At 31.9% G+C, this 72,089-nt stretch overlaps 1 protein-coding gene across 1 annotated transcript; it reads left to right on the top strand.

Annotated features, from left to right (window-relative positions):
- Positions 1-21,297: 21,297 nt before the first annotated feature.
- On the top strand, positions 21,298-66,144 carry LOC129233161 (protein SET-like). Its single transcript, XM_054867235.1, has 7 exons — positions 21,298-21,674; positions 38,600-38,789; positions 39,953-40,131; positions 45,189-45,283; positions 50,925-51,004; positions 52,821-52,895; positions 63,808-66,144. The coding sequence occupies exons 1-7, from the start codon at positions 21,417-21,419 to the stop codon at positions 63,849-63,851; spliced, it is 921 nt and encodes a 306-aa protein (XP_054723210.1). The 5' UTR covers positions 21,298-21,416; the 3' UTR covers positions 63,852-66,144.
- Positions 66,145-72,089: the final 5,945 nt, after the last annotated feature.

Genomic DNA, 72,089 nt, shown 5'->3' with positions numbered 1-72,089 from the left:
AATGGCCAAACATGCCGTCTACGCGAACAATTCATGATTATAAATAGATTTTTGAATTTGTTACATCATAAAAGTAGTAATAAATTCAAAATCCTTAAAAAGCTACAATTTAGATGAAATAGTCAGTTTTTAGCATATTAGCCTCTTAAAGCAATGAAAATGATATTCTAAAGATGAAATTTTGCATTTTTCAAGATAATAACTCAGAATTATCTGAAAAAAAAAAAACAGCACATTTTGCATAATTTTCAATAGTTTGCATTGCAATAAACATCTTATTCCATTTATGAAAACGTAGGCACTTAAAGAGTCTTCCGTTCTTGCGTACCAACATCTTGGGAATAACCAAACATGGCGGCTACGCCAAAAATTAGGAGATAAATTTCTAAAATTTGTTGCAAAAAAAAAAATTAAAAATAAAAATCCTCATAAGACTACATTTTAGTTGAAAAGTTTTTAGCACTTTTGCTTACAAAGCAATGAGGATAATGTAAAATTTTAAATATAAAATTTTTCATTTCTCCAGAATTTTCTTTTAAAAAATCAAAAAAAAAAAAAAAAAAAAAAAAAAAAAAAAAAAAAAAAAAAAAAAAAAAGGCCAGACGATTTACAGCACATTTTTCGTTATTTTCATTAGTATGCAGTTAAAACATCCAATTCTGCTTTGTTTTTGAAAACTTAGGCACTTAAGCATCTTGTCTACTTCGATCTTGTGAATGACCAAATATGGCGACTATATTTCTAGTTGAAACTCGGAAAGCAGTGCCTTTCCGGCCAAAAAACAATCTCCAAAAGATCTTTGTCAAGTTGTATTTATTTTTTTTTCTTTTATTTAATTTTTTTTCTTTCTTTCTTTTTGTTCTTTTGTGAAATTATCTGCAGGCACCTGAAAAATCTGCGATGCACGTCTCGCATCTCGATGCACGTCTCGCATCTCGCAATTTCTGCTACCGGGCGTCTGACACCAAATTACTTAAATGTTTTTTGTGCTGTGTAAAATTGGATGGAATATTTTACAAAACATTTTACCTGCAAATCAGAACATCAGTTACTATTGAAAATGTACAATCCAATCGAAATTCAAAATAATAGTTTTTTGTTTTTTCATGGTGTCGGACGTAATAAAATTATGACGTAAACATATAAAAATTACGTCCAACAACAAAATTTTAAAATTTTATACCTAGTTCTAGCTATGGGATTTCTCTAAATTTAAACAGAGGAGGTGAGGGACTGCAGTAATCTCATTCGTTTGCACTGTAGTCATAAAAAATGTCTTTATTAATAGTTGTTCTTCTTTTAAAAATTTCTTCTTAATAATGAACCAGGAAATAGATTAACCATTACTCATCCAATTTTTTACAAAATATTTTTTTCTAGAAGTGAACTTAAAAAGAATTACGTATATACATTTTTTTTCAAACATCTCAACTCCACAAAGTTCAGTGTTGAACATTTGTTAAATCAGTGTTCATTCTTCAACTGTATATAATATACACTGCACAATGTATGCGTTTGTATCTACCATGAGAATGTAAGGCTGATCTTACAAGAGCGGCTCAGACCTTAATGTGGAATTCTCAAGTTTTATTGAGCAAATAACTTGCAATCCTGGAATAAAAGAGTGCATGTACTTTGAATGTGAGGTTTGCATTAATAAAATTCACTTGTACAAACCAAAAGCAGACATCCAATCTACCCCAATACGATATTTTCAGTGGCAAAAAGGTGATGATAAAATGTCAAAAGTAGAATTACTTAGTACATGCAGAGAGACTTTTGGGGGAACTTGTAAAACAGAAACAAAATTTTCTCCTTCACACGTTTGTTAAACGAGAGCCAGTTCAGACCTTTCAGCAGTTAAAATCTCAAGTCAATGGTGAAAATGTTGTAATGCAGCGAGATTTTTCTGAAAACGCTGCAATATTACAGCAAAATGAAATTCAATCGGCACATTAGGCACATGCCCAAGCCAGTCTTCACGGATTTCCAAAGAAATCACTCAAAGTTTTGCCATAATTTCTGATACTTTAGATCGCACTAAAATCACTGTACATAAATTTGTAAGTTACCTTTTAGATTACCTTAAAGCCAACTACCCAAGTATTCACAACAATCAAATTTTCTCAGATGGGCCCAGTTCTCAATTTAAACAAGGATATTTATTTTCCAACTTATATTTATTTGAACAGAAATGCAATATGAAACTAATCTGGAATTTTTTTGCAACGTCCCATGGGAAAGGGGTTGTTGATGGCATTGGTGGTACAATAAAAAGAACTGTCTGGAGGAATGTAAGAGCTGGAAAGGTGTTCATCGGTACACTGCAAGAGTATGCATCTGTGGCTTCGTCATTAATTAAAGACGTGCATGTACACTACATATCATCTGAAGAAATCATGCAGGATTTCGCAACTTTGCTCCAATATTGGGACAAAATCCTTCCAGTTCCAAGTATTCAATCCGTGCAACTGCGTCAAAGCGATTTCGTCCAATAAAATTTGTATTTCAGACACCTCTTCTTCAAAAATGTTTAAGACTGTTATGCTGTTTACAGAAGAAGTGTTTGACAGTTATTGTCTGACGAATTTGAAGATATGGATTTTATTTTAAATCTTAAAGTAAATTACTGGGTTATCGTTCGGTATGAGTCTGTACGTTACCCAGTATGCATCACTCAACTAAATTTTGAAGAGATTGAAGTCTCTGTGATGCATAGGGCAGAAGGTCACTTTAAGGCCAAAGGAGGAGGATAAAATCTTTTACTTGAAAGAAAATATCTTTAAAAAAATTTCTCCACCTATCCCAATAGGAAGTAGGGGACAATTCACATTTAAAGAAAATATTTAAAGTAATCTTACTACTATTATATATGCGAAAGTTTGTCTGTATGGATGTATGGATGTTTGTTACTCTTTCACGCAAAAACTACTGAACGGATTTTGATGAAACTTATATATAATATAGCTTATGCATCAGAATAACACATAGGGTAGTTTTCATCCCGTTATGGGGGGCAAAACCCCCCTTAGGAGAGCAATAAAACACAATTTTTGTATAAATTCTCTAATATTGGGATGAAAAAATACTTGCACATATTTACATTATATGTCCATCGAAAGCTCTGATTTTTCTGCTGAAGATGGCACTTATTCGCAATTTCTAAGTAGAATAAAAAACGAGTTATGAGCTTTTTAGTTCCATGTTTGAAGGCTTTCCTAAACTCAATACAGTATTTAGTGTATCATCTCAACTCCCTGTCGATAGCGACTATTGTTGTATTGTTGACTATCTTTGCTTTTCGTGACTGTTCAAGGCTTTTCTCAAGTCAAATCTTGAAGTAAGATTTTTGCACAAGATTGGCAAATAATACATGTTTTGGCTGATCATTTTCCATTTAAACGGAACTTTAGTGTAATTAATGGTTTTTATTATTATTTATGCTGATTGAACACTTACTCATTATCCAATCAACCAGCAGATCGCCAAAATTTTTGCAGAAATATTTCCGTAGCTGATGCATTTGGCAGTTTTTTTCAATGTCGCTGTTTTTGAAGCCGAAGACTACGTCATAATGTTTCTCAGTTTTCACCATGTAAACAAAATATCGCCAATCAAAGAATCTTTAAAAAACTTTTTTTACTGTGTTAAATAATCCAGCAACTAAATTAAGCAAATCCATAAACAGTACAAAAACTTCCATTAATTTTTCCTTTTTGCACAATTTCAAACAATCGCCAAATTTTGCTACTTATTTTGGAAACATTTCGAATGAAACACTTTAGCGCCATTTTATGGTGACCAAAAGCATCTCAGCACCTGGCGATAATATCTTTGTAATGAAAATTAATATATCGTTTTTACAAAGTAAGGAAAGAAGGAGGGAGCATCATCGAAGATATCCCAAAACGATTCCCGCAAATTCGGTAAAATCGCACCAAGAGCCCACAATGATTGAAATTTCCCAAAATAACTAAAGCAAGTATAAGGGGATAACGAGCAACATCAATAGCAATACAGAGAAGGTTTTAGACTCCATGTTAAAAAAAGTATCAACAGATTAATCTTTTTAAACATGAGAAGAATAATTTCATGTTTTGGAAATTTGTATATGCTTAAATATAGTGCTTTCGTTTCTAAATCAATACTATTTTGTTCTTTATACTTATTGCTATTTTACTTTTATGGGTAAGGAAGAAACTCTACTTTTAATCATGTCAAAAAAAATGTGTTTTAAATTCTTTCACTTAAACCAGAAAAAAAAGGCAGGTAACGATTTTTTCTCATAATTATTACTGACCCAGGCAACACCGGATATTTTTGCTAGTTGTAAAATAAATTTGATTTATACGTTTGAGTAGGAAATTGTACGTAAACGTAATCAGTTATTTTTGCTTTTTAGTTCCTAGGTGTTTTTTGAAGTCGGTTCTTTTTTTATTTGAAAATAATTCATACACTATTTTATTTTTTTTTCTTATACATTAATTAATTTATTTATTAGTTTATTGCATCATTATTTATTAATTTAATCACTCATTCGTATATTTATTCACTAATGTGATTAAAAATATTTTTAATAATCAAATAGAAAATATTCTATTTTCCATTTCACCACAAACATAGGGAGTGGAAATTTTCCACTTTTTTCCGAAAATTTAAATTTATTGCCAAAAATGAAGAAAAAATATTTCAGTGGACGTTTTATTATTTAATAAAATTTATTATTTTTTCGAAAATAATGCAATTTTCAAAACAAATTTCCAATTTGTTCATTTTTGAAAAAGTAAGTTATCATAATTATTTTACTTTGTCCTATACTTCCCTTCTTATAACGAATTTTATGATGGAATGTGTGTAATCACCTCTTTAATAAATATTGGGGGAGGGGGGTAGTCATCCGTTTAAAACCTTTAAGGGCATGAGACAAGTCAGATAAGTTCAAAATGTATTTTATAAATTGTGGAATATAAATACACTAGTATTGTAATATATCTCATTTATTGTCTTTTACCATATTATTTAAGATTCAAAACAAAAATAAAATTCATTTAACTTGGTATTTAAAACTTTAATTTACGTCCAATACCATGTAGTTTTGTACATATTACGTCCGACACCAATACCAAATTCCATATTTCAAGTCTTAATACTTCCAAAACTAACATTTTTTTAATGTGTTATTTATCTTTCATCATTGTTCTTTGGCATAAAAGTGGTTATAATGTTATGGATTAAAACATTGACCTGAATCTTAGATTTTAGTTCTGTAAGTCTCATTTTTCAGATTCAGCTCATACGTCCGACATCAAAATTTGATAATTTTTTTTGTCTAAATAAAATTTTTTTGTCAGAAATACTTTTTATCTTACTAATATTATATATGCGAAAGTTTGTCTGTATGGATGTATGGATGGATGTTTGTTACTCTTTCACGCAAAAACTACTGAACGGATTTTGATGAAACTTTACAATAATATAGCTTATGCATCAGAATAACACATAGGGTAGTTTTCGTCCCGTTATGGGGGGCAAAACCCCCTTAGGGGGGCAATAAAACACAATTTTTGTATAAATTCTCTAATATTGGGATGAAAAAATACTTGCACATATTTACATTATATGTCCATCGAAAGCTCTGATTTTTCTGCTGAAGATGGCACCTCTTCGAAATTTCTAAGTAGAATAAAAAACGAGTTATGAGCTTTTTAGATCCATGTTCGAAGGCTTTCCTCAACTCAATACAGTATTTAGTGTATCATCTCAACTCCCTGTCGTATTGCTGACTTTCTTTGCTTTTCGTGATTGTTCAAGGCTTTTCTCAAGTCAAATCTTGAAGTAAGATTTTTGCACAAGATTGGCAAATAATACATGATTTGGCTGATGATTTTCCATTTAAACGGAACTTTAATGTAATTAATGGTTTTTATTATTATTTATGCTGATTGAACATTTACTCATTATCCAAACAACCAGCAGATCGCCAAAATTTTTGCAGAAAGATTTCCGTAGCTGATGCATTTGGCAGTTTTTTCAACGTTGCTGTTTTTGAAGCTGAAGAATACGTCAAAATGTTTCTCAGCTTTCACCATGTAAACAAAATATCGCCAATCAAAGAATTTTCAAAAAACTTTTTTTACTTTGTTAAATAATCCAGCAACTAAATTAGGCAAATCCATAAACAGCACAAAAACTTCCATTAATTTTCCTTTTTGCACAATTTCAAACAATCACCAAATTTTATTACTTATTTTGGTAACATTTCGGATGAAACTGTTTAGTGCCATTTTATGGTGACCAAAAATATCTCAGCATCTGGCGACGATATCTCTGTAATGAAAATTAATATCATATCGTTTTACAAAGTAAGGAAAGAATGGGGGAGCATCATCGAAGGTACCCCGAAATGACTTTCGCAAATTCGGTAAAATCGCACCAAGAGCCACAATGATTGAAATTTCCCGAAATAACTAAAGCAAGTATAAGGGGATTACGAGCGCAGCTACTTTTTTTTAATCACTTCGTACTTCATTAGCCATACAGAGAAGATTTTAGACTCCATGTTAAAAAAAAAGTATCAACAGATTAATCTTTTTAAATATGAGAAGATTAATTTCATGTTTTTTAAATTTGTATATGCTTAAATATAGTGCTTTCGTTTCTAAATCAATATTACTTTGTTCTTTATACTTATTACTATTTTAGTTTTATGGGTAAGGAAGAAACTCGATTTTTAATCACGTCAAAAAGATGTGTTTTAAATTCTTTCACTTAAAACAGAAAACAAAAGCAAGTAACGATTTTTTCTAATAATTATTACTGACCCAGGCAACGCCGGGTATTTTTGCTAGTGGTTAATAATTCTGCACACATGGTGTTGAGAAGCAGAATGCCGACCTCTCAACTCGGAACAAAAAGGAACTGAAGTGAACTGAGGAACTCTGTGTACCTGCTCGTAGTTTCGATTGTAGTCATGTTGGATCGCTTCCGCGAAATTGTTTCTTTTAAAGTTTATTAAATATCAATGGCTAATAATGGTTCTTTCTTCCTTCTTATGTTTTATTTGACAACCGTTAAGCATCTGATAGATGCTCGAGTAGCACAAACCCTAATTTTATGTAGAAGAATATTATATTCTCAAACAAAGCACTGTTCTTACAGATGTGTTTTTGGCGCCGAACGTGGGGCAATAGTTAACGATTGAATTTGCTTTAAAATTTGATCCAGTATGGATATAACAGTTTTGAAGACAAAAAGGAAGTCTCTTAGGCAATCATTTACTGTATGCTGCAATAATATATCCAACAAACTGAAAACGGAAAACTTAACAAGTGAAGAAGCTAACGTTCTTTTGAAGCAATTGCTAGATAAGTTTTGCCGTTTAGAATCAATTCAAGAAGAGATATCCATGGAACTTTTAAGTGATACAAAATATGAACAGGAATATTCCGAAGACTTTGAACAAGCAGAAGAATACAGAGATAGGTTTTGTAAACTTTCGTCTTCGCTGGAAAATTACAAAGTAGAAGATATCTCGACCAACGAAGAAAATATTCGTGTTGAAAAAAGAAAATTTAAGCTTCCTAAACTTGAGTTAAGAAAATTCAATGGTGAACCAAAAGAATATTTGGCCTTTTGGAGCCAGTTTTAAAAGATTCACAAAGACGTCGATATTGTAGACGAAGATAATTTCAATATCTATTACAGTGTGTTGTACCTGATTCAAAGGCAGCGAGGCTGGTGAATAGTTTTCCGCCAACAAAAGAAATCTATGCGAAAGTTATTACGCAATTCAAGGACCGGTTCGGCCGCGAAGAATTATTAGTGCAAATTTATGTTAGAGATGTTATGTTAGTTATGTTCTGGAGCGACTCCATGTCTGCTTTATGGTGGATTAGAGAACATGGTGATTGGTCCATTTTCGTGTCAAACCGGGTAAAGGATATCCTTAAGTTAACTTCTCCAGAGCAATGGAGATACGTCCCGGGGAACAAATTCAGTGGATATAGCATCCCGTGGAGGGACTCCATTCCAATTACAAAAATCTCAGTGGTGGAACGGACCAATATGGCTTAGAGAGTCTGATAATAATTGGTCCTCTAATGAAATATTTTGCGAAAAAGATGTAAATTTGGAAAGACATAAAATCAAATTGAGTGCCATGAATGTAGGAGCGGATAAGTATGCCGAGAAATTTTCAAATCAATTATTTGATTAGTGGCATGGGTCTTGCGATTTACATCTAATGCTCGAATGCAAACCACTGCAAGAGCTCACGGAAGACTTTCATTGCAAGCGTTAGTAGATGCAGAGAAGTTTTCAATTAAAGACTTACAGTCTTCTTTCTTTCCTAAAATTAGTGATAGTTCCATTTGTAATACTTTCAAAGATGAAGAAGGTATGATTAGAGTCAGACATATACCTCAAAACTCAAATTTTGAATTGGTAGCCAATGGCTACCAGAACCTCATAAAATGGTAGCCAAATCTCAAAAAATGATAGCCAAACTTAATTTAAATTATTTAATTTATTTATTCCATTTATTTATTTAGAATGTGTGTATATGTCATTGGCATAGCAAAGAACTTTTCTTATATAATAATAATTAAAATAAGTAAATAAAAAATATTTAAAAAAAATAATAAATAAAATAAAAAGCAAGCTAAAAAAGGAAAAGAGAGTTGAGGATTTTTTTTTTGGGGGGGGGGGGGAGAATTGAACTTGAGTGGGAATGGGCAACTCTGCCCAGATATTATTTAACACATCTTTTGCAAACTATAATCTGTATTAATTTCTTTAAACAAAACACATGACGATATTAAAATAAATAAAAAAAAGAATATTATTATTATTATTATTATTATTTTCAGCTTTCAAAACTTCTAGAAACACCACTGCTTTCAACCTAAAGATGAGTTAGTTCCTTGATAAAGAAAACAACAAAATACCTAAAACTTGAACAGAATTTTTAAAAAAAACCTGAAAAATTTGCGATTTTACAAAAATGTTTTTTTTTTTTTTTTTGCTTTTTTAAATGCATGCAAAATTTTTATAAAAATCGAAGCCTGAGTGTCAAAAAATGAATAAATAAAAGAAAGGCAAACAATATAAAACAAAACGAAAAAAAATGAAATAAAAGATCCAGCAGAAGAAAAAAAGGGTTCCAGCCGGATTCTTTCCACCTTCTCCAGACACAAGGGCGCCATTTTTTTTATTTATGTGTTTTATAAATACGATTGTACTTCTCTTTATTTATTTTGGAACATATTTTCCTCTTTTTACTGGTGAAAATGGACAATCTACAATGCGGCGCCATTTTGAAAATTTACCGCGAAACTTAAAAATAACAATTTTTTAGGAGAAATTAAGTAAATAAACGGATATGTCCTCTCCTCCAGTAGGTTTTATATTTTAAAAAGAAAAAAAGGAAAAACAAACAATATAATTCAAACAAAAAAATCAAAAATCTTGCAAAAAAAAATTTTTTTTTTTTAGCGATATTGTTTTTACCTTGTCTCGATGCATTTCGACTCGAAGATGCCATTTCTGTAAACCAAATGTACAAGATTAATTCTTTTCATTTATTTTGGAAAGGATATTTTCGTCTTAACTGGTAAAAATGAACAATCTAACAACGCGATGCCATTTTGAAACCGCGTAGTTTAAAAAACACCGCAAAACAAAGAACCAGCCATTTGTTAAGGAGAAATAAAGTTGAAAAATGAATTTAAGATCAAAAAAGCATAATTTACTAAATTGGTGTGTGAAATTTGTCTATTTTTACGATCGCGTGTAAAGAAAGCCGAGTTTTCAAAAGTTTTGTAACGAATTTGCCGTCGTGATTGCGATTTTTGTTTCTATTCAGAGCAAGCACAATTAGCCACAATTGCATATAAATATAATAATATTTAAAATACATTAAATAACTTGCATTTCTTCCTCCTTTCTCCTCCCCTATCCGATGGCCGAAAGTTTAGGGGACAAGAGGACAATACTCCCCCCCCCCCCCCATCCCCGGCGATCCGATAGCCGAACTTTTAGTGGACAAAAGAATTTGGGGAAAGGTCATATGTCAAGACTATAGGTCAGGGAAGGTTGCATTGGCGAATGGTAGCCACATTGGCGACTGAAGTGAAAATAATGGTCGCCAAAATTTGAAAATTGGTCGCATTTGGCGACTGGCGACCGCGAGTTTTGAGCTTTAGTCAGACAGGGTTCATACTCAATTTCAGAAATAATTGGAGGAGAATTTTGGAGGAGATTTGAAGGAGTAAAATGAGATTTTGAAGGAGTACTTTTGATCTGCCAATAAATGATGTCATTTTTTTCCCAACATATTTGACCCCCTTCCTCCCTTTTTCACAAAGTGTCACACTACCCCATATTCCTCCCCTTGTCACAGATCATATTTTTCATAAACATATTGTTATAAAAACTGTGTGATGTCACTTTTTGCCATCCTCTCTCTTCAACTTCTCATAATTTCATGTACCCGGTCTCCCTCTCACGGCATGATATCACTTGTGGATGACCCTTTTTACCATGTTAAAACTGCTGTTTACGAAACAATTGCTTTTTTTTTCAAACAAAATCACTTAAGAGAGTACATCTACTAATGTATTTTTAAATATTAAAATAATAATTGGACAAACTGATTTTTGCTGGGGGGGGGGGGGAGCAATAATAACCATTAGGCAAACTTGAAAAAATAAGTGTGAAAGATTATAGTTTCAATACAAAACAGAGGACAGAACAGCTTAGTAAGCTCAGGACACTTTTGGGGGTCAGGGTTCGTACTCTATTTGGATGAAAAAATTCCATGACTTTTCCAAGACTTTTTCATGACTTCATAAAAATTTTCATGACCTTGTTACATGAAGAGAATAGTACTATTTAATATCAAACCTACCATTTTTTGAAAATGAGCATTAGCAAAACTTCCACGTTAATGCCACTATCTCATCCAAGCATTTAATAATTGAAAAACAATCAGCGTACACCTAAAAAACTGAACTTCGTATATGTCTTCTTCATATAAATTTAAGTAAAGTAAAAATACAGTGAATCAAATATAATGATGCTTAAATGTGTAGTTTTTTATATGTATTTTTTTATATAAACAGGCAAAATGATAATGAATGGGACAAAAGTTGAATGAGTTATTACTAAATTTCAATAAATTTGGTTTAAAACGCTTTTAGTGTCAACAGTACATTTAATCATCCGAATAACTTGACAATACTTGGGCTCTTCAAAGTAAAGAAACATTCTTTACTAAATTCATGTTTCTAAACCAGATATTTATTTAAAAAACACATTCATCAGTGAATATATCTCTTGATTCAAATCTACTTGTTTACTTATTTACACATTTCAAATGCAAAAAAAATTAATAGGTTCAGAAATTCTGGAATATAGTGTTTGATTCTTGACACTGAACATAGCAGTGGGTCGCATGAATCAGTTTTGAGAGCCATATATTGGGCACTACTGTTTTAGGGTATTAAAATTCCACTATTTATGCATTCTATCATCTGACTCATGTCTTTATTTTTTTAAACCTTCAACAAATTAAGATAAATTCAAAAATAAATTTTATACAAGTTATGGAAACGAACTCGGATGCAATCGAATTGCGTTTTTTGAGTCCGTGTGTCAAAAATCAAGAACGTGCAAGTTCGCTACTACAGAATATAAAATATAAAAAATGTTGAAAATAATATTACTTCAAAATGGGTGATGTCCAAGCAGTAAAATCGCATTGCAAAAAAAAAAAAAAAAAAAAGTGTGGCTGCTGCAGAATGGATGCAACGAGATTTCAAAATTCAGATTTATCGGGATCGTTCAATTTTCCAGTTTTAATAGTTTTTTTTGTGCAACACTGTTAAATCACTCAAAATGTCTAATGCTCTTCAAGCAACTGCTAATTCATCTTTGCCCACGACATTTTTCCATGACTCTAAATAAATTTCCATGACTTTGACTGAAAATTCCAATTTTCCATGACTTTTCCAGGTCTGAAATTTGCTAAATTTTTTTCCATGACTTTCCAGGATTTCCATGACCCCTACGAACCCTGGAGGGTTTAAAATGAGACAAAGTAAATTTTCTGCCAACATGAGTTCAAGAATGAATTTGTTTGCTAGAAAAAGGTTCAGAATGGGAGCCAAATATAATAACTTATATGTTATTTTCAAATGCTACTGGAAGGTCCAGTCAGTTACTGTTGTGAATGAGACATTTTGTGAATGAGACCAAAAGAAAAAAAAAAAAAAAACTCACTTCCACAAGGTTCACGACTTTTTAGAAAACCTTCTTGCCGTATATTAAACGACTTTCAGTAACAGCAAGCACCGATGGAAGAAAGGTATGTCTCTATATTTATGCAAACATTTGTTTTTCAAACTGTTGATTTGGAATCAATATTATCCAAGCACCATTTAGGCATGTTTTCCTTCAATTAAGAAATGACTTATTCATCTAATAATATTTTCATCTTCAACTTTTATGGCTTATATAATCAATTTGTTAATCACATCTTTATGAAAAAAATAAATATACGAAATTACTACATTAAAATTCAAAATAAAAAGCTCAGTTAATTAGTAAAATACACTAAAACATTGATTTACTTTGTATAAATCTTGTTTGATCGACCTACTAAATTTCAACAAATATCTGAGATGTTAACTTTTCTTTTCTTTAACAGTATTTCTCGAACTGTTCGACTTCATGAATAATTGCATGTCTCTCTTAACGTCGATGCCCTTTTCATGCTCAATATCTTTTTCCAAGCAAACATTTTTCTTCTACAAATCCTCTATTTCTTCCAAATAATGATTACTTTTCAAATGACAACCTAAGCTTTTCCTCCTAACCTTCAGGTTTTATGAACTTCGATAATCAATCTGTAAATTACATCTTTACAAAAATTAAAATATACAAAATTACTACTTTATATTTATATTTAAAAAAAAAGAAAGAAAATGTTTAATTTAACAGTACAATATGCTAAAGCTCTGATTTTCTTTTAAAGTTCATTTTGTTCGGCTCAATTTTAGCCAAAACTTCAGACACGGTACTTTTCTTTTCTTTAACAGTTTTTCACAAATTGTTAGACTTCATGAACAATTATATGTCTCTGTGCACTTGCGTTTAGTAATAATGTGTTAATTTTTTTTTCTCCCCTCGCCCTCCTGACGATCGAAGTATTTAAAATGACTGTCATCGAGGAAGATTATGCAGTCTTGAACTAAAAAAGAAGTTTTGAAGGAGTTAAAACTAAAATGAAGGAGTTTGAAAAATTCCTGAATTAAGGAGTATTGGAGGAGTTTTGAAGGAGCGTACGAACCCTGGTCAGAACTCGCATTACAGAGCGAATTGATAAAACGTCATTTATATCACCGATATTACTGCCTGATAATTGTATTTTCAGCAGGGCCGATCCTAGCAGGTGTGCACCGCACAAGGGCGACTAAAGTAAAGGGACGGCCGCAGGCCGCATCATATAGTTCTTTTAATCAAGCAAAATTCCTCAAGAATTTCTCACAAGGTACCTTCTAATACGTCAAATAAATATGCTGAATTCCCAAGAGCATAGCATAGTTTAAGGAAAATAAAATGTTAGGGCACATTGTGTTGGTTCATTGTCCATTAATATCTACTCTTTACACACATGCCTTATTTGGTTGCAAAATTTGACAGAATCGGTAATCAGGCATGGATGCAGGGGAGGGAAAAGGAGGCAAATGGCCCCCCTGAAGCATTAAAGGGTGCCTTCTAAAAGGAGCACTGAGGGTGGCAATTAAATGCTTACCCCCCAAGCTTTTATAGGCTTAAACAATGAAGACATATTTGATTAAAAAAAATAAAATAAACTATATTGGTAAGATACTCTCGCCAGCATTTCAAACAACAAATTCTGTATTCAACAATTGTGGATGCGTGGAGAGACAATGGAAAATCGCGACTTCCCTGAGAGTCAAACTTATATGAATGACAAACTAAAATTCTGTAATTTTCCCCCTTTACAGCGATTTATTCAAATTAAAATCATGAATGAATTGCCTGGTTTCAGATCAGGTAGGAAGACAGGGCTCTTGCCCCTAGCAAATTTAAGTCTAACTCCGAAACGAAGATCCAAATGGAGGCCATGACCTTTTTGACGAGACTAAAGAAGGCTAAAATTGCGTTTTTAGGACTTTAATTTCGAAAAATTTCGCTGATTGAACCACCGATCTTAGGGACCCAATTAGGTCTCTTCTTTCCCTCTTCTACCTTAACATAATCAAACATTGCCTAAAAATGATGGCTCCAAAATCCAAAATGTGTTTTCTGAAGGTAACTCTTCCTAAAGTAATCGAATTTTTTTATTTCTTTTTCGAAACTTTAACGGTGGAGAGGTCCCGAAACCCATTCCCTAACATTACTACCAAAGATAGTCTGAATTAGTCCCTTTAGAGAGGCCCCTAATCCCACTACCCTCTCTCTTAACGTATTCAAAAACAAACTAAAATAGCTGTTTTTCAAATAGCAGTTTCGAAGAACTTTCGGGAAGGACCCAGGATTCCCCTTTTCTCAGGGTTGGCAAAAACCCGGGGTTTTTTTTTAAAAAAGCCCATGGACCCAGGGTTTTTTTTAAATAAAACCCAAAAAAACTCAACTAAAGCTGGGGTTTTTAAAAGAAATGTGGGTTTTTTTTGTCTTTTTTTAGGGAAAATGTGGGGTGCTTGTAGCATATTGTAGCGTAAGTATATATGGACAAAGCACAAAAAACGTCTTGGGGTAAAAAAGCTGGAAAATTCAGCGTTTTCTGAAGAAAAGTAAAAAAGACGACGGAACCCAAGGATGGTGAAGTTTCAGATTTTTTAGTTTCCCAGATTACCAACAGTTAGGGCAAAGTTACTTCTCGAGTGATAAAATCTATTGTTCGTTTGTCCGTTTTCAATTACTACATTTTTTCTTCATTTTAATTTATTGTATTTCATTTTGTCATGCAAAACTACTATAGAGCCTCAAGTAGCTTAAATCCCTTTTTACTGAACTCCAGCTTAATCAACACATTTCTTTGAATTTTATGTTGCCTGTTTTTTTTTTCTTTTCTGTGTACAGAATAAGAAATATTAAACTTTTTCGTAAGATAATGAAAATACTGTACATCCTATTCTGTTTTCTCTCCGACCCTTTGTAAATCCTGTTAATTTTTAAAAAATATACCTTGTTTATTTGAGATTTGTGACGTGTTGGTTTGCAGAAAATAATTCACATGAAAGCCTTTTAGCTAGAATAGTTTCCTCTGTACAATCTACAAATATTGAGAATATCAGACGTGACATGACTTGCAGACTTAGATAAAATGAAAAGCTTTCTGCGAACACAAATCTTAACTGGAAAATTTTCTGCAAATAATTATTTTGCTTAACTCACCCTTGAATAAAAAATTAAATTTATATTCAAATAAGAAAGAGACAAAAAAAAAGTGCTTTAAATCATTTAATTTTTTTTATAATAACATATAGTTTGCTTATTTTTCACCAACTGAAGAAAACTGCCAAAGCCATTATTTTTTTTACACGTGTGCTTTAAAAGGCTTTTGGAGAAAGGCTTTTACAGAAACAAACTCTGGGATTTTCTTAAAAATTCCCTTTAAAAAAGAAAAAAAATTTTTTTTTTTTTAATTAACGTTAGCAATTTGAAAAAAAATTTCTGCAGAGCCAAAAATTTTTCTGCGAACGCCGTTCGCAGCGTTCGTCTATATTATGCAAGACTGATGACTTGGTCAAGATAATTTGAGTTATTTATTGACCAGTTAAAGAAAAAAATTAAATATATTTATTTAAAATCTTTGAAGCATTTAATAATGCTGTTAAGAGTTAAGAAATACTATTAAAGCTCAGAATTGATTTTTTATGTCCATTGTCTGTGCAGGGTGGCGACAGGAACTGTGAAAAAAAGTCCCCGACTTTTCCCTGATTAAGATCACCAAATTTCCCTGATTTACGTTACCAATGATAATAGTTTTCTTTCTTTGCTCTACTTGAAATCCATTGAATGTTTGTACAAAATGCAGTATTTTAAACGTTTTAACTTTTAAGTTGTGTAAAGTTGTTGAACTAAAGATATATTTTAAAAAGATGCTGCTTTTTTAATAAAATGGCTAAAAAAACATATCAAGTCAATTTTTAGGGGGGAAAAAACCCTACAAAACAGTATATTAAATTTTTCTACAATGAAAAGATTATAGAAAATTAAAAAATAAAAAAAATTAAAAAATACTTTACTTCTAGAAACCACTTAGCATAAGAATTTCAAGAAACTATTAAAATCACTGTTCAAAACATGTGTGTATTTATGATTGAACTAAAAAGTAATTAAAATTATTTTAAACTAAATTTTCAAACAGTATAATAATTGTTGCGAGAATAACAAGTAATAGTGAAAGAATAGAAGTAATGTAGTTATTCTTATATAACTAATTGACACATTTATGCAAAACAGATGAAACCATTTGACATCCATTCACAGGGAGCTTTTCTCTAATCAAGAACATAGGTTTTAATGAATGAATACAGCATTTTAACAGAAAAAAAAATAAAAATATTTACTTAGGACACAAGTTAACTCTATTTCAAATGATTTCAGTATGTATCGAAAAAGAATTCTTAGATTGCTTTTGTAACAAACAACTTTGAAATGCAAAAAAAAAAAAAAGCGTTTAGTTAATTTCAAAATATATAAAAGAAGAATACAACTTGGTTATAAAATAAAAGAATCACTTAAGTCTGAAGAAAAGAAAACCTTTATAATCGGCAGTGACAACAAATAGTATAACGGCAAAAAACAAAGTTTTTTTATTGAAAGTTCAATTTTAGCAATTAAATTAAAAACGTGGAGAAGTAATAACATTTAAGCTTTTATCAGGAATTATTCAAAAACTAAAGATTTCTTCTTGAAGTCGTGGTTACAGTACGCTAATTACTTCGAGACAATGGAATAAAGACAAAAGAGCTAAGGTCTTTCTTCCTCTTTGCCTGTATGGTTGTTTATTTTACGTAGCATTGAAAGCGTGAAGGGAAATTTTACCCTAGGTAAAATAAACATCCTAACAGACACAGAAGCAATCTTAGATAGTTCATCCTGTGGTTAATAAGTAAGATTCAATACTTTGACGTTGAGGAAAAAAGATGCACAAATATGCGGCGGTGTATAATCGCACCTCATTAATTTTACTTTTTTTTGGACGCATAATTGGCAGAAAATGTGTAGGGAATTAGAGTACTTAATTTTGTAAAGCAAAAAAAAAAATTTTTTTTTCTTCATAAAAATCAATTTTCCCTGATTTTTTTTAATTTTTTCAAAATTCCCTGATATTTCCCTGACTTTTCCCTGATTAATAAAGTTCCCTGACTTTTCCCTGATCTCCCTGATCTGTCGCCACCCTGCTGTGGTAAGTACAAATAAAAAAGAAGTTTAAATTGTGAAAGTATTTAAATTAGTTAATTTTTTAAAAAACTTCTACAAAAATTTAAAAAACCCAAAAGTGGGCTAAATAATGGGCTTTTTTAAATGGGTTTTTTCGAAAAATCCCATTGGGTCCAATCCGGCCAACTCTGCCTTTTCTCCAACGCAACCAATATAGCTCAAAATTTCGTTTTTAGACGATTTGGTGGAGCCACCACACACTTCCTGCCTAAAGTAGCCTGAAATTGACTTCAGTTTCAAAAAACAGTTCGTGAGGGCACACTGAACTCCCGCCGGCTCTTTGTCCAATCGTTATCAAACAATGCCTCAAATATGATTTTTAAACTTTAATTTCTAAAAAATTTCCGAGGAGAACTTATGTAACTTTTTACGGCGCTAGGGCGTCGAGGTGAGATGGAGAAAAGTCTAAATTTTAGTATTTATCTCTGCAACTTAGCATAAATGGAATTTTACATTTTTCAATATGTGTGGGGAAACCAATGTAAACCTGTAAAATGGATTTTTTTTTCTTGGCTTTTTCTAAAAAAAAACCATTAAAAAAAAACAATTGGTTTAAACCAACGTGTTTTAAACCAAACAACCCTGGTGTCACTACCAGCTGATCGCATGAAAGACGCTTCAGTGTTCGAGGTTGTGGGTGTTGATCTCACAGGCCCCTTATATATTAAGCATGGTGACAAAGCATGGGTGGTTTTGTTTACCTGTGCGATATTCCGCGTGGTACATTTTGAGCTTGTCATTTCTCTAAGTACAGATGCCTTTCTCCTTGCCCTTACACGTTTTGTGGTCAGACAGGGTCGGCCACGTGTCATATATTCGATAACGGCACAAATTTCAAAGGATCTTTTAACAGCCTTCGTGAAATTGATTGGAACCAAGTGTGTTAAATCAAACTGAGATATACCGAATTTCTTCTAAGTTCAATCCTCCTACAGCTGCCTGGTGGGAGAGACTGGTTAGGACTCTGAAACAGCTGCTTAAACGAACTCGGTAAAGCCGTTTTAACTTACAAGGAATTGCTAGCCATTATTTGCGATTTTGAATCTGTCATGAATTCTTGTCCTCTTCCCTATTTATCCGAAGAGGCGTACAATTTAAAACCTCTTACGCCAGTCATGTTTTTGCTCGAAAAGACTGAGTCGCGAGTAACTGATGTTGACCTTATCAATACAGAGTACTATCGCAAAAGAATTAAATACCGGATGAAACTTTTAGAAGAGTTGAGAAAACAATTGTCAAGAATATCTTGGTCAATTAATTCAAAAACAAAATGAAAAGGGGCGAAAGACGTCCAGTAAACTTAGGAGAAATAGCCCTAGTAGCTGATGATCATAAAAAGCGTTTAGATTGGCCACTTGCCAGAATCGTTGAATTGATTCCTGGAAAAGATGGCAAGATACGAACGATTCGGTTAAAAACTCAAACTGGAATTTGGATCAGGCCAATTCAAAGAGCATTTTCTTTAGAACTGACCTCTAATAATTCTTTAGATTCTCTTTTGCAGGTTGGAAAAGCTCGCCAACCTGATGTTGTAGAGGCCGTAATTCTGAGGTCTAGGAATTCAAACCTTCCAGAGCCTAGAAGTGAAACGGAAGGGCATGTGTCTCCTGACAAGCCGTCAACTCCTGCTGCTGTGACACCTCAATGTACCAGACGTGGACGGATGGTTCGAGAGCCAAATAGGTTAAACTTGTGAAATGTGGAAAGGGTTTTGAGTCTGCCTTCGTCGCCTCAAAAGAGGGGAGGATATGTTGAGAAACAGAATGCCGACTTCTCAACTCGGAACAAAAAAGAACTGAAGTGAACTGAGGAACTACGTGTACCTGCTTGTAGTTTCGATTGTAGTCATGTTGGATCGCTTCAGCGAAATTGTTGCTTTTAAAGTTTATTAAATATCAATGGCTAGTAATGGTTCTTTCTTCCTTCTCATGTTTTATGTTTTATTTGACAACTGTTAAGCATCTGATAGATGTGCGAGTAGCCCAAACCCTTATTAATTTTATGTAGAAGAATATTATATTCTCAAACAAATCACTGTTCTTACACATGGGTAAGTATTTAAAAAAATATTTTGATCAGTTACAAACTTGCATACCAGCACAATTGTTTTTTTAAGCAAATTTCGTGCAATTTTTACGTCCGACACTGTGAAATTGCCCTATTAAGGTGCTTAATTTCATTGTAATAGCAGGTAAAACAAGTGTTAAGATATAAAGAATAAAACAGACATATGTCAAAAAACAAGCTAAGAAAGTTGAATATTTGTCAATGGAAGCAACTTTGAATATAAGAGCTTGATTCAAGATTAAGAAATACAAAATTAGTCATTTTAATGATGGGGAACCATTTACGTGGTATAAGTTATAGAAATCCGAAACAGGAAAATAGGTGAATAATAAATACACAGCAATTTATTACTTTCTGTTGCGATATCTTGAGTATATAAAATACTATTGTACATATATAACAGAACTAAAGATAAAAAATACTAATAAGCATGCAATAAAAAGCCTACGAAACAATTACATTTAAAAGCCCAATATATAATCAATAACATTTTAACAAGGCGCCAATATATTATAATCAATAACATTTAACCAGAACCATTAAGAATCTCATCACCATATTTTCCTATACATAACAACAGAATAACGCAATAACAGTATTCAAATATTACCTGAGATGGAATCTTTTTCTTGCACATGGTCAATTTTCTGTTTATCATCAACAATTTTCTTCGTCTTTTCAATTAATGGTGTGTGATGAGGTTCAGATTTTAAAACATTTAAAACACTTTCAGACGTGACAGAATCATGTTGACAATTAAGAAATCGATTGTTGCACTCATTTTTGTCATTATGTGAGATTGTTGTTTGCTTAGTCCTTTCGCTGGGGATTGTTTTTTTTTTCATGCGAAGGTGGAACTATACGACACGCATTGACGTTACCCTTGCCGTGGAGTTCTTCAGGCGCTGGCAAACCAGGTAAATTTCGAAAGCAATGCTCCGTTCGCTTTTTCAAATGCCCCACTGGAGTTAAAACGACACTTTTGAGAAATGATATATTTCTCTGCTCATGATCGGGTTTTAAATTTAATAATTCACTATTTTTATCTCCGCACTTATTTTCTTCCGAGTCGGACGCACTCATCTTGCATGAAGCCATTTTCTGTTTTGACGTAGGGTTACCAAGGTAATGAAGCCTCAATCGCCAAGACGAGCGGCCAAATATTTAATGATTCCACATGTGAACAATGTTTGCGCTTTATGATACCGGCGAATTAAGTTTATAGAGTAAATAATTAAATGTTAATCTGTTTCTATTCATCATTATGTAGTATATATGTTTGTGAAAACCTAACAAATCATTTTAGTTGCCATTAATTGCTCTTTTGAGCTTTTTTTTTTTTTTTTTTTGCAGCGCAGTCCACTACAAAACAAACAGGAAATATCTGAGACAAAAATCTAATCGTATCATAGGATAATTCTTCTGAAATAGCTGATATATTAAAGTGCAAAATGTATTTCAGTTTCATACATTTGGAAAATCTAGTAATTAATTTTGTTGTTGATACTCGAAACTTTTTCGAAGAAACACATCAAGGAAATAATTCAAAAAGCGAAATAAGTAACAATATGGTCATCTTTGGCGCATTTTCTTGATCCAAAATGAGGATGTGGAATAAACGAAATTCATCATTGGTCAATGCTTCAGATATAATGATTATGATTGGAGGATTATGCTGAATTCAGCCAATCAGAAGAATCCTTGTATAGGGGTAGGCAGTTATTCTTCTGGTAGCACTGCGCATGCGGATCCTTTTCCAAGCTTGTGGTCGGCGAAAAAAATCTCCTGGTTTAGAAAGTAGTAGGCTTGTGTGCGTGTAGATTGTTACAATTTCATATTCATTGTTGAATTTGTGTTAACAATAATTTGCGATGTCTGCGAGTGGAGCAACTCCGAAGAAAATGAAAAAAATGGAAGCAGGGGATGGAGATGAAAGCCGAGATTATGATGCTGAAACACAGAAAGCATTGGAAGAAATCGACGCTTGTCAGAATGAAATCGACGCTTTGAATGAAAAAGCTAGTGAAGAAATCCTCAAAGTTGAGCAAAAGTACAACAAATTAAGGAAGCCCTTCTTCGAAAAAAGGAATGAGCTGATTCGAAAGATTCCTAACTTTTGGGTGACCGCTGTATCCTTTTGAACCATTTTGTTTTTAATACTAGCATGGTATGTATGTATTATGATAAAACATGGTTGTCGGTAAAGTTAGGCCTAACGGTAAAAAACCCTTTTCTAGTTCGAGCACATGCTTTGGCCCTAATGCATGATACACGCGGCATTATAGCCGTCATTTCTTGAAATCATATTTGTTTTGTTGTGCAGTATCAAATTCCTTCATGTTGTCTTCATGTTATGTGTTTTCCTTGTCCGTTGTACCCGGTAGTGTATATGCCGGTAAGGAGAAAGGCGGGAAGTGAAAATCATGTTTATCACGTATCTTAGCTTTTTTCCTTTCCCATTTTCGAAGCGAAGTTTAATATTGTGTTGATCTAGTGCATGTCCATGTACTGTCAGTCACTTATATTACGCATTTTCGGTAACACGTGTATGCTATATAAAACATCTTGCTAGGCCATTTAAGAGAAATGCATGTATTTTAATGTAATTATGTTATTTAGTTAAGGATTATTCTGTTGTATGTTAAGATTTTTATTTTCCGTCTCAATATCAGCAGATCATTACGTTTTTTTTTCTTGCATTTGCTCCCATAAATTTAATGCTTGTCCCTCCATTTTGTCATAAATACATTTTAGCCTCGGAACAGATTGTGATTTGAAAAAATTAATTTTTGGTCGGACTTCATTTACATTCCTTTGTTTATTAAGTGTTTGCCATGTCAAGTAGCTTTGCAACACGTGTTAATTAGCCGATTTGTAGTGCACGTTGAAGGGACTGGATATTTCTTATAGTTGCCAGTAGACAGAGTTGAAATTTAAAACTTCGAACTCAAGTGAGTTCTTATAAATGTTCTGCCAAAAAGCTCGGTACTCCTCCCGAGTCTTATATCGCGATGAACAGAAAAAATGTTAAATTGAGAGTGAGCAGGATACTTCTCAGCAACTAGAATTTTTTTAATTATATTTACTTCTTTTTTAATATAATAACTAATTGCGGACTACTCAAAATTGGTGATTACTCATCAAAACATTTTTATTCAAAAATACTTTTTCAGAAATTTGTTTCAAAAATATCAATTTTACGCAAACTTTGAAGAAGGTTCGCATGTTCTGATATTATCCGAGTCTGGTTGTAGGGAAATTACTAATGGTGTTCTCTGACTTAGTAGTGTTAAAAATTCACAAAATTTTCTAATTGGCAATCAGTTATTCTAGCATACGGTTCTTCCTTTAACTGTTGTCTTCTCCCTTTTTTTATCGCTGCTCCTACAATTTTTAGTACCTATTTGTATAATAAAATTTTTCTGGTGTGCAACATTTTTTCCTTTTTTAAATAGAAAACTGGTTTCAGCAGCTATTTTATGCCTGTCATGTTGAAGAAAAAACATTAGAAAATGATGTGCAAAACAGATAGGTTAACTAAGTCGAGTATTTAAAACAAAAACTATTTCACTGCCTACGGTTTTGATTCTGTGAGCTTTAACATCAAATTCTGTTAAGGTGTAAAATATCAAATATTGTCCACAGGCTGCGATTAATGTGACTTATTTTAGTAGGGTCAGGTGGGGTGAAATGGGGCGGATTTTGTCTATTTTTTAAAATGATGCCATTTGCAAACCCATAAACTTTTTTTTGTACTTTTTTCAAAATTTCTTCTTTACATCTGATTCTTCCCCTTTAATTTAAGCTGCTTCTCATTGAAATTTGTTGTCATTGACAATCTGAAAATTGCAATTAAAGTATCTGACCCATTCCACCCCACGGTGGGGTGAAATGGGTTTTAATGGGGTGAAATGGGTCATTGCAATAGAAACATACAATAACTAAGAAATTATTACCAAAACACGTACAATAGCTGAGAGAAATTGTTTCCAAAGAACCATTTATTTATTTTAACATATTCAACACCAAAATATTTTGAACTAAAACTCAAAAGTATAATGTCCGCAACAATCGAATTCTGCTCATTCAATGTCTTCAGAATTTGGCATCTAGAAACAATATATCTTCCTACCCAGGAAAGATGTAGTATTTGCCTGAGTTGGCTTTTTGTAGAAAATTTACGCTGTTGTAATCTTTGTCATTAACTTTATGTCAAGTGATCAAAAAATTCTTTTGATGATTTCTTGCCCGTGTATTAGACAAGAACCCATTTCCCAGGTGTTGGTTCTTGCATAAGTAACTCACACATTTCTTCATCCAAGAGTTGAGTTTCATTCGGTTGCTGCTTTTTAGAAGATGTCCGGGCTCTTGCTTTCGTGAGCAATTCTTGCTTTCTCTTACATAAGTGGCATGCCGATCTTTTTTCAAAATTGCTGGCTCACTCTATGCCAAGAGTGCCACAATTGCATTTTTCAGAAATAGTCTTTATAAATACCTTAGCAACAATGATTGTATCTTTCTATCAAATGGGGAATCGCACTTTGTAGAGTTAAAACAATACATTTTTCTTCTTCACTTAGCATTGTACCTCTAACCAACCTTTTCGACTTTGTGCGCCGGAGACCCATCTCCTCGATGTTTCTCTTGGCATATTATATTTCCTTGCAGCTGCAGGAATTGCTAAATCACCTTCAACTTAAAATTAGTGCAGCCTCTAAATCATAGTCTGAATTTTTCTTTTCCCTTTTTCTTACATACACCCCAGGCATTTTCATTGAATAAATAAAAAATTTGGATTAGGAAAGAGTAGGTAGGTAATAAGTTGTAAATATGGATGGCAAGTTTAGCTTTTGAATTCTACACATTAATAATACATACTTTATTTTTGTTACATATAAAAATCTTCTAAATTTCTGTTTAAGACCTATTTATGGATTTGAAAGTCAATTTACTCTCATTATGAATTAAAATTCGCTAAGCCTAACTATGCCCCATTTCACCCCACCACATGAAAATAGCAACAAAAAAAGAAAGAATTGATACTTTTTCTACCTGTTTTTTGCAAATTGTAGATGAAAGTCTGTTCTAACTGATAACACTTGAGAATTTCAATTGAAAAAAAATGTATAGCAAGATTTTAAGAAGTTTGTCAGGCTTCCTAAAAATTCACATGTGACTTGAGAAACAAAATATCAGTGTAGTGCTCCAAGCAATTTACACAGAAACTTTTAAAAAATCAGAATTGTAGCCAAAAAGCCCCTCATAACTTGTGTAAAGTTTGAGAAAAATTCAGCCAGACCAAAAATTTTTATTAATAAAAATACACAGCATGACCCATTTCACCCCATGACCCATTTCACCCCACCTGACCCTACCTTATTAGTTGTTGCTTCGTCCAGGAGATCTATGCATTATTGATGATTGAATTATGTTTTAAAAGAAAGCACTGACATACACATGATTAATTTTGATCTCATTGAAATTGCAGTTAAGATCTTCATATGATAGTTTTTAAATCAAATTTCAGCTTAAATTTAATTATGTATGATTTAAAACAATTTGTTTATGTCAACAGATTTTCAAAAGTTAAAAACAACAGACATTGAAAAAAATCTATTCAAAACTTATTCTAAAGGGTTTTTTCGAAGGAGGGGTAAATAACAAAGCTGATACTTTACCATGATTCCTTTCCAAATATTTTAGTGGTTTGAGTGAGCAATTTTATATTTTTATCGATTTTAATGGAGTTAATTTAGCTTTAACTGTTTTACTCCTTTTTCTTCTGTTAGTTACTTACAGTTATATGGGTAGTTCTCAGGAAACATGACATCTTGAAAAAAATTTTTTTTCCAAATTTAAAGTCGTCAAAATAACTTATATATTTTTTTGTATATTCATTTAGTTACCTTTATTAATACCTTGCAGAGAGCAGTGAAGTTTATTGACATTTGCAGAAAAAAATAACTGAAGTAAAAATTCACCAAATTTTAAATGCCAGGAAAATGACACAGATGCCAGGAAAATGACAAAATTAACTAAGAAGTCCAGAAAACAGTTATTTTCAGCTCATGTGCCTTAAAAAAGTTAAAGATGAACAGTAAAATTTAACGTTTTAAGTAAATAAATTTATCTCATGGCTTTGTAAAAATATATACACATCAAATAATTCATAACATAAATATTGTGAATAATTTGAACAAATTATGTCATAAAAGTTAGAGTGACACATATAATAATGGAATACTATTTAATCTGACTACTTTATAGTTTACAAAAAAAAAATTATACAATAAAAACAAATCATTCTTCTAAGATTTTATTAATCTTGAAACTTTCAGAAAAAGCAAAATGTCTGGAAGAGATTGGGTAGGGAGCACACATTTTTGAAATTATGTTACTCATAGGAATTTTGACGCAATCTTTCTTTACTGGCCACTTAAAATGATTAACACTTTTTTTGCCTGCACGAGCCATGAAATTAACTACAATATCATCATTAATAACTTCAACAACTTCTCCTGGAAACCATTCATCTTCGAATTGAACTGCCACCCAACTATTAATTTGAATTGTCTCAGAATCATTAGCTTCAGTAGTGTCTGCCTCAGTTGAATATGATGCATTACCAAAATTAAGAGCTGGTACTCCGACTATGGTATATTCAGAGTAGTCTAAACAAGCCAATGTCAAAATCACATTTAATGTTACTGTGGCAGTTACAGCTCATTTTACGAAAAAAGAGGCTGGTTGAATCCTTTATCCAAAACACCTGGTGTACATTCATAGATCCCTTAAAAGGAATGATTTTCTTTCCTTCAATGAATTTATCAATTTCTTCTATATCAGAAGTTTTTACTTCTTTAATTATCATATTACACTCTTTTTCTACAACAGAAATGAAAGTGTTCATATCTGGTATGTCTCCACCAAAAGCTACATATTTATCAGCAGAACGTTTTACAACGGCACCAACACCATCTGGTGCACCCTTTCCATGCCCGGCTTCTGTAAAATGCCAATGCGCAGATGACGCATTGGGCAAAATTTGATGCAAAAAAAATTTCAAAAGATAAAAATTTGTTTTATTTCTGTATTGTGTGGAAGGCGAATCACTCACAAAATGTACTTCTTTTATCTTCTCTCTTTTTGGAACACTGATTAAAATTTTCTTTATATGTGCCCAAATAGCACATGAGTCATGTCTTAGGGATTCTGATAAAGTTGCGAATGAAGAACTTATGGTTTTTTCTGCTGGTTTTTGATATAACACTCCTGTGTGTACAGTAAATTGTGTTCTTGAAGCTCCAAAGTGTACTGCCTGTGGTTCTGATGCAAACTTGATATTGTAGTTCTCACTGAAATCAATGTGAACTAAAATTGATGCTTCAGAAAGTTCTTCTTTTAATTTATTGATCATTTGAAATTGATGTTTTATTCTGGCAATATGACTCAGATGATTTTTCAATATACTTTCTAATTTTAAAGTAACACTCTCAATTCTATCTGACAAAGTCTCTTTCTTGTATTTTACTATTTTTTTTTCTTTTCCTTCTATTACAATATTTTCAGGTTTCCTGTTCCATTGTTGATATGATATTATTTCGTCAGAAATAATATTAAATTGTAACTCTTGACTTTTGCAGTTTTTGCACTTTCGGAAAAAGCAATCTTCTGTTACATTTGTGCAGCACATAATATTAAGTATTTCATCACAATTCCTTTCTTTTATTACTTTGAGACTATGAAGTTTCTTTACTAATAAATCAACATTTTCACATTTAATGCATAAGCATGTATTACGGGCATCAATATTTGGCTGCAGAATCCAGAATGGCTTGTATCTGCAAAAAGTACTGTAACTTATTGCGTAAGGGTGCTCCTTGTTAAATTTCGGATGTAAAGTTTTTAAAGAACTGCTCAATAGTCTTCTTTGCATCTTAATCTTATTAACAGTGACAGTATCTTTTTTTCCGGGGCATAGGCGAGAATTTTCATCTTTTTCCAAAAAAATCTGTACATCACTTTTAATTTTAAAACCCTTTAAATTCATTTTTCTTTCATAAATTAAATCTGACCTTATGCGATTAGCTAAGTAAGCTTTGCGCTTCATAAACATCTTACTTTCTCTCAGCATTTTATATTTTTTTAGAATTTTGCCTCTTACAACTTTATCAAATAACTGCTTTTCCTTGTAAGTTTTCATTTTCTTATAATTTTTCTCTAATTGAGAGGATAATGTTTCTGCAAATAATAATTTCTGTTTTATCTGATGTGAGATCCTGCTACCTCCAATAATTTTTTTCACTCTTTTCCTAGGAGTATCTTCCTTGTTCTTGCTGGAACTGTTTTTCAACCTGTAATACCTCTGTCGATATTTCTGGTATTTTCTTTCTGCATTTCTCAGTTTAATTGATTGTTCTTTTAATACTCGATATGCTTTTGCTCTGTCTCTACGAACTTTTTTTCTACCTGAAGATATTCTTTCATCTGTATGTGGGGTACATAAACTATCAATGGACTCTGAATCTGAAGTCCTTTCTTTTTTCAGAAAGGGCATTCTTTTTCAAGCGTGCGCTGTAATTAGTAGTATTTGCTCTCCACTTCTTACGCTGCTTTCGTTTTTCTCTTTCACTCATATTTGCAATTGGTTTTACAACTCCTTTTTTTTTTCTGTTCAGCATACTTCAATTTTCTTTTAGATTTTTCTTTTTCACAGAGCTCTCTATCATTTTTTAATTTTCTCATACCGTTTCTTTTCAGCTTCTCGTTTTTTTCTCAGTATTTCTTCCCTTGACTGTTTTTAGGGCCCATTTTTTGGAACAACCTAAAAATTTAATTTTATTAAAAATATATCTTACAATTTTTATTATTTTTAAATTAAAAATGTTTTATAAAATTTTTATTACATTAGAATTAAAAATATTTTAAACTATTCTACTTCACATCTTCATTAGTCTTCTATTTCTTTACTCAACAGCAGATTTTAAAGATTTAATTATAACTATATATATACTTGATATTTACAAATTTTTCTTTATATTTTATCTACCTCGACTTTGTACAAACATACTAACTTAAAGCTTTTTATCAACTGAAGCCTTTTTATCAGAAATATGAGTAAAATATTGCAAAATTATTAACACTTCAATTGGGGACACATATTTACTATCAGCAATAAAATGATTGATGTACATTCAAAAAACAAACATACAACTCAAAATTATAAGCAAATATACAAATTCCCTCACCTAACTGTTTTGTTCCTATAATCACTGTTGTGTTGTAAAGTTTAAAAAATCTGAAACAAAATGATTTCTGTTTTTGTCATTTTCCTGGCATTTGTTATTTTATTGCATTTCACATTACTTTTCTTCAACTTTTAGGCCTAACACTTTTACTTTGTGCTGAAAACAACAGAGTTTCTAATAATAACTCAGGCTGAATTTTATAGTTTTATGTTATTAATGATTTCAAGAAGACAGGAAAATGACAGCATAAAAACCTACTCACCTTGTAAAATTTCTTTAAATAGATTTTTCTTTAGAAAATTTGCTCTTGAGCCATGTAAGAAGACATGTTCTAACAAGATGGCATTCCAATCAATTTTTTAACATAAGATGTTAAGTGCTAGCGCCGTCTGTATAGGTTACAGGCAACTAAAATTAAGTGGCCAGGAAAATGACGTTATTTTGATGTGACAAACAAATTATTGGCACAAAACATAATTTTTAATGGTTATTTTTTAAATATTACCTTTTGCATTTTCTTTAGAAGTGCTTTCATCAGTTGAGATAAAAAAAATTAGACAGAGAAAAATGTATAGTGAATTTTGAAGCTAGTTACTACTGAAAATATTGTTTGCGACATACCAGGAAAATGACATTTTGAAATTTAATTTAATTTTTAAAATATAAATAACTGGTAATATCAGTACCAAGTCATTTTAAAATGTTAACAATAATGCTATTAATTAAAAGAAACAAAAAAAAAATTTTTTTGTAAATATAGTATTAGATTTTGGAGTCAAAGACTGTAAATTGTCATGTTTCGTGAGAATGACCCATATATAATGATTCAGAAATACATATTGTGCATTAGTTGGTGTACAGTCACAAGACATTTTCTTTTTTTCTGAGCAATGTTTAATTAGGCATTTTTAATATGAATTAAAATTGTTACATTACTATTAGCATAAAATAAAAGTTAAAAAGGAATATATTACTAAGTTATATTAATGATGTATAACATCATAAAAGTATAGAGCTTTTTGGTTATTTTTAAATGAACAATATTACTATGATTAATATACTTTTTATATTGAAAATACCATAGTTGAAAAATAAATATCGAAAATATCATGGTATTTTCAAAATAAATCTACACTAATATTATAAAGAGGGTGGATTTTTGTGTGTTTATATGTTTGAGGTAATCTCCGGAACTACTGTACCTATTTCAAAAATTCCTTCACTATATGAAAGGTGCTTTCTTACTGAGTGACATAGGCTATGATTCGAAAAAGTCCGATACATAGTTTTTTTTTATTCCAATTTAGGCCCAAATTTCACATAAATTCCCGAATATGGGAGTAAAAAATTACTTGCACATATTAATACAGTGAAACACAATTTATACGTTTGTGAAGGGGCTATGAAAAAGTAAACGAGAAAACGTAATGATAGGTGTAGGTTAATGTGGATTAGACTCTGTGGGGACCAATTTAAAAATCATATAAATGGTGCTCTACTGTATTACATATTGTTGAAAGGGTAGAATTTTGATTCAGGTTGTTAACCATTTTATTTTCCCGTTTCCACGGTTACTTTTTGAATCCATTGTTTCTTTCCTTAATTTGCATTTAATTTCTTGAACTTATTTTATTTAGTGTTTCCATGATGACATTTTTAAAATCCATCTTTCGCATTTGAATTTCTTAAAAGTATTTTAATATGTCGTCATTGTTTGGAAGGGTAATTTTGCAGGGTGTGTTTTTTAAGCCTGACTGGTGAATATATGACACTCGACACAATTTTTATTCTCAAGGTAAGCCGGGCAATGCAGCTCTATATATATATATATGAAGATTTGAAAGCTATTGTTAATGTTTAATACCTTTTTAGTTTGTGCTTAGCAAAACATTTATTATTGCTAGTGATGTGGATCGGGTAAATACCCAGCTGGTAGGTAAATATTTTTGGGTATTTACCCAAGGCCTAGGTAAATACCCAAAAACTGGGTATTTTACAAAAAAATGCAAAAAGTGAATGGGAATTTTTGTTAAAAATCTAAATATGAAATAATTGGTAAAACTGATACATACATATCTATTACATAGTTTATTATATTTTTTATTGAAAGACTTGATGAAATTATGTAAGAAACACATTGTGGAACAAAGAATCTTTCTTTTCAATGTCATAATTGGAGAAGTATAAGCAATTCAATGATGAACTTCAGAATTTCAAAATCACAATCTAGGTTAGTCATATCCAAAATGAAAAAAAAAGGAAGCATGAGGGATGTTTAGAAGAATAAACTGAGAAGTTATTAAGACAGTGATGTTATCAGGGGTCTGTCCAGAATTTTTCACAGGGTCCGTTTTTTGTGAAAAATTAAATAATTTTGTGAAAAATGAATAAATTTTGTGAAAAATCCAATCATTTCGCAAAAAAATTTTTTTTTTTTTGTTAATACGAAATTTTATAATTTAGAGATGGCACAAACTGCATCAATTAAACTTAAAGTTGAGTGTTTTCCTCTTCTATGTCGAGAATATCATTCTGGAGTGTTTTTCTGATATTTGGCGGGGGGGGGGGGCATCGCTCTCTGGGGGGGAAGTATCAATATTTATCTACCATTCTACATTATGTTAAATTATACTATAAATATTTCTGTCCAGTATTTAAAATAATTGTAATAAAAAAATAAATAAATAAAATTCAGAATAGGGTTCAGCATTTAACTTTGTGACCCAAGACACTCTTAAGAAGCACAGAATTTCGTTTAAAACTTATAAATTCCGTGATTTTAACAAAAATAAAAAGTTATTTTAATTGTTTACCTCTTAACAAAGCGTAATAAACATAAAAATTCGAAAAATCGGATTCCGATAGCGGATGCAAAGAGACTTGTAAAAGAAATATTTTTGATAAAATTATTTTAAAATTGAATTTCAGAGTCCTATGATAAACATTTCATTAACATCTGTGGACATAGTTGAAGAAAATAAGTAAATAAATAAAATAAAATAACCATCTATTCAGCATTTTAATTTATGACTCATAACAGAAAATGGAATTTGGCTTTAAAAACTTGAAATGAGAGTTCTAACAGAAATAAAGAGACTTTTCATTTATTTGCATCCTAATAAATCGAAGTTAGCTCGAAAAAAGAACAAAATATGATTCTCATATCGAATGTTAAAAGATTGCATTTTTCAAAATGTAGACATCTAAAGAAAAAAAAAACGGTATTTAAGAGTTTATTTAAAGTTAATCATCCTTGTTAGCATCGAAAAATCAAAACCCATATAATTTTCTCCCAAAATAACAATTAAACATCACACTGCACCTTAAAAACGCAAATATTGACAAGCTAGTAAAATTATGAGAATATTATTTAATCAAGTCATTATAAAGGTTCAATGCCAGACGCTTAATGATGATAATTTTGAAACTGTTAACCCTATCTAGCTGAAGCGATCATATTTTTTCCCCACCCTTACTATCCTTTTGCAGTTTTCCCAGATATGTTATTATTTTTTATTAAATCATGAGCGGGGAGGAAAGTGTTTACCAATGACCAATGCGATTGGTTTCAGAAAAGTTTACAACAACACCGCTGCTAATTAGCTGTGATAAAACAAACAAACAACCATTATATTTATTTGGCAGTAGCAATTATTTATCTCGCAAGAGTGCCGATTTTTTTCTTTCAAAATTAGCCGATTTTGTATAAGCTAATCCCTGTAATTTGACTTCAAAACGGTTCCAAAAATTATCGGTTTATACACAGAAATATGCGTTATTTTGCTTTCAGATTTGCTCTTTCAATAAACAATTTGTGAAAGATCCGATCTTGTTTATCAGAATTTTGTGAAGGGTCCGTTTTGTTTGATGGGGATTTTGTGAAAGGTCCGTTTTGGTTGATCGGATTTTTGTGAAGAGTCCGTTAACGGACCCAAATATCCTCTGGCCAGACCCCTGGTTATTTATTTATTTTATTGCTGTTTAAGTGATAACGTGGCAAATATAGAAAGGGTAATTCCATGCAAAGGTCAACCTTAGGCCCAATTTTAAAATTTTAATTTAAATAATTTTTATTGTTACCATTTCAAAGAAAAAGGTTGAAATGACATGAAAATATGACAATAGTTTGTTATATGTATTTTTTTATATTTTTACACTCCCCTTTTATCCAGTGAAAAAGGAAAAGTGTAGTTTGTAATTTTGAAACTAATTTTACTGCTCTCTTAAGCAATGAAATTCCAACAATTTTTTCTTTGATTTATATGTTATAGAGTAACTCAGTATCTTTAATAATGATAAAAAAATTTATTGAAAAAAATTATATTTCCTATAACCCCTAAATGTAATCATAGAATGCATGTCATGTCCGTCACAAAAAACTTGAATTTTTTAGTTTTTTGTAAAATGTATTGGATGTATGCACACAAGGTTAATATTTCTCTTTATTTACACTAAAATGAAGACTTAACAGAAAATTTGGAGAAAAATTTAGATATCTAAGCAAGAAGAAAAAAATTTAAAATTTGTCATGTCTGTCACGCTAGTCATGCAATAGATGAAACGACAAGAAACAGTTGAAAGTTTCTATACTAATGATAGTATATCTAGTCAAGCTCCAGGTCTTAAAGTGTTCTGCATTATAAGGAATAAAACTGGAAAAATGAAAATGCAGAAAAGGTATTTACAACTAACGATCAGTGAAGAATATCCCTTACTTAAGATTGAATTTTCAAAGTTTGCAAGTTTAAGACCAAAACATGTTTACTTAAGATCAGTATACCTAATAATATATGTTTATGTATACTATGAAAATATTCAGTTACTCTTAGCTTCATCAGTATTGCTACCAAACACATCAACAGAATTAGTAAAATTTATTGTTTGCAATGACGAGAAAAAAGAATGTATGCTTCGAACATGCAATGAATGTAAAGATTTACAATTATATAAAAGTTTTGTAAAAAACTTTGATGAAGATCAAATTGGATTAGAAGTCTCCTACAAACAGTGGATTAAGTCTGATGCTGAAGTCTTTGTAAAAAGCAAACACTCGGATCTTTTATATGTCTTGAACCTGTTAGAAAAACAGTTGAAATATTTCTTGTGGCACGTTTATGTGAAACGTATACAAGCTAAAGCCTTCAAAAACTTAAAGGAAAATCTACCTTATGGTACACTTCAAATCCAGGTGGATTTTAGCAAAAAAATTTTACTATGCATATCAGGATGAAATTCAGTCTGCACACTCGCAGAACACTTCATCTACATTATATACGACAATAGTGTATTACTGTCAAAAATGAGAATGCTACAGAAGTTAGAGCTGAGCCTTACGTAGTCATATCAGATTATTTACAACATGATAAAAATGCAGTTATTGTTTTCAATAATATAGTCATTTAGAGCTTTATGAAAAACCACCCAGAGTTTAAAATAATGAGATTAGATTTTCAATCTGATGGAACTGCTCAGCACTTCAAACAAAAATATACAATTTACTCCATGACTACAAATAAACTTCCAACAACCTGGCATTTCTCAGCTACCTCATATGGGAAAGGATGCATTGATGGATTAGGTGGCACAATTAAACGCAGAGTATGTGATGCTACCTCGAGCAAGAAATATAGATCCCAGCACCTCGCAGCTGAATTTGCTAAAGACGCACAGACATATTGTACCCAGTAGAGGTGCAGATTGGCGGTCGTCACTCGCCAAATGGCAACCAAAAATCTTCAATGGCGACCAAAATTTTCAGTGTCGATCGCCACTGGGTGACTAAAAAATTAAAAACTCTCTCCCAAGTTTTCACTATCGCTTGCTTCAGTAGCAGTTTTTCATGCTCTTCTAGGGCCTGACATCACATTTTGAGGTGAAAGAAAAGTTGAAATGTTGTGCCCAGGGAGTTTAAAGGGGAGGAGATAAATCTTTACTATGTAGAAGTGGCAACATTCGTTCACTTTTTCCAGAGGGCGCTGTATGTGCACCGCTCCCGACAATCGCAGCAGATCAATGTAAATGATGCTAAGTTTCTCATTTTTTTAGAAGCAGCTATTAAAGCAAAAAAAGAAATAAACTACTGGATATTGGTTGTAAAAAGGAGCCAATATAGTGGATGATGTACAGCTTTCGTCCACAGGAAGTTAGCGCAGTATTTGATGGAAAAATTTATTTTATTTTTCATCACCAACTTGCCGAATTCGTCTGCTATTAATATTGCGCTGTGCGATGTTTTATTTTTTACGAGTTGGAATGTTTCTATTCCTGTAAATAATTGACGAAATGAGAATGTAGTAGAATTAATTACGTAAATACTTTTTTTAATTAGTTGTAAATTTCGTGATATGTTTCGAGAACTAATTAAAGCGAAATAATTTTTTGCTTTCACGACCTTTAACAGATACATACTTGCCAACTCTACTGTTTTTAACGGGAGACTCCCGTTTTTTTCTTTCATCTCCCGATTTCCCGTTTTTTAGGATTTTCTCCCGTTTTTGCAGTTTTTTCAGTCAATCATCAAAAAGTTTCATTTTTTTATCAATAGATGGCCCCCTTTTCTAGTCTACCAATGTCAGGGAATAAGAATTTTTCCAATTAATAGCTCATTTAGTAAAAATTAATATTTTGTAAGCTTTCCACATTGCATATTAAACGAAGCACGTGCTTTGCCGAAAATTGCAGCAAATTTCAATCCTTTTGCAGCTTGAAAATATTTCAATTATTTTGAAAGTTTGAAGTTATTTTAACATGTCCTACCCTATACCTACTTATTTTATATTTTATTTTCATCACATATTGATTTTTTTTTTCGGATTTTAGTAATTAAATTTTTGTAGCAACTTTTTTGGTAGAGACTGGGGAATGTACAAAACTTGAAGCAGATTCATTCCTTATTATTTGGTTTTTCCTTTGCAGTATGTTTGTCTTGCAACTTGCATACATCTGCAAAAAATCCCCATTTCACTTTGAATTTTGTATTCATAATATTTAAAAGCATAATTTTATAATTCTGTTGTAAAGATATGTCGCTGGTAAATCGCCTATATACCTCTAGTGAAATCTCCTGTTTTTCATGAAATACACCGCCAGCTCAGTCATTTCCAGCCGAGAACAGCAGTTTCGTGCTTATTAGCACTCATCAGCCCGGCATAGGAAATGACTGAGCTGGCGGTGTATTTCATGTATTTCTGCTTTAGCCCTAGCTAAAGGGCGGTAATTTACTGAATATCTCCTGTTTTTGTTTCTTCTAATGTTGGCAAGTAAACAGATAAAAATAAATGTTAATGTTCTAACTTCCTGTAGACGAAAGCCGTACATCGTCCTCTATATTGTCCCCTTATTACAACCAATTTCCAGTAGTTTTTTTCTTTCTTTGCTTTAATAGCTGCCTCTGAAAAAAAGAGAAACTTAGCATCATTTACATTGATCTGCTGCGATTGACGGGAGCGGTTCGCCGACAGCGCCCTCTAAAAAAGTGAACAATCGTTGCCACTTTTACACTAGCAATCCCGTAGGACATTTCTCTCCTTCTTCCTACTCCGTGGTTGTGCCCCTCTCCCCTTGCTGATTCGCGGATGCCTCGCGTTTGATGCGCAAAACCAGCTGCTTGTGGCTAGACTCTGCGCATTCGGGGTGGGTGGGGGTGGATGAAAACCCCCTACAGTCCAGCAGAAACGCTACCTAAACCCAATTAAAAGTCAAATGATTGATGAATTATTTTATTTAGGGATCCACACACGTGTGTTGAACTTGTAAATGTTTTAATATTTTCGATAATCCGAAGTTATTTTGGCACTGGCTACCTTAGATCAGCATATTTTCTGTTTAATTTTTGTGAATGGATTTATTTTCGGACCAATGCTTCCTTTGTAATCGTTCATCGCGGGGAACTGCATCACGTGGTTGAGATTTCAGTCTTTTTGCATCTGGTACATATTTTGATATTTTTGACAAGAAAAATGTGATGTAGGGTGGGAAGGTAAATATTTTTTGGGGTATTCATCCGAAGTAGGGGTGCGACATCGATGTCGATTTTTGGAAACATCGATGTTTTTCTTTCGATGTTTTTGGACCATCGATGTTTTTCCGATGTTGATGTTTTTGCATTTTAATTGAAAATTATCATAAAATTTGCTCCAACTTTCTCGCTAGGTAATTAAGTTTACTTATGGAGTTGCCAAAAAAAATCATTTTTTTGTGTAGCAGATGATTTTTGGGAAGATCACTACAAGATAGTAAAAGATAAACTACAGAGTGAGGAAAAGGTCAAAGCTATTGGAAGAACCTAACACTGGCAGTCAGGTGCCAGAACTTGCAGTCTATTTCAAGGCCCGAGACTTAAACTAAAGGGATATCCTATACATTACTAGGGTGAAAATTATAACTGGTAAGGGAGCTGGTAAAAGTTGCTTTACTGTTCCATCGGAAAGAGATTTTCCTCTTACTGGTGGGATCGTCTGCAAAAAGAAATGTGCTTCTGGGGAACAAAGTAAACGAACTTAGTTTTCTCCAAACTGTCAAAACCAATATTCGGGGTTACTTATCGACTTCCCCCAACAAATCGTCCCTCTATTACTTACAATTTGTGTTTAATTATTAACTAACAGTACAACACATATTTCTTGCTCTTAATGTAAATTTACTTTTAGTTTCATTCAGTTTGAAAATATTTCCTTATTACTATAACTAGTTATATTAATCGGTGCTTATCTTATTATCAATTTTTGCCCTACTATAATACCAAGATGTTGCTAAATTATTCTTATTAAATTATATTCATGATTTGAGGTTCAGTATTTTTAATATATTCGTCTGATACGTAATATTTTCTATTGCTTAAATTAGTGTAGTATATTCAAAAATGTATGTTATACATTGATAAAAAGATCGATGTTTGGAAACATCGATGTTTTTTGGTCGATGTATCAATACCATCGATGTTTTAATTTCTAACATCGATGATCAAAATACAATTTTTGGGCAAAAATTTATTGTTTTGTATATGGTTTGTTTTATATATATATATATATATATATATATATATATATATATATATATATATATATATATATATATAGTGGAATACATACAGAAAGGTATTTTAGTTGAATACAAATTTTTGAAATAAATACCCATTTTGGGTATTTATTCAGGTATATAACCCTGGGTATTTACCCCTAAAAATAAATACCCGGGTATTTTACATCACTAATGATTGCCAAAGAAAAAACATCCGCTTCACTCGCAAAAAGACAGGGTTCTGGTAGCAACAGTAAATGTAATGTATTCTTTTGGCAATTTGTTTGGAAAGAAAAGAAACTTTTGATTTGTTTTCATCTGAATGAAATGTTAAGATGAATTCTAACTGATTTTTTAATGTTCCACTAGATGTTTTTTGCATTAATCAGATGGATTATGATAGCGTGGTTGCTGGGTGATAAACAGTAGAGTTGCAGAATTGGTTTTACATATTTGACGAAATATTTTAAATTGCAGTAAAAACAGCTTTACTCGCTAAATAGTTTTAAAGCAACTAAATCTAATTTGATTTGATCAGAGGGGGCGTCAACTTCTTTATTTAACTGACTTCCATTAAATTTTTAGCACGGGCATCGCTGTGCAGGTACTTCTAGTATCCGATATATATATCGGCGTACCTTGGTTAAAGTGCATAACATTAAGTTAACTTCATATAAAAACCAACTGCCTTGGGCAAGTGTTTATGAATAAGTGTTTCAGATTGTTATAAGTTGTATAGTTATTATAGTATCATTCTATTATGTTTGGAGTTCTTAACTGATTTGTAGTTCGTAAATCATCCACAAATTTCTGCTATTCTTGATGAAGAGGAAGAAGAATGTTTGCATTTTCTTACTAAGCTTGAAGTTGAAGAATTTGAAGATATTAAATCTGGTTACAGAATCAAGTTTTACTTTGATGAAAATCCATATTTCGAAAATGACGTTATTGTTAAAGAATTCCATCTTGGTTCTTCAGGTAAGCATTTATATATAGGTCCAATTTTCTGGTATACATGTAAAAAAAATCAGTAATGACTTGTAATATGCTATGGTTTTGTCTCCAGCACAGTGAAATTTGCATCATGTTTCTGATATCTCTTTTAACTTTAATATTTGATAAAATACTTTTATTTGTTATAATTTATTTTGTATGCATGTTTGTGTAGCTTAATTTACTTTTCCATACATTGAATTCATGAAAAGAAATGAAATTTGAAAAAGTTGAATTTATTTCATTGCAACATATTAAACTGCTATATCTATGGGTAGTTTTAACAAAATTTATTAGATTTTAAGTAGATATTTAGTTATACAAGTTGTTTAAGATCTTTATTGGCATTATTTGCTTCTTTGATATTAATTCATATAATTGCTTAAGAATAGAAGTTAAAACCACATAGTGCATTTTTTTAAAGTGCGCTAAGATGTCAATAAATGTATTTGAAAAATGAATGAACACAACTATGAAGATGAAGCTGTTTTGTTTTTTACATTGCACCTGTGAAGTTAGAGAGCAAAAATGTGCAAGCTTCACTGTTAACATTGACTAGCTCCTGGCTTGCATGTCCCTTCAAGAACGCATGTATTTAAACATGTCAACTAGCACATGCCGCTGTCGAAAGAGCCAGCAATGTGAAAATTTAAGCCTCTTGAAACATTTTACCTTGACCCCCTTTTTTTGAAACGTATGGAAATAATTAGAAAAAAATTTTTAATGGTACATTTGCTCAGTTAACATTTTGATATGTCTAAAATTTTGCCTTTTAGCAAAGAAAATATTTTTTTAAAGGTATCTGAAGAACATTTTTTCCATAATTTATGCCAATTCTTGTCTCTATACAGTAGTATAATTTAACTCAAATTTTTGAGTTTATTAAAATGAAAGTTATTTGGTGTTGAAGCTTCAAAGTTGAGGTCTGTGTTTGCTTCCACCTTTTGAGAACTGCCCATAAACATGTTTTCAGAGCATAGATCAGATGGTTGCAATTTAATCTATCATCGATGTTTTTCTCGAAAGATTGCATTCCGTTAGTCATGGAAAGTACCAAGCAAAAATTAGGGAAAGTCATGGTTTTAAAAACTTTAAATGTAGCAGATACACTGTATGACCCTGTTTTGTTTCTTTAAAAAAAAAATTAGGTGACCCAGCATCTCAGTCTACTCCTATCAAATGGAAGGAAGGCATGGATCTCACCAAGAGGCATAAAGAAAGGCAAGCACAAATGAAAAACAGCAGAAAAAGAGCCCATGAACAGCCAAGGACATTTTTCACATGGTTTGCTGATCATGGAGATGCATCTGCAGATGATATTGCAGAAGTAAATAAAATGTTTAAAAAAGTTTCATATTGCAAAAAAAAAGTTAATTCATAATTTGGTGTTAACCTGATTTTCATTTTTAATCATCTGCATTATTTTTACTTAGAACTAGAGATGCACCAAATGTTCATTCATGTTCTGCACAGGTTGCAAAAAAAGATGTTCTGAAAACCACAGCAAGCAATTCTCTGTAATGGAGTTTTTTTAAATGTTATGCAAGGGAATGGGTACTTGAGCAAATATTTTGTAATATTACCTTATAAGGAACCAGAACTACCAACTGCTACAAAACTACAGCCCTAAGCTACGAAATATGTCCAAAATTTACGATTTTCTTCTTTTTTTTATAACCCTAAAAATATTCCTATCAGTACAGATATTGCCCACATTAGTAATCATTTAGTTAATGTTTTTGTGCTAACTAATGTCCCAAATTTTTGCTTAAAAATAAACAAAAAGAACACTCCCCCCCCCCTTTTTTAATAGAAAGTAAGATCATTCTGTAATTCAGTATCCTCCTGATTTTTGCCAATCCTTTATTTGCAACTCCTTCCAAAAAAAAAAAAAACATACGCACGCACCAAAAAATTACAGCCCTACTTTGTTAGTGTTTTTAGAATTTTAGTTCCCCCCCTCCATAAGCAGTTTTCTTCTCCAAAAAGACAAAAGTAACAATATCACACATAAAAAAAAATTTAAAAAGTTATAAGATTAGTAAGAGAGTATTTCCCCATATAATAAAATATCCCTCTCTTATGTATACGAACCTACAGTAAAAAATGATTTATTGCTGACAGTGTAAAGAAAGACAAATCATCAATTAGTTGGAATGAGTTCAGATAAACATAAATTGGTCATTTACTATTTTGTTTTGATTTTAGAATGATTTTTTGTTTTTAATTAAATATACTTTAGGTAAATTTAGAATGTTAACTGCAAGTGCATTTATATTTCACAAAATAAAGTTTTTTTTTTAATTGCTATAAAATATAACTACTGGTATTACAGTTGAAGTTTTTGTTAGGTATTCAATATTCTGCCTAATATTCAGTTGAAATTTTAAACAGATATTCAGTACTCTGCAAAATATGGTGTTCAGTGTATCTCAAATCTAATAAATATTGAATTAAACAACATAACATTAATACTAGACTATCCCCAAAAGACAAAAAAAAAAAAAAAAAAAAATTCGAAAATCAATGTGCCTACCAACTTAAGCTGTGCCAAATGACATTTTAAAGGTGTGGTGAAAATTTTAACCAAATATTTTAAAATTAACATCTCTCATGAACATCCAAAATCATTTTTTTGGGGGGGTGGGCTTTTTTTCACACAAAATATGTGTGATGTAATAAATATTCAACAGAAAAATGGTTTTGTTTTTCATTAGTTTATCTAAAGCATAACAAAGTGTTAAACATTATGTTTTTTATATTAAAAACAATCAGTTCTGGTTAACTTCAGTGTTTTCAAAACTCTGAACCTCTTAATTTTAACCGCCATCATATAAAGCAGAACACTGCCATTTCGTAATTGACTTGTTGTTGCTCTAAAGTTAAAATTGCATGCTAGCGTTTTGTACGAAAACTAAAGCTTACATTCTTCTCATTTTTGATTTAGTTTCTATTATTTTTTTATAGTTATGTTTCATTTTAAGTTATAGTTAAGTTTCTTAATTCAGAATGAGTTTCAAAAGCATCTGTTATTTTTGGGACATAGCCAAAATTTCTTGTATGTGATGCCTTCTAGCATGTTTGAACTATTCTTTCCATCAGGACCACAACTTGCCATTTTTGCTTGATTTAAAAAATATTGGCCTTTCATAAACCGAGAAAACTATGAATCAATTGATAACACGCTCCTGGTTATGTTTTATAAGAAAATGGAAAGCAGTGGTTATAGAATAATCAAAATTATGTTGTACAGTTATTAAGGCAAGTACTAAATGAAGAAATCTAACTTCGCTGAAATTATTTAGAATTTTTGGAACTTAAACTGATTGCTCTTGGCGATGCTGATCAAGTTCCTTGTAGTATGTTTAGTTCACCTGGTGCTTATCACCATGCAAGATGGATGGCAAAAGACATTTATTGCCTGAAGATTTTGTGTTTTCATAAGGAATTCCAGCTAGCATTGTATAAGGTCCAAGCATTAAAAAGAATAAGTCTGCTCATGACAAGAATGTATGAAAATGGGGCTCAATGCATCATATAATGACTTGTATCTTTTACAAATACTAGAACTATATAAAGAAATTGATAGTGCTCTTATAGAACAGACTTACTGTAATGAAACTTGGTACTCATTTTTTACAAGCTGAAGCTCATACCTGGACTGAAAAAAATGATTACACCCAAGCTAGGAAAGTAGTGTCTGCAATGAAGGTAAAGACTGCCATGGCTAAAGCTTTACAGAGACCAAAATCTGAAAAGGTTTTTCAAAGACTAGAAGTCAAAGATATCAAATCTTTTCAGAATGAACCATTGATAGATTTTGTTACAGAATAAATAGACTAGGAATCAGTTTACTGTAATAAAACTTTTATACTAATTTTTTTGTAAGCTGATGTTCATACCTGGACTGAAAGTGATTTTAATTTGCAACTTACTAATGAAGAAATCAGCGTTGACTCATTTTTCAAATAGTAGAAAATCAAACCGAAAATTGGTAAAATTGCAGTTAAAAAAATTTAAGTAATTTCAGCAAAAAGAAAAATAGTTAAGATTGAAATCATTGCTAATTACTAAAAGAAAAGCACTAGAAAAAATGCTTTTGTGTTGTGTGAATTTTGTGAAAATTAAAAAAAAAAAATCAGAAGTATTACTCAATAAATTAGGTTGAGCTGATACTTAATACTCTTCAAATAATTTAAAATTTTGCAAGGCAGTTATTTACATCAAATGTCACAAGAATACATAGTATGCGAGTTGAAATTCAAAAAAGAAATTTCTCCATACAATTTTGGGAGAGTTTAATTAATAACAAAAAAAAAGCCTTATAAAGTTATAATTTTCAATGAATTACAATATTATAGCCTTACTATAGCATTGCAAAGAATTTTCATTACTGAAACAAGCAAACACCTATCATCTCCACAACTGCAGTTTAGAACACTGTTTCTAGTCTTGGCACAAATTACTCTTGTGCAACTAGGATGCTTGTAAAAATCAATACATAGGTTCCGCTTATTGGGATCTAACCTCATTGTGGATGATGAAACCCTGTATAAAATAGTGAATGCATATAAACATGGTTAATAAAAACCTGCAGCAAAACTAGGTTGCTTATCAGAGCATTAATAGTTAAAATGAAATGATTTAAATCTGATTTTGATAATTATTTAAGAGGCATTCCAAGGTATTTTTGACATTATGTAGAGTCCGTAACGTGACCTTTTTTTGCCATAACTTTTTAATTTACCGTTTGATTTGCAAATAATTTTAATTTGAGCTGGTGTGTTGGTAGGAAAAGATCAAAATAAAATAATATGCTAATCAAACAGTAAATTAAAAAGTTATGGCAAAAAAGGTCACGTTACGGACTCTACATAAATATCAAAAATACCTTGGAATGCCCCTTAATTCAAATGATAGTACATTATCTAAACATGTTTAACACTTTTTACTTTCTTCTATATCTAATATATAGAAGAAAGTATTGGATTCGTGCAAATTTTCGAATTTTGACGGATTCGAACGTTTTGAGGTGTGCTGAGTTCATTTCGACTATTTTTGGAAAATGTCTGTCTGTATGTATGTATGTATGTGTGTGTATGTATGTGTGTCACGTCTGTGTGTGACCAGTTTTTTGTGGCCGCTCTACAGCAAAAACTACCGCATGAAATCGAACGAAATTTGGTACACATATGTGCCCGTATGTGAACTTGTGCCCATTAGTTTTTGGCGCGAATTCCTCCAAGGGGGGTGGAGCAATAGGACGTTTTTTGAGTTACGCGTGCTTGCTATTCCTCAGGAAGTAACTGGCGGAATCAAACAAAATTTTGTCCATAAGTTGCCATTAACAGAACCGGTGCTGATTCAATTTTGGTGTCAATAACTCAAACGGGGGTTGAGCTATAGAACGTTTTTTGTCGTCAATTGTGACTGCTGTATCTCAAGAAATAATGAACGGAATGAAAGAAAAATTTATCGGCAAGTAGCCCTTAGTAGGTATAGGAGCTGATTTTATTTTGGTGTCAGCAGCTAAAAAGGGGGTAGCGCAATCGCCCGTTCTTTTTTTCCATTGTGAGTGCCCTATCTCAAGAAGTAATGCTACGTTCTGGTTGAAATTTGGAATATATGTGAATCCATACGTAAACAGGCTTTGGTTCAATTTTGACTCCAATCGCTCTAAGAGGTGTTGATTTTTTTTTTTTTTTTTACGAATAAAAATAGTTTTATTAATGCAACAATAAGAAAGATAAATCGTAATAGATTGTCGTCTGCGTATTTCTCGTGATTTTAATTGTATGGAAATGATCGGAAATATTATCTCAATGATTTAAAATTTTTAACTGTTGCCACTAATGTTTGTTAATAAATAAAATATTTGTAATTAATTCAAGTAAGGCTTTTAAAGTAACTTTCAATTTTCGCTCTTTGTTTTGTTTTTAAAATAATTCAGACATTGGGATGGTCGTCAAGTTTTTGCATGTGTAATTTTGTTTCTGTTAGGAATATTGCTTCCTCGTCAAGCATGGGGAGAGATCAGAAAAAGGAAAAATATAGAAGAAAGTTTCGTGATGGCCACAACATACTAGTTTCTTTTGTAATGAGCTTTTCCCATAAACTAATGAAAATAGTTCATGCATGAGCTAATATTTAATAAGATGTCCTAATTTGTCATTATTAGTTTTAGGCAGGTTTTGGACAGAAATTTAGGTTTTTAATAATTATGTCAAAATGTAATAAGGCATTTTGTACATGACTATAAAAACTGGGTAATTTTTTTTATTTTTTATTTTATTTCTTTGTTTCCTTTATGAGATTTGTGTTTGCTTGTTTTGTTGAATATTTGTTTCGCCTGTGAAATTATTTTAATAAGGTAATTTCTTTCAGGTAATAAAAGACGATATGTGGCCAAATCCTCTACAGTACTTCTTAGTGCCAGACATAGAAGTTGAAAATGGTTTAGAAGGAGAAGAAGATGAAAGGTATAAAAAATTCTGATAATTTTTCTCTTGCTATAGCATTTTATAATAGTCTTATAAGTGAGCAGTTATTAAAATCTACCTTAGCTGTCAATAGCTGTTTATAATTGAATTGATAATTTCAGAATGGCCGTGGGTCACATTTTTTGCAAAATTGAGTTGGTTCTGCCACATTTTTAAGAAATTGACTAATGTACTGCCAGTATGCCCTTGTACTCTAGTAGTTTTTTTTTGGGGGGGGGGGGCACCATAATCTTTTCGTGCATAAATGGCTTTTATTCTCAACAAAAATCAAGGAATAGTAAGACACAATATGAATATATCATCATAATAGAAGTATAAACTAAGTAATGCCTTCACTCTAGCTTTATCACGGTAGAGGCATTACCAGCATTTGGAGGGTGAGGGATGTTATTTGTAATCCTGACTTTGTAATACAGTGACCACTGCTTAATTAAGTTAGCCGGCATCCACTGTATTAATTCTTACATAAATGTGGGTTTGGTTTTTATTGCTTCCCTTTAAACCAACTGCCCCAAAAAACTGCCACGCCGAAAACGTATGTTTGGGTGCCAACGATGTTAAACACGTGTTTTGCCCAAAATTGCATGCCTTGTTTGAGATTTTAATTTTTTTGCATACTGCAAATATTTTTGATCATTTTTAATGTTGGAAGGTTTTTCTCCACATGCTACATAATATCTGCTTATTTTATTCATTATATCATTAATATTTTTATTTCTTAAATTTATTTTTGAAAAAATGCAAAAAGGCAATTCTTTGAGAACAGAACATGGATAGCAAAAGCTATAATAGCTCAGATTTTTATCAAATTTTCGAGTTTTGTAGCTAAAAGTATACACTTTTCATTTATTAGATTTTTTTTTAACGATTTTAATAATTCCAGACAAGGTTAAACAGGCATGCAGATTAGTGAAGTTTATAAAAACATATTGAGCAAATAGTTTAAGCTCTTGAATGATAAAATTTGGTTAATTTTTATTTGTTTGCAATCTGCTGCATGCTAAACAGATTATTCTTAGTAGAAATATTGTTAGAATTTTTTTAAAAATGTTTTAATTAGATTTATTAATAAATTATAGTGAAGGGAATTTTTAACCGTTTACCCGCCAATGTTCCAAAAATGGAACATCATATTTAAGTGAAAATTTTCCCAAGAAATAACGTTAAAATAAACAAGTTTTTTTTAACACAGTTTAGTCTTATTTCAAAGTATTTTTTGATTTCCTGCTTGATTGTTTATATGTTTTCAATTATTTATTGCGATTTTTCAAAGATGAATGTTTTTTAGCTTTTTGCAACTTTTTCTTATAAAATTTACCAAAAATTGGTTTTTTCAGAAAATGTGATGATATTTATTATAGTTGTGAAAAATACTTCAATGTATGATTTTAAAATGCTTGTAGAAATGTACAATGATATTTCCGAAAGGTGTACGCCTTCAAAATAGCATGTTCCAATTTTGGAACATTGGCGTTTTAGGGAGTCAAATTTCCAAGAAGTAAATCGTTCTGACTTCCAAGGGGAAATTTCATTTTTCCGTAATATATGTTTCTTTTTTTTTTTCTCATTTTGAATGTACTCTGATGTAGATGTTGGCAAAACCAAGTAAGTTTATATTTTGAAAGGATATGACAATAATAAGTCTTCTGTTTGACAGACTCCGAATCCACACCTGCTCGAACAGCTGCATTGTCACATAATAATAAAAAATAATATTAGTGGGAGTTTTATTCTTCATATTTTAATTGCAGTTCAATAATTCGCTAGCTTTGTTTTCGGGCGAAAGGACATTCTGTTTGATGTATACCAACTGTTCATAAATGTTAAAAAATGTCTACAAGATTTCTTACTGTAGAACAAGCTGTGGCTTATTTAGAGACATTGTCAGATTCGGATTTGTCAGATGTAGATATATGCCAATTACCCCCTGATGAACTAGGCAATATCACTGAGGAAGAATAGATGTTGACAGAGATGAAATCCTACAATTTTTTGGTTTGTTGCTATTGAGTGGGTACCATTCTGTTCCTTCTGAAGATATGTATTGGAGCAGTGCAGAAGATACATCTGTCCCAATTGTACTAACAGTTATGCCTCAAAATCGTTTTCGAAAAATAAAAAACAACTTTCATTTCATGGACAACCATGAATTAAAACAAAATGACAAACTAAGAAAAGTTTTCCTTATTTACGAAGAATTGTGTAAAAACCCTCAACAATTTGGTGTATTTCATGAAAAATTAAGCATAGATGAATCTATGGTTCCCTACTACGGTCGGCATTCATGTAAAATGTTTATTAGATGAAAACCAATAAGATTCGGCTTCAAAATTTGGATGCTGTGCTCTTCAAGTGGATACCCATATTCCATGGAGATTTATTCAGGCAAAAAAGAAGGATCCCCTGATGTGCAATTAGGATCCAGAGTTGTAAATGATCTATTATCAGTTTTGACTGACACGTCTTAGCATGAAGTATACTTTGATAACTTTTTTACATCATATGACTTAATTTCTCAGCTATCAAAAAAAAAGTGTGCGAGCAACAGGAACAATTCGTGAAAACCGAACTGGCCATTGTCCACGGAAATCCAAAAAAGCCCTTTCTAAAGAAGATCGCGGAAATTTTGACTATCGATCTGATGATCAGTGTACATGTGCAGCTGGAAAGATAATGCAGTGGTTACAGTAGCATCTAATTGTTATACACATGAGCCACTTGCATCTGTAAAATGTTACTCAAATGCGCAGAAATGCAAGATAAATGTGCCACAACCTCATCTTATCAAGAGATACAATGAAGAAATGGGTGTGGACGTCTTGGATAAACTTTTAGGGAGCTACAGACCTCATTTGAGGAGTAAAAGATGGTGGTGGAATCTTTTTAGTAATGCGCTGAATATTTCAGTTGTAGCTAGTTGGTTACTTCATTGTGATTTACACGAAGTCAAGGTGAAGCATTTAGAGTTCCGAAGAGAAATAACAACTCACCTCCTAAGAAGAAAAGTACGAGTGGAAAGTCCTCCAGGGCCTAGTTGTCATTTACATAAACGGTCAAGAATGTCTGGCGGACATTATATTGTATCTGCATCCCAAGGACGTTGCGCGGTGTGCAAAAAAAATACGACTAAGAAATGTTTCCATTGCGACAAACGACTTCACCAGCAACGCTTCCTTTCATATGATGTGCATTAGATATTTCTGTATTGGATTTTCTTAATTCTGATATTTACTCAAATGCAATTTCAAATATTATTTTTTCCGCAATAAAGTATGCTAAGATAAAAACCGCATTCAAAACCTCTTAGTTTAAAAAAATTCTCTAAAAAAAAAACTTCATGCAAAATGCCAATGTTCCAAAAATGGAACACACTGAAAATCATAGTAAAAAAATTTTTTCTGGAAATTTTATTTTATTTCTGTATTTACTAGACATAAATAGACATAATTTCAAAAAATTACTCAAATTTGATCATCCGTCAATAGTTCGGTGGTTAAACGGTTTAATGTAATTCTGTTACTGTAATGATATGTAAGTTTTCTTTATTCTAGGAATAATATAGTTGAAAACTAAATATTCTGTTTTTTTTTCTTAGTGGTACACTGAAGAAGTAAAGTGGTAACAGAATTACATTGTACTGTTTATGGTATTATTAAACTCCCGGGTAACTGTAAAGGCATATATATATATAAACAAATTTAGATTGTTTCTTGTTGTGGTTAAAGGTTTTTTGTCATCTAAAATAACTATTCTGATATAATGTACCCTTTTTTGTTATCGTTTCAAATATACGTGTATCCCATGATAAATATGCTTTAATATTTTCGAAAATGATAATTCAGGAACTAAAAGCACAGTAAGATAAGGTAGTATTTTTTCCCATGGAGCATCAAGTTAATTTAAACAAAAGTACTTGCTTTGTGCTCTCGCCCATCTGAAAAGAAATATCACTTGGGAGTTTTTCGCCATGAGCCGTGGTAAGGGTGTTGATTTTTTCGGTGTGGCTAAATCAAAATGTGAAAAAATTACCATATTATACTGTGTCAGGAAAGAAATAGAAAAAAATATGCAAGAGTATAATAAAATATGGGAAACTATTTTACCCATTCCTAATGTGTGCGATGTGCATTATGCTAAAGTTATGAGCAAAGATTTATTGGAAATAAAAAAAAACTCTTTCAAGTGATTATATAGGTACATGTTATAATTTTAATCCCAAACCTTTCTGTGTGTCTACAAATGATCTTAAACTGCCAATTCATAATGGCCAATGAGTTTTAGTTTAATATACGCCTGCTTCTTCAAGCAGACAGGGGAAACTATACATCATTATCATTACTTAGGGCAAGTGATGTAAAAATATCTTCTAGGCAGCATGTTAAATTTGTAAAGCAAAATGGGGACACTTTTATCTGGACTTCTCAAGATTACTGTGATCATATTAAAGAAAAAGATGTCTTGATGGCAATTTCTGAACTACAAATTAATCGCAGGGGTCATTAATCCATTACAAAATAATCAGTTTGTAAGAATATACAATGTAAAGTAAAATGTAAGCAATATTTATTCTGTTTCTTATTAAAAATCAAGTTTGAATTTTAAAAGTTAAAGTTTAGGAAGATGTAATTCCATTAATTGCATCCATTTAAATTGCAAATAAAAATATTAACTAATGAGTATATTCTCAGCAACAAATATTTTTAATTATATAACATGTTGGCAATTGAACTACAGAAAAAATGGTCTTTTTTCTATAATTCCAATACCAAGCATTACAAAATTTCAAAAAATTATATGGATTGTTTGAAATATTTTAAATGCAAATTTGGTTTACTGTGCATATGCTTGTTACACATGCATAATATGATAAATTTAAAAATAATAACTTAGTCCAATAAAAACTTATAAATTTGCTCTGATCTGTTATTCCGTTACCAAAGAATTGCTCAAAAGTCAGTCAAAAAAAAAAAAAGAAAAATGTAGTCCAACTCCCAACTGTCTCGGATTGTATTGAAACTTGACATAGTTACATTTTTTATGTACTTAAAAAAGCGTTCAAATATTTATGGTGCTTCTCTAATGGTTTATTAGGCTTTACAGCCTGTAATTTTTTTTGGAATTTTAATGATTAAATAAAGCAACTTCAAGTTCTTTTGATCCTGAAATAACATTATGAAGTTTTTTAACCAAAGTTTGAGTTCCGATGCCAGGATAAAGGATAATCAAATATATACGTACATTATGTATATTCAGTTCTCACTATGAAAAGCATATTCTCTCACTGAACAAAACGTTCTCATTTTCAATACCTTAAATTTTCAATGTGTTTAATGAAAACAAAGATTTTTCTCTAAAAATATGAAAAATTCATATAATTGAGTGTTGCAGCGAAGATTAAATTCTGGCTCCCTCAACGGGCAAGGTTTTGTTGTTTAAGATGAAGGCCTTTTTTGTGAGGAAAGGTTTATGGCTGAGAAATTTTAAGTTTTTGAGGAGATTTAAGATAGTTTCAGTTTTTTAACATATTTTGATTTCAGTGAAGAACATGGTATTGGTTTGTTTTCTTCATTATCGGTAGTACAATCAAAAATTTATACAAATATTTTTTTAACAATTTTAGTGAGGATGAAGAAGTTGATGATTCTGTAGTAGTTGTGGAAGAGGAAGGTGATGGGGAAGATGAGGAAGATGAAGGAGAAGGTATGAAAGCTTTTTTATATGTATATTCAGTTTCATAATCCAGCAATTCAATTTCGTATGCAAAAAGTGAATAAATTTTTCAGAAGTATATTTTAGTGAAATGTTTTTAAAATAGCTGTTTCACTTTAATGAGGAATTAAATATTTTTTGAATGCTTGATTATGTATGAATTAATTTTTAAAAAGTGAATAATTGATCCTGTAATAAGCTTCCAAAAGAAAACAAAACTACTCCCTAAAGTTATAATTAGTCAATGTAACATCAAAACTTCTTAATATCCTGTTTAGATATTAAAAAACACAAACCACACACAATAGATTATTTTTGTGCTGTTTGTAAAGATCAATTGTTAAAATTACTGCCAAATTTTTTTCAAAAGGAATAGCTTAAGTGTTTTGGGATTACAAGGAGTCTCCGCCTTCTACTTTTCCCCCTGTTCATGTTTTTTTCATTTACAGGGGTGATTGTGTTCCGGTATTTTACCGGATTTTCGGTATTTTCGTCTTGAATTCCGGTATCTTCATCTTCGAAAATACCGGAACATCTATATTTTCAGAAAAATCCACTTTAGTAAAATTTAGGGCGATGTTTAATGAAACGAAAAGGTCCAAATAGAAGACATTTGGTATAAATATAAAGCGTAAGCTACGGTCATGTTTTGTAAAGTGGGGGAATGTAGGAAGAGAAAAGTGATAAGAGCTTCAACTCCTGTCTTTGTTCTTTATGGCTGTTGGAGGAATTGATTTTCTTTATTTTATACTCTGGTTTATGATCTTTATCTGCTTGCGTTCTGTTGTTATTGAACTAATTCTAATTATACTTTATCATTATTAATATGCTCGTAGTAAAAATAAATTTGTTTAATTAAATTTTACTAGTTAACTCTTTTCATTTGGCTACATTTTTGTTTGATAAATTTATTTATTTGAACTTTGCATGTTCTCATTTAAAAAATGAGGTATCTGGATAAATCTGAAGATATTGGCTTCATCGATGCAGAAAAGAAGAACAAGTTTAATTGGGAATGGTTAAACAGAGTGGATTCCTACAATGAAAAGATTGAAATATAATGTAAAAAAATTGAGAGGGCTGGATTTTGGTTTTTTGTTTCTTGCAACAAGCCCTTTACATATGCTAATGATGGTGTGAAAGCATTATTGCAATGCAACATTCTTCTACAAGTACTCATAAAAGAAACCAGGAATCATTAAAAAATGCTGGTGTTTTAGGCTTTAGTGTATTAGTAAATGAATGTAATTAATGGTTAAGGATTCAGATACATAGGAGGAAAATAAAACATTCTTTGAAAAGTTTTAAGAAATGAGAAAAATTAAAAGAATTTAATTCCCACCATGCACATGGACGTATGAAGTTCAAATAAAACTTCTAGTTTTAACCCCAACAAATAACTAGGTATCTAAATTATTTATATACATAATATGATGTGTACCTACACGTAATGTGTATATATATGCCCATAAAAACACTTTTTCTTCTTGAAAAAAAAAGTTCAGGTATTTTTCCATGGAGTTACAATCACCCCTGCATTTAAGATAGAAGAAAAAAATCAGCCAAGGATCGCATGTTGCCATAGGTTGAATATTTTTAATTCAAAACACATACCCTCTCCGCACTGCTTGGAAAGCCAGATCCCTAGTTTCCAACTAGGCTGACTCCCTCTCGATAAAAAAAAACCAGATATTGACTGTTTAAACTGACAATATCTGAAAATGCAAGTAACATTTTCTCTTTTTTTTTTTTTTTTTTTTTTTTTTTTTTTTGTTGTTGTAAAATTTTGTATAATTTTTTGTTACAGAAGAAGAGGTTGATGAGGAAGAAGTTTATGAAGAAGGTGAAGAAGATGCAGGAGAAGGCATTGAAGAGGGTGAAGGTATGAATCCTTGAGGTTGTCTGTGCAGTGGTGAATGTAAGCATCCTCCAGAGGTCCCCTGAAACATTTCGCGACTACACCGCACAAGCATCACATTCGGAAGTTAAATATTTGTCTTAGTTTATGTATATTCCATAGGTACATAATAAAATTTTGTTTTTAAATACATTCATCGTAAAGTTCTTTACTACCAGTCATGTGCGGTTGCATGACTGGTGGCCATAATCTTACATTCACATTGAAAAGCTGACACATTACAACTCTAGCAATATTTAGTAAAATAACCACTGTAGTGACAGTAACTTTCATTTTCAGCACTAGTTTTACTATCAAATTTTACCAAAATATTAAGATTTATACTCTCAATTATGAACATTAAAGTTCTAACGATTGTTTTACATTTAAGACTTTATAAAACATGACACCAATTATTCTATTTTGATTTAGTTCTTTTTTAACATTCCTATATTTTTCCTCTAAATAGATTTTTGGTTTAAGGAATGTAGATAATATCCTCAGTATGCTTCCTAACTACTAAATTAAATTCTGCAGACAATCAGCATTAGAGCTCCTCAATAATTGGAAGAAGAGCATGTCCTCTTGGGTGACTAATGGGGAACTATTCTGTGTCCTTATAAAACAATGGTGGTCGCAATAAACTAATGCTTAAATGGCTTTATTAGTCAATAGATTGTTTTCAGTTTAAAGAGGGGGCAGTTCCCGGATCTTAAGCATCACCTAATATTCGATAGGGTATCACTTTAGAGGGGGATGAGCCTCCCCCTTCCCCAAAGTTCATGCTCTTGTTTTTCCCAAAATTGTGTTCATATAAGCAGATTTATTTTGTTATAAACTTTATGACTATTGAATCTGATTATATGAGGAGGGGGGGGGGGTTCAGTTTTAAAATTGCTTATTCTAGGTATGAAATCTAAATAAAGCACTGGTTATGTAATTTGCTATATCCGGTCAACTCTAAGTTAACTAAAATCTGATATTATGGTGGGGAAGCTAGACATTAGGACAAATAATAATTGAACTTTAATTCAAAAATTGTGCCTACCTACCTCTGGAGGATACTTTTTTACCCAGTAATTCCAATAAAATTTCTTTTTATTGGCAAATTTTCCATTCTGCCATAGTTCTATAGAACTCAAGTTAATACGGCACGAAAAAATTCCTGGGTAGAAATGAATGAAAAGCACAAGATACTGCATATATTTTTGTATGAAGAGCGTCATACGTTAATACTTACGCAAAGAAATTACATTTGAGCAGTTTTATCTAGAAAGGCTAGTTCTTAGTTGAAAGGCGGCATTTAGGCGTTACAAACATTTAACACATATACAAAAAAACATCTGTCAACAAAGAAGAACTTCAATTGCAGCTTTTGCTGCCTGCTTAAGAGTCGAAACTCAATGAAACAATCTGAACATGGATGGGTACGCAGGGAGGGATGTATGAAGAACGAGATCAGTAAATTTTCAATTTTGTATTCCATATTTTCTACTGCATTCAGTACCTAACTATCTTGTGTTAGAATACAAAAGCTTGTTTTCAGATGTACTAATGCTTTTAAAAGGATTTATTGTAATTTTCCCTAGCAGAGGTTATTTTACATCCCTTTGAGTTAAAACTGTCAAGTGTAAGTGTAGAAAAAAATCATCCTATATTTTAAAAATCAAAAGGTGTTCTAAGGAAAGATGTGATCCATACGTGGGAGGAGCAGCTGTCCCTTGTACTTTTACGAAGGTTATAGCTAGAATTTCACTATTCCATAGTTTGTTACTATCCATTGTAAGTTTTCATACTATATCGAGGATAATCAAAATAATGATATTGATAACCTATAGTATAACCCCCTAGTCTCTCCCTCACACCTTTTTTGACCCCCTACTCTCGTGCATCAACCGCCTATTTACAATAAGGCAGTTAGAACAATTGAGGTAGTGAGAAGTAGGGGTAGTAAGTGGACATTCTCAAGTTTTGGGTAAAATGCTTTTAAAGATAAGGTACTTGGTAGGCCTTATCTTTAAAAGCATTCAATTAATCCCTAGGCTTTCATTGAATTTTTTGCAAATCATGCTGTATAACAGTATCTTCCAGGGCTACTAATACTATCTCTTGCACCAAGACAGAGGAGAGGTTCATCTACCATTGGTATTTGAATTTGCCTCATATCCCTTTGCTTCTCACAACCTCAATAAAGAGGTACCCCAATAACCGGAAGAAATGATGGTTCTGAAATAAGTCTTTTGTTTGTTAAAAAGCTTAAGTCTTAATTTTTACTGTTAAATTTAGTTTGAGGAAAATATTAAGCAACTTTACTTAGTGTCGCTACAATTTAATTAAAAATTAAAATATTTCGATCTTTAAAAGTTTGGTGAAATGAATTTCACTATGCATATTTTTTAGAAAATCAAGTTTTGACTTAACCCACTAACTTTGTTTCCATGGTTTACATGGGTTATTTGTAAACAAGAGAGACCCTAAAACTGAACCCTGATTAACCCCACTCAAAACATCACTCCATTTAGAATGATTTTCCCTCACAATTACTCTTTGTTTCCTTCCAGTCAGCCAATTTCTAACCCAAAGTCAAGTTTTTCCTCCTATTCCTGTATCAGCTAATTTGTTGGGAAGAGCAACATGCGGTATCTTAAAAGCTTTTTGAAAATCAATATAAACACCATACAGACACTTTTATCTGAAGCCAAGGTAACATTGTCGTAGAAATGCAATAAATTAGTAGCACACGATTTACCTTTCCTGAACCTGTACTGCAAACTAGTCAACAGATTACAGTAAAACCTGTCTACAACAATACTGTTGGGGCCTAAAAAAGTATTATTATAGACAGGTTATCGTTATAGACAGTTTGATTATTTATGGTGACATTTTTCTGGGACCAAGGAAAATACAGTTATAGACAAGTTTATTGTTATAGACAGTATTGTTATACACAGATTTCACTGTATTAGAGTCTAAGAAATTCATAATCTTAATTTTGATCAAAGTTTCGAGAATCTTACAAACCACTGAAGTCAGACTTACAGGTCTATAATTCCCAGCATTACCTTTAGACCCTGTCTTGAAGAGCGGCGTTATGTTAGCCAATTTCCAGTCCTCTGGCACTGTCCCTGAGTTATAAGAAGCATTGAAAATATTTAAACTAACATCCACTAATTCTTCTGCACATTCAACTAAAATTTTTGGATAAATATTATCTGGTCCTGGAGCTTTACTTGCTTGAATTTTTTTCAAATGAAATAGAACCTCCTCCCTGGAAAACAATCCTCAAGCTTCGTAATAGCTTGTCTCTTGCTAGTGTCAACTGTTAAGATACAGTTATTGTTAAACTCACTGGAAAAAAAGTTAAGAACATTTGCAATATCCCTATCGTTTTGGATTAAATTTCCTTGCTCATCAACCAATGGCCCAATTTGACTATTTCAAGCTTTCCCAGAATTAGCATAAGCAGAAAATCTTTTAGGATTCCCATCAATGTTATCTGCTAGCCTTTGCTCCAATTCCCTTTTCCGAATCCGTACCAAATACTTAAAATTTCATCTTGCCTTACAGCATTGGAGCCTATCTGCACTCTGACTTTCCTTAAACTGACCAAAAGCCGCTTGCTTATACTTTAGAGCTTCTTTCATCTCCCTGGAGAACCACATGGGCCAAATTTTAGTTCTAACACCTTTTCTCCTAAATGGAACGTAATCTCCAACCGTTTTTGCCAGTTTTTCCTTAAATTCCGTCCACTGCTGATCTACTTCGCTATTTTCCAATCCTGACGGAAAAACCTCTTTCAAGCTCTGCTTAAGTGCAACAAAATAAGTTTTTGAAATTGGGCACAAGCATAAAATTTTCAACTTTGTCCACTTTGAATTCAATCTAGAACCTAATGCTGTTATCAGGGGTCTGTCCAGGATTTTTCACAGGGTTCGTTTTTTGTGAAAAATCAATTATTTTTGTAAAAAATCAAATTTTGCAAAAAAAATTTTTTTTGTTTTGTAAAAACGAAATTTTTTAATTTCGAGATGGCGCAAACTGCATCATTGACACTTAATGTTGAGTTTTTTCCCTCTTTTCAATTGAGAATATCATTCTTGAGTGTTTTTCGAGTATTGGGGGTACGGGAGGGCGGCATCTCTGTCTGGGAGATGGGCACACTACTCAAGTCAATATTTATTTACCATTCTATATTATGTTAAATTATACTAGAAATGTGTTTGTATAGTATTTAAAATAATTGTAATAAAGAAATTCAGGCAGGGGTTCAGCATTTAACTTTTCGAACCAAGACATTGTTAAAAGACAGAGTTTCGTTTAAAACTCAAACTCCATGATTTTTACAAAAATAAATTTTTAATTGTTTACCTCTTAACAAAGCGTACAAAACATCGAAAAATCAGATTCCCAGTGAATGCAAAGAGATCGCAATCCTCAAAATGAAAACATCAAAAGTATAAAAACGGCTGGTGAAATAAATATTTCTGATAAAATTATTTTAGAATTGCACTTTAGAATCCTATGATAAACAAATTCAGGCAGGGGTTCAGCATTTTACTTTTTGAGCCAAGACATTGTTAAAAAACACAGAATTTTGTTTAAAACTCATAAACTCCATGATTTTTACAAAAATAAAAAAAATTGTTTACCTCTTAACAAAGCGTACAAAACATCGAAAATTCGAAAAATCAGATTCCCATAGCAGATGCAAAGAGATCGCAATCCTCAAACTGAAAATATCAAAAGTAAAAAGACGGCTAGTAAAATAAATATTTCTGATAAAATTATTTTAATTGCACTTCATAGTCCTATGATAAACATATCATTAATGTCTGGGCACAGTTGAATTTAAAAAAAAATAAAAAATGAACCATCGATTCAGCATTAATATTTTTGACTCCTAAAAGAAAATTGAATTCCACTTTAAAAACTTAAAATAAGCGTTGCTACAAAAATAAAGAGATATCATTTATTTGCATCCTAATAAAGCAAAGTTAGCATAAAAAAAGAATAAAGTGATTTTCATATCGAATGTAAAAAGATTGCGCTTTTCAAAATGTAGGCATCTAAAGAAAAACTCGATAAATAAAAGAGTTTATTTAAAATTAATTGTCCTTTTTAGCATCGAAAAATCAAACCCATATAACTTTCTTCCAAAATAACAGACGCTAAGTGGTGATAAGTTTTAAGTTTGTAACCCTATCTGAAGCGATCACATTCCCCCCTCCCATTCCTACTATCCTTGACAGTTCTAAGTTAGTTTCGCTGTATATTATTGTTTATTAAATCATGAGCGGAGGAGAAAAGTGCTTTCGGGGGAGAAAAGTGCTTCCGACTGACTTTTTCAGAGAAGTTTGCAACAACACCGCTGCATAAAACAAACAAGCAAAATTATGAACCAAACTGACTTTCAGCTGTTAATCTCTTTCATAGAAACCAACAACAAGCATTATATTTATTTGGCCTTAGTAGTTATTTATTGCTTGCAGGAGCCAAGAGCAACGCAAGAGCTCCTTTTTTTTTTCTTTTGCAAAATTAGCAGATTTTGTATAAGCTGATACCTCTAATTTAACTTTAAAAAAGGTTCCAAACATTGTCGCGTTATTTTGATTTGAGATTTGCTCTTCCAATAAACAATTTGTGAAAGATCCGTTTTTGTTTATCAGAATTTTCTGAAGGATCCGTTTTGGTTGGTCGGGATTTTGTGAAGGTCCGTTTTGGTTGATCAGATTTTTGTGAAGGGTCCGTTAACGGACCCAAATTTCCTCTGGCCAGACCCTTGGTTATGATCACCATCTCCAATATGATCCCCCACACACAACCCCTGAATTCGGGAAATTTTTCAGAATTTAAATATTTAAATTTTTATAAACTCTGAAATTAAGTTGAGGTGTCTCCCCCGGGGAGGGGCGGGTCACCCCCTCCCAAGAAAAGTTTTTTGACTTACCAAAAAAGCTTTTTTTTTCCTCATTCTCTCTCTTCTCTGTGCTTTCAAAAATTGAAAGCACAGGATCAACATCCACTTGTTAAACATTAAAGGAGAGTAAACATCCTTTTTGATTTTTTTAAAAAGTGGGATTTTTAAGTAATCTCACTTTAGAAATCGTAACTATTGGATAACTAGAAAGTCGCTCGTCATACGGGTTCAAAATTGCTTCAATATTTGAACGAAGGCATTGCCTGTTTGGTGATATTTTGATGGTTGCCATTTTAACCCTAACTCCAGTGAATTAACACTTACTCCAGTAGATAGCGCTCATAGTTGACGGCAGTGTTGGGCATTAATCAATTATTTTTTCAATTACCTTGTTAATTGATCAAAAAAGTAATTGCAATTAAATTATTAATTGCCCTGTTTAAGTTTGTGTAAATCATTGTTTTAGTTTAACCTATAACAGGGGAAGTGAGGGCAAAATACAGAATGGAACGTGAGGTCTCAGAGACCTCTCTGTTTTTTTTTTTTTTTTTAATCATGTACTAATTAAGATACATTTCTGAAATTTCTCTCAGATGTTTATTTAGACATTTATTAGTAAAGGAAAAAAATATTTTTGAATTTTTAATTTAAATATACCTTTTCTGAGGAAATTTCGCTGGAGCTATAAGATTTTTCGAGAAAAGTCATATGCTGCAGTAAATAATTTATTGCTCGTAATAAAGTTGTAAACAATTGTTAATTGTAGCACTCTTTAATTAACAATTAATTATTTAACTGTAGTGAACTACAATTAATTATTAACTGTAGTAAACTAGAATTAACAATTAATCGTTAATTGTAATTTTTCCACAATTACAATTGACCACTTGTTAGTTGTTGTAGTTATGATTATGAATTAATCAATTGTTAATCTTTAATTGTTCATGCAATTAAAATTTTCCCAACTCTGGTTGACGGCTTAAGCGGGACGTAAAGCAGTTAAGTTAGCAGATCGAGTTCAGCCTTGTCACAATAAATCCTTTCTCTGGCATGTTAAAACTTTAGAAAAACACATTATCAAATTATCTTGCCGTGGTGCGAGTTCCCTTGTTGAAGCACACAGGTTATTTGATCATTGGCTGTTATTTATATGAGGATTTGATTTTCAATTCTAACGTTGTATGCATGTTAGATTACAATTAAAATGCGAAAATTTCATAAAAAGGAATTAATATTCCAATCTATGTTTAGGGGTTTTCCCCTTCCTATGACGCGGGAGGGAGGTGAAAAACAAAGTCGCGAGCCGGCCGTTTTGCGTTTGACTCTACAGCGCTGATTGGCACACAGTAACACGATCAATCGCACTTTGCTTTTTTTACCACCATGTATGTGTTTGATTTGATTGCAAGAATTTTAGATGGTAGAGGCAGTGGCGTAGCTAGGAGGGGGCGGTCCGCCCTGGGCGACACTTTTTTAGGGGTGGCAAATTGACCCTTTTGATGAGGGAAGAATAAACATATTTTTCCAATAAGGATATTATGTTTTGAATCTATTTGCAGGCAAAATGAAAATCTCTTCGAAATGTAAGACTTTCGTATCACTAGTACAATAAAATTATTTTAAAACCAAACGAGCTTTTCTTGATAACAAATCAATACAATTCCTTGTTTTTCTCTGAAAGGGGTGGCAGTGGGAAATCATGTAGTCGTGGTACCATTGGTTTTTTATACCATAGAGGTTACCTGCAAGAGGCAGTGAACAATGAAGTTTTTCCAATTTTCATTTGTTAAACAAAATCTCCCTTTTTTAACTTCAGGAAAATGGTGATGAGAGTAAGAAAGGGAGAGAGGAGATGTAAAATGGTAGGTACACAGAACAATTTATTGTATCTCGCAGGAGCGGCTTTCTACGTTTCAGAGTTTGCTTTGAATCCTTATTCATTACAAGAGCTCTCTACTTCAAAAAGAAATGGAGAAGGATTTCTGTTTACTCATTTTTGAGAGCATAAAATTTATCTGACAAGTTTGAATCATGCGTTAATCAATTCCTTTTGAAGACATGCTAATTTCAATTATCAACATTTGGTTTGGTCCCTTAACTTAATCAAACACAGACTAAAATTACGCTTTAGCATATTCAGTTTTAAATAATTTTCGGTTTGGAATGTCTCCCACCTTCTCTCTGTTGTTTAACATTGAGAAAGAGAGCTTTAAAATGTGTTTTTATGCGGGAAAACTATCGGATCACTCACCCTTTTATCTGATATTACCATAGATATTAATGCATTTTTAGACCTCAATGTCGAAAAATTTCCGTGCTGAACCCTGAACACTGCTTTTTCTTCGAATGTCAGAAACCCACAGAATAACAGCTCATATTTAGGTCTTCAACTCCAAAGATTAAAACTGCGTTTTTAAAACTTCAATTCTGAAAGGTTTTGAGGGTGGGGCGCCGAACTACAAACTCCTTTTCCTAACGTCTCCAAAGAAAACCTAAAATTTCGTTCTTTGAAATTTCTGTGGGAGAGCCCACTTAACATTTTCTTCTCTAAGATAGCTTAAAATGGACTTCAACTTCAAGAAAGATTTTGGGAGGTATAAAAGTTGATCTTCCCCCTTTTCTTTCTAACATGATCAAACAAAGCCTTAAGTTCGATGTTAATTCCGGAACATCTCCAGGAGAGAACAATAAGACTTCACAACATTTTTGTTGCAAAGATAGGCTTCAAATGCGATTTTGAGAATTCTGAGCATCGAAAAATTTAATATGAATGAACCCGAACCTTCCTCATTCCACCAAATTATCAAAGATACCCTTAAAATTTATTTCAATTTTGAAAATATTTCACTAGAAAAACACAGGGATTCCCCCCCCCCCCCCCCCCCCCCAATGCCTACAACTACGTTAGAATACATGTACAAGTGTGTTCTCAAAGATGGCATAAAATTGCTTGTTTCAGAGTTCAAAGTTTTCCAATTGAGTATCCATTATCCAAACATTCTTGATTTCCTTAATGTCTCTAAAATAGCCTATATATAAGCTTGTACTTTAAAATTTTAATTTCAGAAAATTTCCTTGCGGTACATCCGATCCCTTAACATTAACAACGTCGCACTAAAGCAGCATTTCTTAAATTGTGTTCCGTGGAACCCTAGGGTTCTACGAAGCTCTCTCAAAAGTTCCATGAGACTTGCATGTTTTTTTTCCAAATTTAGTTACTTAAAAAAAACGATAACAATGATGCTTTTTCAAAATTAAAAATGGAATTTACTTTTACTTTCGTATACTTCCAACAGGGTAAGAAACTATGGGAATAATTTAATTTGTCGCCTAAAATGATGCAAATACTTTCAGTTTGAAAATAGTCTGAAGTTGGGCCTTTTAAGATTTCAACACCTGTTTCTTACTTTTAAAGCACCTCAGTTTCGAAAAAGTTTCAGAACAAGCTATTGACCCCCTTCAGCAAAGACAGTTCAGAAGTGTCTTTAATGTTGGAAAACTTTGAGGAAGGTACTCCAAATCCCCTTTAATTTACCATTGAGAAATATTGCCTAAAATTACGATTTTTGACTTCAATTTCAAACACTGTTGATCCCGCTTAATCAAATATCTTCGGTTCCAAGAAATATTATTCGATTAAGTGGAGTATTTTATTAAGCTTTCTTTCTAATTCTTTACCTTTTAAATTTGCAACATTTGTCTTAAATTGAAATAAAAATAAATAAATAGCTATATGTATGAATTTTTTTTTTATAAGTTGAAAATTGACCTACTGAAAATTCACATCATGTGGCATATCACATTCTTGGCCCTAGCCCTTCATTTATAGAGGAAACTGCTGACCCTGAAACCATTTTTTGTTCCACATGTTCCGCCATGAGGGCAGGTCCTCTGAACGTGCGGGAATTTTTGATTTGACTGATCTCTCCCATATCTGAAAATCTACCACACCATTCTGTGGGATAATCAAACTTATTAACTGTAATTGGTTTTTGCTATTTCTTTTCATTGATGAGCACCCCCCCCCCCCCCAACCCTTCTCCCCTTTATTCTCTCCCTGAGATTCCGCCTTTATCCTAAAGTGCAAGTAGATAACAAACCTTAGTTGGTTCCATGCATTTTTTCGTCTACCCTTCCATGGGTCTCCCCATATTTTCCATTCCTCAAAATTTTGAACATGGGATTAAGTTTTATGAATTTTTTTATAAAGATATTTAGTGCTTCAATTGAATTTTCAGGATGACAAAGTTCATTTTTAAATTTTTCCAACTTTTAAAATGTGCTTCTTGCAAAATTGCATGCTGTGTTAGAAATTTCAATCTTTTTGCCACCAACAAATAAATTATTTTTGTAGTTAAAAGTTGTTTTTATGACGTAAGCCAAAGTTTTTTATATTTTACTTAAAATTTAGTTTGGTGATAATTATTAATTAATAGTTTCTTATTTTAGGGAAAATATTACAATCTTAAACTAATAATTATTTAAATTTTACATTTTTTGTTTTCAAACTAAAATATTTTTTTTTTTTTTTTTGTAAAGCTAAAAGTTATTTGCTTTTTGCTATGAACGAGCCTACAAAACTGCATGAGAGTCAATAAAAAGCACCAAAGTAATTGGAAATAAGGCACCTAGTAGGCATAAATGTTAAAAAAAAATCATTTCATAAGAAAAAGAAAGAAGTATTTTGAATATTTACTTTTAAAAATAATTAATGAATTGAAAAGACTACTGAAATCATTAACATTTTATTCGTAAAGAATTAAGCACAATCGATGGATGGGTACTAATGCCAGCAGTTCACATCAAAAACTAGCGAGTTGTTAGAAAAAGCATCTCATACAACAAAATTACATATGTAAAAATAAATTATCACCCCTATTTACTTTTGCAGTAATAAAAAACAAAATCTGCAATATGTAAAAACATTTCAAGATATTTGAAGTTCTTTCATGGACCTTTTTTTTCTCTTAACTTTTTCAGGCGATTTAGATGCAGAAGGAGCAGATGGTGAACAGGAAGAGTGAACGAGAATCATCAGGAAGCTGCCACCACACAGCACAGTCCATTTACATTACCTGTGTTTCGTAGTTTGGGGCCACATTATCACCCAACACTAGGTTCTAAAAACTTTTGGGAAGGGCAAATTTTAAAGAACCGATGGAACTGAATTGAAAATTAAAAATTTCATCAATTTTTATAGGAAAACATTCAGCTGTTGTCATAATTTAAGGCTTGCATTGTTCTATTGAAGATTTGAAGTGACTTTCTGTTAAATGCTTCATTGTGTTGAATGAATTTGACCTTTAGTAAAGTCGTAAATTATAGCATTTGCTCGTTAATTAGGTTCTGAGTGAGCACTTGATTTATGTAAATTATTTACTCTATCAGGAGATAGGGATTATATAACTGTAAATTTTCCCCAACTTTTAAATTTTTTATGATTCTCAAACTGGATTTTATTTGTGATATGATTCTGTTGCTCTGTCTTGATATCTGTCTTTAGTGTAATATATTTCATTGAAGTTTTGATTTAAACTGTTTATCTTATTTTGAAAAAATCTGTGTCATTAAAAAAATCACCTTAAAAATTGTAAGATATATTTCATCTGCATTAAAGAATTTGTTCATAGATTTTTAATTTAATTTCTTTATTTTTAAGGTAATGAGTTTTTGTCATCAAACATTGCTTTTTACCGTACAGAATTTTGCACGCTAAGTATTTCTAAAAAATTAAGGATTTCAATGCATTGCTGAAAATTTTATTTTAGTATAGTGTGTGCTTGATTTTTCAGAAACTCATACAAATTGATCAGTGTTGATTTTGACCACAGTAAAAATAATTTAAAATAATGAGATTAATTTGAAGTATATTCAGCTATTCATTATGAGTTGATTAAATTTTAATTGGTTGTATTTGAGAAAAAATGAACTGCACCTTAATTTATTGAATAAGACAATCATGCTGGTTTTTGCCAAAGATCTTTTCCTGATTAGAAAAAAATGGAGGTAATTTTTATGAAAATTCAGGGAGTTTAAAACATTGCATATGTGTTCCTTCAAAGTAGATTTGCACTACTATCATTAATAAATTCATGTTTTTTTTTTTTTTTAACACCTCATGATACACATTTAATTTCATCACTTTGTGTATAACTTCCTTTTTTTAATGCACATGTATATCATTTGCAAACGGGAAAGGCAATACAGTTCCAAAAAATTGTTTTCAATTACTTGCATATAAATAGCTCCTTTTTATAATTGCATGTTACAAAAGAAATCTGTTAAAGGAAATAAACACTTCATGTATATTTTTATTGATGTCTGCACTTGCTGCCATCGTGGTTGAAAAAATATTTTCACTTTTAATTAACTTGACTTCATCAGTTTTGCAAAAGATAATACACAGTCAAACTTTATTAATGCAAAATTGCTTAGAACAAAATATCGCTTATGTGACGCACTGGTTTAGTCCTGTGAGTTAACAATCAGATAAGATGAATTCTGGTTAACATGAAACAATTATCATGGTCTTGTGAGTTTCATGTAAGCAAGTTTCAACTGTATAAGATCTAATAAAATAAGAGCTAAAATGGAAACCAAAAAAACAGACTTTAAATGTGCCCCCCCCCCCCCTCCCAGAAGATTAAAATTTGCTATCTCATATTTATCTATATTACACAAGCTTTCCAATCTGGTGGAGGGAGCATAAAACGTTACAGCAATCTTGGGTTCTAATTGGTTATCTTGTTTTATAAATAGCAAATGAAATTATGTGTAGCTAAATAACACAGGAAGCTACGTAGACATTCCTAGGTGCAAAGTTAATTTCTTTAATGATGTTTATTATGTTCATCGCCACTTGTACAAAGTGAAATGTTTTCTGAAGCTTTTAATTGTGAAATCTGAATTTTCAGAGGTCGTTCCAACCTCTAATATCTAAAGTGATGCACTTTGCTGTGTATGGAGATCAGTGTTATGTATAGTGTACATATTTTTCTGGGTGAAGGAGTGACTTAGGTTGACATTGTAGTTACAAAGCACCTCAAGTAAAGCAAAATTTCAGAAGAAAAACATTCATTCCGTTTTTACATTTCTTCCCCTCCATGTTCATTTGACCAGTGTGCATGGAATACAGACATTTAATTGGCATTAAATATCCAGTGTATCTACACATGGAATGTAATTTTTGTCTTGTAAAATATGGCAACGATCTATGTCAGCATTTGTTCTTTATTCGCTTCATCTGGAGCCCATCCATTTCGAAACATCTGTCTGTACAACCATGTTCTTTTCTTGATTAAAAACTCGACTTTCATACGAGTTTGTGACTTATTATCTTTAATAATCTTCTATGTACTTCAATATTAAATATAATTCAAATTCTAGTTCTTTCTGTGTGTTTTAGGAACCATTTAAAAAACTGAGTGTTCTAAACTAAACAGAGCTTACATACTTTGTTCACTATGAACAAAGTATGAGACTTGCCCGACCCCCGTAAATGACAGGTCTGATTTGTAGTTCATGAATTTTCTTTAAAAAAATCCTTGAATTTCTTTCTTGAACACAAGTAGAAACCCAAACCCTGAATACAATGTACTACTTAAAAACTCTTCTTCCCAATTAATATTTTCCCCGTTACAGATGAAATTTTTAGTACTGAAATATTGTAGGCACTAGGTTTTTCAGCCTTATTTATTTCAGGGTTGGCAAGTTTGCCAAGGTGGTTTAAAACCACTGGTAGAAATCGAAAAGATCCAGCGTGGCAAAAACCCTTCTGCCACATTTGTGGCAGAAAGTCGCAAAATGGCATAAAAGCAGTGGTTGGAAAAACTACATTTTTTTTTTGTAGCAAACTACAACTACTTAATTACAAATGTAGTTAACTACAACTACTTTTTTAAAATGTAGCAACTACAAACTACTTTTGCAAAGTAGTCGCTACTTCGCAAAAAATAAATAAATGAAAAGCATTGGATTTAAAATGTGAAAGAATTCAACCTTTAAATTTTTAATTCTTTCCTGACGGTGAATTTTTAATTCAAGAAGTACAACTCGGTTACTTGAAAATGTAAATAGATGCAGGCGTAATTTTATTTAAATTTTACGTAGGCATACATATACATAAAATTGATTTAGGTGAAGAAAAACATATTTTAAACAAAAGAGAAAAATTTTAATTTCCATTATAGGAGTTGATTTTATAGGAACTTATATTCTGTAGGAGCTAAGTAATTGATTTTGAGCTTCAAGTTATGGGTCTGGACATGGACACCATCTCCTTTCTTATGCTACTGATAAAATGAATAAAAACATTCAATTTTACTGAATAACCTCAAAAACTTACAATATTTAATCATTGACTTTTATTATGTTAACACAGGGTGGCGACAGATCAGGGAGATCAGGGAAAAGTCAGGGAACTTTATTAATCAGGGAAATATCAGGGAACTTTGAAAAAATAACAAAAAATCAGGGAAAATTGATTTTATGAAGAAAAAAAAAATTTTTTTTTGCTTTACAAAATTAAATACTCCAATTCCCTACGCATTTTCCGCCAATTATGTGTTCAAAAAAAGTAAAATTAATGAGGTGCGATTATACACTGCCGCATATTTGTGCATCTTTTTTCCTCAACGTCAAAGTATTGAATGTTACTTATTAACCACAGGATGAACTTATTAAGATTGCTTCTGTGTCTGTTAGGTTGTTTATTTTACCTAGCTTGAAATTTCCTTTTACGCTTTCAATGCTACGTAAAATAAACAACCATACAGGCAAAGAGGAAGCCTTCATTAATGCCTTAGCTCCTTTGCCTTTATTCCATTGTCTCGAAGTAATTAAGTACTGTAATCACGATTTCATGAAGAAATCTTTGGTTTCTGAATTAATACTATAAAAGCTTAAAAGTTATTACTTCTTTGGGTTTCTAATTTAATTGCTAAAATAGAACTTTAAATTTAAAAAACTTTGTTTTTTGTCGTTATACTATTTGTTGTCACCGCAGATTATAAAGGTTTTCTTTTCTTCAGACTTAAGGGCTTCTTTAATTTTATAACCAAGTTGTATTCTTCTTTTATATATTTTGAAATTAACTAATTGCTTTTTTTTTTCCTGCATTCAAAGTTGTTTGTTACAAAAGCAATCTAAGATTTTTTTTCGTTACATACTGAAATCATTTGAAATAGTTAACTTGTGAACTTAAGAAAATATTTTTATTTTTTTATTGTTAAAATGCGGTATTCGTTCATTAAAACCTATATTCTAGATTAGAGAAAAGCTCCCTATGAATGGATGTCAAATGGTTTCATCTATTTTGCATAAATATGTCAATTAGTTAGATAAGAATCTCTACATTGCTTCTACTCTTTCACTATTACTTGTTATTCTTGCAACAATTATTATACTGTTTGAAAACTTAGTTCAAAATAATTTCAATTACTTTTTAGTTCTATCATAAATACACATATGTTTTTAAGAGTAATTTTAATAGTTTCTTAAATTTCTTATGCTAAGTGGTTTCTGGAAGTAAAGTTTTATTATTTTTTTGAATTTTCTATAATCTTTCCATTTATAAAAATTTAATATACTGTTTTGTTGGTTATTCTTTCCTTCCAAAAAAATTGTCTTGTTTTTTTTAAAACCATTTTATTAAAAAAGCAGCATCTTTTTAAAATATATCTTTAGTTCAACAACTTTACACAACTTAAAACGTTTAAAATACTGCATTTAATACAAACATACAATGGATTTCAAGTGGAGCAAAGAAAGAAAACCATTATCATTGGTAACCTAAATCAGGGAAATTTGGTGAACTTAATCAGGGAAAAGTCAGGGAACTTTTTTTCACAGTTCCTGTCGCCACCCTGTAACATGTCAAAACTCAATCAGTAAAAAAGAAAAAAATTAAGAAATAGGAAAAATATTTGAAATATGAAACAGAACGAAAATATGGCGTTGATGAAACATAATTTCACACAAGTGAACTGTTCAGCTAAAGTTTGAAAATGAAAGGAAAAATAGACAGTTTCTGACAACTAAAGAAAGTTAAAGGTTTTTAAAATGCTTGAACAACTAAAAATGCGTCGAATATAATTACTGCATCTATTGTACAGTACTTTAGTATTGCTACGTACTATACATACCGTACTGTTTCATTTTACGCCACGAAAAACTGTAGCCAGACGTCTGAATGCAGTAAAACTATATGCCCGTCAGCTGTTTTTGTACATCCTATTGTCTACAAGTCGGTGTTTTGCTCGTTTGCAATGATGTCTTCAGCATCGCATTTGGAAAAAAGTCAACCGGGCGTCTGTACTATTCTCAGATGAAAGCTGGTTCAGTCGGTCGTCTAATTGAGGAAGACAACTAACCTGGCATGAGAGTGGTACAGCATACAAGCCGCGAACATAAAAGAAAAGGACTAGTATCCTACAAGTTGTGTCATGATATGGGTAGGATTATGATCAATGACCGTACGTCGCTCATGCTCTTCCAAACTAGACTATGACGGCTAGTGATACATTGATGTTGTTTTACTGCCTCATGTTCACGTGTTCTGTGGTGCTGTGGGCGATAAATTCATTTTCATAGATGGCAACGTTACATGCCATTAGCAATAGCCGTCCAGGAGTGTCTAGCTCATTCAAAATATTCAACCCATTGGATGGCCAGCACGTTCTATGGATCTGAATCATGTTGAAACTGTTTGGGGAGTAGTCTTGCTAGTCGACAACACCCTCCAATAAGCAAGAACACCCTTATCCTGACAGAAGAATTCGATAAATTACCCCAACAGCTACTGGATAATCTTGTGTAAAGCATATTTATGGCGTGTGGAAACTTGCATCACTCTCCATGGTAACCACATCCTATATTGACATTTTACCCCGGAACTTCATGGGACATAATTTAACACGCTTTTATTAGCTTCACCTGTATGTATGTATCTTATCTTGAAACGGAATCATGCAATTCAAATTTCTCCCACTTTCTGCGATCATATTCTTTTGAAATTTGTCACGCGACCTCAGACCCGATGACAATGCAATAATTAACTTTTAATTGTTGATTTACCCAAATTTTAATCAATATTTTGGCATAAATCCAACAATGAAGAAGAAAAAATTAAAAAAAATATTTTAAAAAATGTTCGTAAAAATTATTTAAAAATATCTCTAAAAACCTTTGATTTTTCTACATCAAACAAAATTTGTTCCAATGTTCCAAGATAATTAGAACATGAGTTATAATTGTTTTTAACTAATTTCATGCCAAAATTTGAGTGACCCTTCAATTGGCAATTCTTTGTTGATCAGGCCATTGTTGAAGAAAACTTTTATTAAAATGCATCTCAAATTTTCAAAGTAATATGAATGATTTCCGCACACATGCATCGATGACTGAGATGGATTAGACAAATACTCGACAGGCAATTAATTTATCGGGGCCGTTGAATGTAGCTCATCTATTATATTTTAAGGAGTATAATTACTCTTTTTGGAGTTAGAGAAACCGCGTTTCGAATGCTGCCCCGAGACCTTAGTAGCCTTTTTTTGGGGGCAAATTTCATGAAGTTAAAAGATTTTGAATTATGTTGAAATGAATATTTTTTCGTAAAACAAGTTAAACTAAACAGGAAAAAAATGAAAAATAAAATAATAGTTTAAAAAACTCAAAAAAAAAAAAAAAAAAAAACCACGATTTTGTAGCAAAATGAACTAAAAAGTAAAAAATAATCTTTGGATGATAAGTATACTAACTAGTTGACCAAACACTTTATTTTAATTTAATACAAAAAAGCGTGGGGGCTTCATATCAGTTGTCTTGAATTTCTTCCATTTGTTGTCCATGCAGACAGGGCCGATCCTAGTAGGTGTGCAGAGTGTGCACCGCACAAGGGCGGCCAAAGCAAGGGCGGCCGCAGGCCGCATCATATAGTTCTTTTAATCAAGCAAAATTCATCAAGAATTTCTCACAAGATGAGATAATAAGTCGAATAAATATGCAGAATTTTAAATGTTCAATTATCAAAGTAGGTGACAATTTTCCCACAGCATAGCAAATTAAGAAAAATGGAATATTAGAGCAATGACGGAAATCCCCCCCCCCCCCAAAGCATGAAAGGGTGCCCTCTAAAGGCCACAAATGCTCATCCCCAGCCTCCCAAGCTTTTATTGACCCTTAACAATGAAGACATATTTTATGTTTAAAAAAAATGCTGATAGGATACTCTCGCAAGTATTTCAAACAACAAATTCTGTGTTCAGCAGTCGTAGATTCGTGGAGACTGGAGAGACAATGGAAAATGGCGACTCCCCTGAGAGTCAAACATATATAATAAACGAACTAAAATTTTTAATTTTCCTCCTTTACAACAATTTTTTCTAATTATTAAAATCACGAATGAACTGCCCGGTTTCAGATCAGGTAGGAGGACAGGGCCCTTGCCCCGGGTTACGAATTTTAAGTGTGGCTCCAAAACGAAGATACAAAAGGATGCCTTGACGAGACTAAATAAGGCTTCAAACTGCGTTTTTAGGACTTTAATTCCAGAAAATTTCGCTGGTTGAACCACCGATTTTAAGGATCCAATTAAGTCTCTTATTCACCCTTTCTACCTTAATGTAATCAAACATAGCCTAAAAATGATGGCTCCAAAATCCAAAATGTCTTTTCTGGGGACAGCCCTTCCTAACGTCATCAAAAATTGCTCAATGGTATTTCTCGAATTTCTTTTTTGAAATTTTTGCGGTAGAGGGCCCTGGAAATTCATTTCCTCAGATTAATACCAAAGATGGTCTGAATTAGCGTCTCTAGAGAGGCCCCCAATCCTACCCCCTCTCACTTAACGTATTCATAAACAAACTAAAATTGCGTTTTTCAATCATCAGTTTCGAAGAACTTTGGGGGAAATAATACAGCGGATCCCCCTTTTCTCCAACGTAATCACTATGGCTCAAACTTTTGTTTTTAGATGGTTCCGTGAAGCCACCAAACCCTTCCTACCTAAACTAGCCTGAAATTGACTTCAGTTTCAAAAATCAGTTCTTGAGGACACACTGAATCCCCAACCGCTCTTTGTCCCATCGTTATCAAACAATGCCGAAAATTCGATTTTGTGACTTCCATTTCTAAACAATTCCGGATGGCTTGCGTTAATTTTCACGGCGCTAGGGCATCCAGCATCCCCCATCAATCGGAGACAAGTTTTTAGTTTTTTTTTTTTTTTAGATATTAAAATCAAAAAATAGTCAGATAGATCC

The sequence above is a fragment of the Uloborus diversus genome, unplaced genomic scaffold (assembly GCF_026930045.1).
Source record: "Uloborus diversus isolate 005 unplaced genomic scaffold, Udiv.v.3.1 scaffold_218, whole genome shotgun sequence".
In the NCBI taxonomy this organism is placed as follows: Eukaryota; Metazoa; Arthropoda; class Arachnida; order Araneae; family Uloboridae; genus Uloborus; species Uloborus diversus.
The sequence above is the reverse complement of the archived record's forward strand: the minus strand, read 5'-3'. Positions and strand labels throughout refer to the sequence as shown.

Coding starts and splice junctions, on each gene's coding strand:
- LOC129233161 (XM_054867235.1), top strand. CDS start 21,417: ATGTCTGCGAGTGGAGCAACTCCGAAGAAAATGAAAAAAATGGAAGCA. Junction 21,675..38,599: donor CTAACTTTTGGGTGACCGCT/GTATCCTTTTGA, acceptor ACTGATTTGTAG/TTCGTAAATCATCCACAAAT. Junction 40,132..45,188: donor CTGCAGATGATATTGCAGAA/GTAAATAAAATG, acceptor AATTTCTTTCAG/GTAATAAAAGACGATATGTG.